The 65,366-nt window shown below is 49.1% G+C and overlaps 3 protein-coding genes across 5 annotated transcripts; 1 reads left to right on the plus strand and 2 right to left on the minus strand.

Annotated features, from left to right (window-relative positions):
• The first annotated feature begins 254 nt into the window (after nucleotides 1–254).
• Nucleotides 255–3,487, plus strand: LOC121590269 (integrator complex subunit 4-like). Its single transcript, XM_041909761.1, has 4 exons — nucleotides 255–403; nucleotides 471–1,228; nucleotides 1,296–2,901; nucleotides 2,970–3,487. The coding sequence occupies exons 1-4, from the start codon at nucleotides 356–358 to the stop codon at nucleotides 3,378–3,380; spliced, it is 2,823 nt and encodes a 940-aa protein (XP_041765695.1). The 5' UTR covers nucleotides 255–355; the 3' UTR covers nucleotides 3,381–3,487.
• A 9-nt stretch (nucleotides 3,488–3,496) lies between these two features.
• Nucleotides 3,497–33,191, minus strand: LOC121590267 (FERM, ARHGEF and pleckstrin domain-containing protein 2). The gene is given in 16 exon segments (XM_041909760.1): nucleotides 3,497–4,329; nucleotides 4,410–4,669; nucleotides 4,751–4,908; nucleotides 4,977–5,676; nucleotides 5,749–5,943; nucleotides 6,011–6,210; nucleotides 6,213–6,458; nucleotides 22,447–22,773; nucleotides 23,533–23,645; nucleotides 25,112–25,186; nucleotides 25,264–25,424; nucleotides 25,508–25,751; nucleotides 25,815–25,938; nucleotides 26,056–26,386; nucleotides 26,591–27,873; nucleotides 33,065–33,191. Coding segments are annotated over 15 exon segments (3,441 nt in total). The 5' UTR covers nucleotides 26,792–27,873; nucleotides 33,065–33,191; the 3' UTR covers nucleotides 3,497–4,223.
• Nucleotides 33,192–33,546: 355 nt separating this feature from the next.
• On the minus strand, nucleotides 33,547–37,157 carry LOC121589076 (replication factor C subunit 1). Of its 3 annotated transcripts, none has more exons than XM_041907682.1 (3): nucleotides 37,030–37,157; nucleotides 36,826–36,906; nucleotides 33,547–36,764 (listed from the first exon to the last, which is right to left on the minus strand). In XM_041907682.1, the coding sequence occupies exons 2-3, from the start codon at nucleotides 36,832–36,834 to the stop codon at nucleotides 33,612–33,614; spliced, it is 3,162 nt and encodes a 1,053-aa protein (XP_041763616.1). In that variant the 5' UTR covers nucleotides 36,835–36,906; nucleotides 37,030–37,157; the 3' UTR covers nucleotides 33,547–33,611. The 3 variants fall into 3 exon arrangements, with proteins under 3 accessions (XP_041763616.1, XP_041763618.1, XP_041763617.1); XM_041907684.1 differs by having other exon boundaries at nucleotides 36,968–37,157; XM_041907683.1 differs by having other exon boundaries at nucleotides 36,826–37,157.
• Between the last annotated feature and the right edge of the window lie 28,209 nt (nucleotides 37,158–65,366).

A 65,366-nucleotide genomic window follows, 5' to 3' on the forward strand; every position in this document is an offset into this window, starting at 1 on the left:
TGGGAAACGTCAGGTTGGCTCACGGAAGCCATACAGCGGCCTAGATTGACAGTAGCTTTTCCTGCATTATAATTCGAGCTGAAATTCGTTTAATTGCGTGAAAAAAAATAATATCTCTTCGTAATTATTCTTTTTTTTATTTTCCAATTATCTACCCAAAGAAACAGTTCAAATAATCGAACATTGTTGGTCATATTCTTTTGCTCTAAACTGTCAAACCACCTGGACCGTTCACCAACACACTGTCGCTGTCAAATCGCTGCTGGCTACTGCCAAAGATATAAACAAACGACACTGCTCGGCCACTTTCTATGGTGCTGTTTAATAACAAATTGGATATATTTCACCCACAATCATGGCTCTGGCAGTGAAACGATCAATTTCGGAAATCAGCACACTTCCGGTAAGGTTCATAAACATTATTTTCTGTGTATGAACGATTGATTGCAGTGTTGCATTACCCCCTCCAGGAACCTGCCACGATAGTCCCCCAGATTACAACCCATCGGCTCTACAAACGCATCCGTCGCAATGCCTGTAAATCCAGCGGCACACTCACCTCCATCCTGTCCTACGTAAACATGCTCGAGGATGCGACCAGCAACGATGCGCTGCAGATTCTGCTCAAAATCACCGACTCGTTGCACTTCGATGAAAGCGAGTTCCCGGACGCCATCCGCAAGCTGGTGGAACACTTCCAGCGCGAGCCGGAGTCGGCCGTGCGGGTGAAGATTCTCTCCCTGTTTGCCGATCTGGCCACCGAAACCGGCATCGATGGGCAGCAGCTGATCGATGAGGTCATTAAGCTGCTGAAGGTGGAGCAATCGGCCAAAGTCATCTCGCAGGGGCTGATAGTGCTGGAAAAGATAGGCAAATCGTTCACCCCGTCCGTGGCGTACATCAATCAGATGGTGTTTTTCGCCAAGGTGAAGCTGTTCTCGCCCAGCCACAATGTGCAGCGCCATGCCATCCTGCTGTTGGGCGTGTTCGTGCTCGTTTCGGACGCGGAAAAGGAAAGCCTCGAGCTGATCGGAAAGTACACCGATTCGCCGGATGCGCGTGTCCGTGCGCAAGCATTTCGTTCGATGTTGACACTGGGGGAGCGGGGCGTGCAGCTGCCACCGTCCCTGTATCCGAGGGCTTGTGCCTCACTGACGGACGATTATGAGTGTGTTAGGAGGGAGGCACTAAACATGGTTTTCGAGCTGGGCGTGCGGCATCCGGAAGAGTGAGTAAAGCCAGTGCCTTCTAGAAGTGTTCTATATCATTCATTTGCCCCTTCAATCTCTTCACAGGATGATAAAAGTGCAAGACTCCGAGCAGGAGGTGCGCCTGATCGATGACGCGTTCGGGAAGGTTTGCTCTGCGATCTGCGATCTCTCGATGAACATTCGCACGCTCGCGGCAGAGCTGCTCGGTGGCATGACGATGGTGAGCGACGAATTCCTGCACCAAACGCTGGACAAGAAGCTGATGAGCAACATGCGCAAGAAGCGAAGTCTGCACGAGCGAAGCGCGGCCCATTTCGCCAGCGGAGAGTGGTCGAGCGGCAAAAAGTGGGCCGACGACGCACCGAAGGAAGTCATCAGCGCCGATTCCGTGTCGCTGATGGCGTCCGGCGCGTGCGGGGCCCTGGTGCAGGGGCTGGAGGATGAATTTCTCGAGGTGCGTACGGCTTCGGTGAACTCGATGTGCAAACTGGCGCTCAAGAATCCGCTGTTTGCGGTCACGTCGCTCGATTTTCTCGTCGACATGTTTAACGACGAAATCGAGGAGGTGCGGCTGCGGGCGATCTACAGCTTGACCGCCATCTCGCGGCACATTATCCTGCGCGAAGATCAGCTCGAGACGATGCTCAGCTCGCTGGAAGATTACTCGGTGGAGGTGCGCGAAGGGCTGCACCTCATGCTGGGAGCGTGTAAAGTGTCCACCAAGGCGTGCCTCACGCTCGTTGTGCAGAAAGTGCTGGATGTGCTGCTAAAGTACCCGGAAGATCGTCTCTCGACGTTTGGCTGTATGCAGCGCGTGGGCCAGAAGCATCCGGAGATTTGCATGTCCATCACGCCACAGCTACTGCTGGACCATCCGTTCTTCGATAGCGCCGAGCGGGACGTTGAAGATCCCGCGTACGTGTGCGTACTTATCATGCTGTTCAATGCAGCGCAGCACCTACCGGCCATGCTGAGCTTGTTCCCCGAAACGACAATCAAACACTACGCGTACCTGCGTGACACGATGCCCAACTTTGTGCCTCGCCTAGCCGTTGGCGGAGACACGAAGGAGCTCAATCTGATCGGGTCCACTGGCTCGAGACAGTTCCTGGAAACGCTGCTTAGCAACATCCAGCGCGCCTACTCCGCTCCCCAGGCCCGGCAAGCGTTGCTGAAAGCGGCCCAGGATGATTTGGATCGCTTGGCCGAGATTGATCCGGCCTTCTCGGGAACGGCCAACTTTACGTCCGTGTTTTTCGGCGCACAGCTCCAGATGGAGCAGCTGCAGCTGGCCGCCACAGGCCATTCGATCAAGGCCCCGATCAAGGAGTGTCTTCTGCAGCTGATCAAAAAGTGTCTGATGCTGCAGAATCTCTTCTCGAACCTCACGATCGATGATCAGTTGTTGGTGAAGCAAATGTGCCTTCGCGCCAGCGCCCTCAATCTGGTGCTGATCGTGAAGGACCGGTCGCAGAGTGCCCTCGGGCCTTGCCAGCTATTGCTGCACATTGCAAGCGATGCGAGTAGCTTCCTGCAGGAAAATACCCCGCTCATTGCGGACACGTTTACGAGCGCCATCCTGACCAAGCTGGCCTCGGTGGGCGATCCGAAGCCGGGCCGTGTGTATCGAGAGATTTTACCAATCGTTCAGACGGCTGCCCCAGTTGTTATTCCTCAAATCAACACAAATGTAAGTATGCGCGTGGCTGTGTTTCCGCCTTCGATTCTTCTCACTAACACTATTCTATCTTTCCGCAGATCAAAATGTGCAAAGCACGAATCATTGAACCGACCGAAAACTCGTACAGTGCGGAGAACGTCATCAAGGTGACGGCGGGGCTGATCGCTGCCGTTCCGTTTGTGGCCGAGTTGGAAAATCTGCAGCAAAGCCAGCGGCAAGACCTGCGCCTGAAGGTGAAGTATCCGGACCAGAACGTGCACATCATCGTGCCGCGCAAGCGCGACCTAAAGAAGGTCATGACGGAGCAGGGCGAAAGCGAATCGCAGTGGCGATTGCGGACGAAGGTTCTGCTGTCGCACGGCGTCTGGACCGAAGCATCGACCGTTGAGATAACGATCTGTTTGTCGGTAAAGCCCAACAATGAGCTGGAGCTGTGCAAACCGGTCAAGGTGCACTTTGCACCCAAGCCCGTCAAAAGAGGATTGTAAGACGAAGCTCCCAGTGGGTGAACTGGCGCACTAACGTTAAGTCTAATTTGTATGTACATTTAAAACAAAATACAAATACTACAAAAAGGAGAAACTACTTTTTAAAGCGTTTTTGCGTTTTGTTCAAATATTGCTCACTTTTGCTTTATTAGTGTGTATAATCAATCTGTTTCTGCCTTTTCACCCCCGGTCCACGCGCCTCAGTTCATTGCTCTGCATCACCCTTTTTTGCTAATAACACAATCTCTCTCTGTCTCTCTCGTACTAATTACGCACGCACGCTTTGCTTAATGTTTATCGTTAACGCACTTAAAAATTGTTCCTACATGCAGCTGATGTAAAAATTGTAAGATAAATATACCACTGTCGGTCACTGCTTCGCTGCTCCCTCTCTTTCTCTCTCTCTCTACCCGGTTGCCCGCAGTCACCGGTATTTGCTTGCTCATCACTTTCAAATCAATGTTCTTTTTCTTTAGTTCTCGTGAACAGATGAACCGGGACGAATGATGAAATCTTACCGTTAAATGCGCAAAATCGCATACAAAAGCGGAACGACGGAGGGAACGTTCTGATCAGATTAGGATAGGGGGGAGGGGGGGTAGATTTTCTAGTATCTTGGATTGTTTTACACAAAAATAGCTTTCACACACTTACAGTAAACGAATACGATTGATCATATCAATTGTACGGTTTAAAGGATGCACTTTGCGTGTTGCAGATGTAAAAAAAAACAGGACGCTTTAGAGGACACATACACGAGGGGGAAATGCGTGCGCCAGCTCCGTCGAAGCTTTTCCGCCTTGATCACGGTCACTACTACTTGTTTCGATGGCTTTCGTTTGCTTAGTTTCCGTTGCTACCGTTATTGTTGATTAGATTGTTCGAGTTGATTGTGGGCGATGAGCGGGATTCCTGAATTTGAGTGGCGCTACGCAACACCTCCATCCACCTGGAAGAGAGAGAGAAAAGCAAAAATGCCGAATTTAATTACATTACAACCCCTTTAAGCCAATTTCCTTCCCTCCTTACCGATTGTACGTGTGCTCACTCTCTGCGCGGAAGAAGTAGGTGTGGTTTTTGAACGAAAGCTTAAAGACGTACTCCTTCTGCACCGCATCCTGAATGCCGGGAGGCCCTACCGTGTACCCGAGCAGTGGCAAGCTGGCAAGGGCCGCATCGTCCGAGTAGCTCTTGTAGAAGTACAGACAGAACGATGTCAGCACGACCCACAGCTTCTGCCAGCCGGAGCTGTTTTTAAACTTTCGCAGCAAGTAGCCCGATATTTGATTCTATTTCAAAGGAAACATCATTCATTCGGTTAGTAAACATGCGGACGAATTCGTTGCTCTTCCGGGACGGCCAGCACTTACCCTTCCCGAGCGAAGATGATCGTCGAGACAGATCGTGACACCACGATGCCAACACACGTGCAGGGCCGTGTTGTTGCGAGGCGATGGCTGCCTCGCTGCGGCCGGTGGCACAAGCGCACTGCTCAATCCGCAAGCTTCCAGATTTTCCTCAGACGATGCTAAAAATCGCAAACAAAATTCGTCACCAAACTGCGCACCCACACAGGGACACCGCGCTTTAACTTACTGCATGTTTTGATCGACACGATGGGCAGCTGGGTCTGGGGTTTGTACTTCAGACTGTTGGCCGCCTTCGCCAGCTCCTCCAGCCAGAGCGTCTTCTCGACCGTGGTGCCCGCACTCACGGTGATTGCCCGCTGCCCGCCAAATATCACAAACGCGTTGTGCTCCGCATTCTCCGTCAGCAGCGAACGGACCGGCACGTGGCCGAGCACCTTGAACGTCTGCGTCACCGGGGACTTTACCGCGTACAGCAACACGTCGGAGAACAGGAAGAACATGCGCTGCTGCAGCCCGCGCTTGGAATGCTTCAGTAGGCAGCCCTGCCGGATCAGCTTCCGGTCCGGCTGCACCAGCCCATCGTACCCGTCGATGTCGCGCTGGATTTCGCACAGCAGGCTGTGGTTTTCCGACGCCGTCAGCTCGCGCCTGATCACCTCGGTCGAGCGGGTCAGCATCATCAGCGTACCGTGGCAATCCGTGCGATCGAAGTGATCTTCGCCGTAGTGCGCCAGCAGCAGCTCCAGCAGCAGCTCGTAGTGCAGCAGCCGGTGCAGTGGCTTCAGGATGAAGTAGCTGATCGGCAGATAGCATACCTTCTGCAGCTCAAACTCCCGGTACGTTTGCTGGAACTTGTCGTCGTTGTCGTACAGGTCGTTCAGACGCTCCAAAATTTCGCGATGACTCTCGACGTACTCGTCGTATATCTGGTGGAAGGCCGAAACGACACGCTCCGTTAGGAATGCGGTATCACACTTTAGGAGAAAGCCCCTACTTACCGGCAAAACGACCATATTCTTCAGCATTACGTCGCCAATTCGATGTGTTTCGTGACCGCCGCGCCCTTCCCACAGCAATATCCGATGCTCGAGATCGCGCAGAAAGACGCTGTGATGCTCCAGCATCGACTCAAAATACTGAAACAGAGGTTGAAGATTTTCCAAATCTTCCGGTGTAAGCTCCTCGCGGAACCACTGCAGAGAGAAAGATCAATATTATTACCACCATCTCAAAGGCGATCACCTTCCAACCCTCCCTTACCGTGTTGATAACGTCCAAATCCTTCTTGTACGTTCGCTCCGTCATGAGCAGCTCCTTCGCGAGGAAGTAGGCCCGATCGGTCGGCCACTTCTTCTTGCGCATCTCCTCGTCGATCGAGCGCAGCGTGCCACTGTTGCCATTGCCCAGACCGACACCGGACGACGTTTGCCCGTTGGTGGCTGAGGGCTGTTGGTTTGGTAGTTGTTGTTGATCATGTTCTCGTCCACCGTGTGCAGCGCACCCCCGTTGCTGCCACCGAAGTGGCCATTGTTGTTCCTGGCTCGAGCTTCCGCGCTGCCCAGATCGTAGCTGCCCGTTTCGCCCCGGGACAGGGAATTGTTGTTCGACTTATCCGCCGTGCCCAGGGCCAGCTCGTACCGGTTCGGCGATTGCACGATCTCGCTTCGCCGATCGAGCGAAACGTTCCCATTGATACCGTGGTAATCATCTGCGACGGAAGGAGACAAAAGGGAGTAGGGCTTTGTTAGAGACATTTTATCTTCAACATTCATCGCTTACATCTAATAATTGCAAAACTACACAGCATAGACGAAATACGTAAATTATCTACAGAAAAAATCAAACTTTGTCTCTCTCTCTAACAGACGAAAGAGAGAGAGAGAGAGACAGAGAATTTGGAAACCAAAACAGATTGTTCATGCGAGGATCATAATTATGGTACATGAGATGAGCGGGAAACAGCGAGGGCCAAATTTGTGCCAACTTAAACACGTAAACTTATACTTAAATGGAGTAAATCATTCTTAATCCTAATTACTATCAGCTATTGGACTATAAATAAGGATTTACATGCGCACGAACGTGAACTTAATAAGCTAGGTTTTGACTAACGATAAGAAGCGGATTGTGTGATCGCTCGTCTGCGATTGTTCACTTACTCTCGTTCAACATCATCATCATCATCATCGTCCTAGTGTGTTACTCTTGACAGCGTTTACCAAAATCGAACTCATAACGTTTAAAAAGAACTAAATGATCGCGACTACGTTCGCGATTCGAAAAACCACTAACTGACGCGGATTTGATTAATTTTGCCTTTATTTATCACCTTTACTTATTTCGCCAAGAGCTGCACACGGTTGGGTGCAATTCAGATTTGGGGGGTTTGCTGTTCGCATTTCTCTGACTGACGGGGTGTTCTGAGAGTTTGTTAGAATTGATGTGGGCTAGTGTTAGCTTAGTATAGAAAATAATGCAATATTTCACAGAAGAATATGGTTATATATGGGCGTTTTCGTACTAGCGTGCCTGTTTTGCTGTTGCTGTCTTGCTGTTGCTTTTACTTTGCTAAAACCTATTCCAATCATCGTGAGGATCAATCGATCGTACGTGTGTTGTAAGTCTATCATTGTTTAACTCGTATGTTGGTGAAATGTATTACGAAAACTTGCGCCTCATCTGCGCACACATCTTTGCCGATACTCTGTTTTGTAACGTTTTGGCGAATTACTAACGAATTAATTTTCTTAATTTTGTTTTGGCATTCCTTTTTTTTTGGCCTCATGTCTGAACTTGTTCAAAGAGTCAAAACTATCAAATACATCATTGCATCAACGTCACTCCTTCGCGCCACTCCTTCACTGTCTTCCTTTTCGGATGAGATCGATCATGTCCCCCCTCCTTTCGAGTAACTAATTATATTATGTATGCATATGTTTAATAACGTTACTCAACTTTCGTATATGCGACGACGCCGTTCGCCCTTCGTTTGCCCTTCCTTCGTCAATCTTCATAAATGCTTAAGTAAACAACATTTTCTATGATAATAACGTACTTATCCGTCATGCGCTTATAATATGTTTATAGAATTTGCTGCCTCACTTCTCTCTCTGCCGGTGAATATAAATGGGTTAGTCAAATGATTACGAAACGCTCAAAATACGTTATAAAACATGCCCCCTGTCCTCTCTCTCTGTCGCACCTTTCCTTCCTGCCAGAACCTTTGGCCATCATTCATTGTTGAGTAACATCTAATCTAATTTCATTTCGCTGTGTTTTGTTTTGGCCTCAGTGTTTGTCCTCAGCACTGTACCGTTCGTTCGTTTAATAGTATAATTTAAAACATTCAATGACTGTATGTAACTGTTTTCGAGATTGATCTAAATGCGGCAATGTATTTGCGTCTTGTTTTAAACGCAGTAACTTTAAACTCATGTTAATAGGACGTGGGGTAAGGTAAGGCCAAGAGATATTTTGCTAACGTTCGAAAGAAAACATTGGAAGTAACATGAGTATTTCGTACCATCCTTGTCCCCAGACACAATACAACGTCCTTTCATTTGCCACGCAAATTGCTAACGAACGAACCAAAATAAATCCAAACATGGTTCCAACACAAACGGTAAGAGTAAAGGCTCTCAGCATCAATTTTTCGATCAACAGTTCATAAATATATGCATGATTTCTATGAAGTCTAGAACTCTGCTGGATTATTAGAATATTATCTTTGCTTGCCCTCCACACTACACTATACTAACTCGAGATATAACGATGCTCTCCTGTGGCTTTGACACAATTTTACTTCCTTCATTTCCATCCTTGCCCGATCCTTTTTTTATTTTATTCATTTCTGAGTCATTTTCTGCTTCTGCTTTTCGCTACGTTAGGCTGAAACTGCAACCTAAAAGGGGGAAAACAACACACGGGACGACATTCATAAGATACGCATTTCGCATTCCGAATGCAATGACCGGTGGTGGCTGTCGCTTCGCTCGCAAAACTATTGGCCTATTAAGCTAGCCTGTCCGTTTTATCGCCTAATAAATGCAGACCTAACACCCACACACATAGACAAGAAGCAATTTTCAACAACGTTACTACCCTCTCCTGTCTCTTCACCAAACACAGAGCGCAGTGAACCATTTTACGATCGTTTTGGAGGGGAAAAATAACCCAAAAGTCGTAGTGTAAACATGAATATAAAAACCTCAGAATCAGACAAAACAAGTAAACAATACAGGTACGTCTAGTCTATACTGCGCTTGCGGGGTTTGCTCGATCTGTGCCATGTTGCAAAAACAAACGAGTCTCGTCTCTCTTTCTCTAGTTGTGCGGCATTAGTTATGGCAACAAGAACACAATCTTTGCTTCAACGATTCCTATCCTTTTTGTTCATTAAAATGTGTCGCAATACCCTGAACACATCCATGTATATATATATATATATTATATGAGAGAAAGAGTGATCGTGAGCGATAAATGGAATAGATCTTAAAGATTTGGCATACTTCTTTCACAACGTCGATCAGTTTTCACATTGGCACTGTGTTTTCTACGGAGGCCATACGCCAGCACGCGCCCCACCAAGACATTCAGCTCATTTCGATTCGCTTAAACAGCATTGTCCTGCTCGTCCTCCTCCTCCTCCTCCTCGTCGGGCCCTTGTTGATCATCACCTTCCTCTTCTTCCTCCTCCTCCTCAACGTAGATCGGAGGTGGTAAGGCTTTCAGGTCGAACGCAACCGACACATCGACACTTTTGCCCGGTTCCACGTACCCCAGCTGCTGTTGCTGCCGCTGTTGATGTTGCGATTCCAGCTCCACGTAGCGCGGCCGGCCCTGCTCCATGCGCCGCGCATACGAGCAGGCCGAGGAAGACTCGTTCTCGTAGTCAGACAGGAAGTCGGGATAGGGAATCTCGACGTTCTTCTGGTAGCGGGAGCTGGTGCCCGGTGCGGCCCCGCTGCTACGATTGTAGCCCGCCGCGAAGCTGTCCTCGCTCGAGTAGCACACGTCATCCGAGAGGCCGGCCTTCGTCTCCGAACAGCTGCCACTTTCCGGCGTGTACTGCACACCCTGGTACTCCAGGTCGTGCTGCTGATCATCGCGCTTCGTCTGGCGCAGCCGACGCTGCCGGACGGGCTTGACCGGCGGCGACGGAGTGTCCGATTTGTACAGGTTCGGGTTGGTTATGTGGCCCAACCGATCGTACCGCGGGAAGCCCATCTCGTCGACGTTCTCCGTCATGTCCAGACCCTCGAACTTGTTCGAGTACGACGCACTCGGGTACACGCCGGCCCCGTTGCGGCTGGGCGTCACCTCGTCCTCATCCACCCGGTACGTCTCGTCCTCGTAGTCTTCGGGCAGCTGTTCCAGCTCTTCCTCAAAGTCCGGATAGCGCTGATGCTGCTGCTGCTGCTGCTGCTGCTGCTGCTGCTCCATCATTACCGCGTCCGACGAGCCCGAGTCCAGCTCGGGGAAGTAGCCTTCCGAACATTCGGAGCTTTCCTGATGCTCCAGCGGTCGATCGAGCCGGCTCTTCTTGAGCGGTACGGTTCGCTTCTTCCGGTAGCCGCGCGCTCGCAGCTTCGGATCCTGCGCCCGGTGGTCCAGCGAGCTGTCGGTATCGTTGCCGCTCGGCGGACTCTTCGGCACAAAGTTCCTCGGCAGCGAGCTTTTGCGCGGCGGTTTTTGCACCGGCGGCGGCAACTGATTCGGTGCGATCGGAGGCGACTCCGAGCTAAGGCTGCTCGAGTAGTAGGGCGAGCAGCGGACCAGCTTCTCGGGCCGCGGGAACATGGGCGACGAGTTGTCGGTGCTGGTCGCTTCGCTGGTGTGTGTGGTGGTCGACGAACTGCCGAGGCTTTCCTCCACGATCTTGTTCAGATCCGACGACACCAGATGCTCGTGGAAGGACTGGCTGTGACGCATCTTCGTGGTCTTGTACTCGCGAATCTGCGACTTTGACAGCGTTTTGTCGTCGTAGCTGTGATGCTTCACCAGCGGCTTCTCGGCCATCGGCGTCGGGCTGGTGGAGGGCAGCGAGTCACCGCGGGGCGGTTTGCTAGGTGCCGAGGCCACGGCCATCGGCGTAAACTCCTGGCTTTGGTATCGCTCCGTCAGCTTCTCGCTCTGGCCGTACAGTTTCTCCGTGAACGTCTCGGTGTCCGAGATGTCCTGGCTCTGGTAGCGTTTGGACATCACTTCGAGCGACTTTCGTTTGCTGGCGCCATCTTGCGGTTCAATCCTCGCAGACGAAAGGACTTTGCCCTGTGGCAGAGGTTGCTGTGTTACGGGCATTCTCTTCGGACTCTTCTCGATCACGTCCACGATCTTGGGCGGCAGTCTCGTTGGACGTTCCGGGATCACCACGTTCGTTTCGCTGGAGGCCATTCTGGAGCTTTCTCCCGCCTCGATCGGGTAGTGCTTCGGAATCGGAGGTTTCACGTGCACTCCCGGTAGATCCTTGCGATGGTCGTCTGGTGTGGCGACAGCCACCTTTTTCACCACCTTGGGCGGTTTCAGTGGGACATACTCGAAGGTTCGTGTCGATGTAGCCCCACCGGCAGCTCGTTCCAGCGAGGAGGAGCCCTTCACGCCATTACCTCCACTTTCCAGCTGCTTCAACGCTTCGACTTGCGCGATCAGCGTGTTGCTGCTGCTCGTCGACCACTCCGTAATGGTCTGGGCCATCTCGGTGAGCGTCAGCGTGGTGTCATCGCTCTTAGTGCCGGACGAGAACTTGGTGTCCGTTTCCGAGTTGCTGAACGGCTCGTACCGCGGACAGCCCCCGTTCTCCGACACGTTCTCCAGCGAAAAACGCTTGCCACCGCCAGCATTGTTGGCCTGGTTGGTGTTGCTGCTCGAGAAGCTGCCGCTCGTCTTCTCGTCCAGACTTTCGGTCGACTTGTGCACGCTCGAGCTGATCGAGCTCTTGGTATGGTTCGATTTCTCGCTCTTCGCATTGCCGGAGTGGTTCGAGACGGCCGACAGACTGTCCGAGCCGGACAGGTTCGCATACTGCCGCACCGTGTTCGTACCGGTCGACCACTCGGAAATGCTAAGCCCAATCGAGGTGTCCTCCGAGTGCGAACTGTGCGTGCAGCGCTTTTGCTGCAGTCCCATCTTTACCGTCCCATCGAGATCCGTGCCGAACGAGCTCGTCTCCTCCTCGGAGTGTGAGCTGTGGCTGCACTTCTTGCACGACTCGTTGCTCAACCGACGCGGCTCCAGATTGCGCAGCCGGACCGTCTCCTCCATGTACGTGCCACAAGACGTTGACAGCATGTCGTCGATCGAGGTGTCGGAATTGTTGGAGCTGCGGGAAAACTTTTGCTGCCCTCCACCATACTCCATACCGCCGGACGAGGACGGTTTACTATCGTCGGGCGATATCTCGATCTTCACCGTGCCCGGACCAAACACTTCGTCGTTCATGAAGAAGTCATCGTCGGTGATGGGACTCAAGTTCTGCGGCGACTTTGTCGGTTGCGATATGATGACCCGGTCGGGGTTCGGTTCTCCCCTTCCCGCAATACCGCCCGTAGTCGTCGAGGAGCCCAGCGCACGCTGACTGGAGCAAATGTCGAACGTGGACTTGAGGCAGCTTGTCGGACCAAGCGCACCACTCAGACAGGTCGCATTTTCGTAAGTAACGGCTGTCTCGTACGTCTTTGCATCTTGCAGCGCCGACACCAGATAGGCCGTGCTCTCGTAAGGAACTACCATCGAAAGCGAAGGACTCGGCGATGAGCCCGACTTTCCGGACAGAGATGAGCCCGAGTACGACCCAGATCCGGAACCGGTCGGAATGTAGTCCCGTTTCGGAGGCTCTGGAATATCGTCTCCAGCAACCTCCGCGTAATCTGGATCGGAATCATCGGACCCGCCAGTAGTCGGTTCGGTGAACGATTCCACCATCACTTGCGTTGGGTGCTGCGGTTCGTTCACGTGGAATGTCTGCACGTTTTCCACGATTGGAGCGTGCTCCAGCATGCTGGACGGGGGTGTTGGCCAGTTGTCCGACTCTTGCGACTGCCGAGCACCTGCCATTGCCTGCTCCGTCCAGTATGGTCGCATGGGAGGCGGCATAATCATGCCCGGAGGTCCCCCGACGCTCGGATCAAACCGCTCTCCCGGCGTACTGTCGTACGGTATGTCCGGCAAGGGCCAGTCTTCCGAATCTTGACTGCCACCACCTATCGAAAGACACTGCAAATCGGGCTTGCTTTCCGCCGTCTTTAATCCATTACCTCCCCCCGCCGCTCCACCCCCTTCGGTTACGTGGGACACGGTGAAGCGACCGCTCTTCACCACATTGCTCTGGTAGATCTCTGACAGCCGTTCGGCTGCGGCCGAGTCGCACGGAATGTCCGGCATCTCCGCCGACGTTCTGCGGTCCGCGTCGGATATGTACGCCGGGTTCGAGTTAGAGTGCAGATCGGAGCTGAGACTCGCCTGATGCTCGCTCGAGATGGCCGACTCGTCGTGTACGCTCAAATCCTCCAGGCTCGACTTTTCCGCCTCGGCCACCTCTTCGCCGCTCGACTTCTCCGAGTTTGTGCTGCGCTCCGAGATGCGCGACAACGTTCGGCCCACCCCGAAGCTCGCTCCATACCCAAGTATATCCACCGGATTGATGGCGATACCGAGTGTGGAGGTCATCTCCGGATAGCCGAAGGTCGCCGGGAAATCGTTCAGCTCGTCCTGTATGTCGGAGTCGCTCTCCTTCTGCTCGTCCGGCGACAGCTCTTTCGAGTCTTGCAGCGGAATCTTCTGTAGTTCGATCGTTTCCGTCGCCAGCTCGAAGCTTTCGTAGCTTTCCTGCTCCGGTGGCAGCCAGTTGTCCTCCACGCTCGAGCTGCCCGAGCTTTCGATCGGATACGGGCGCCAGGTGGACATTTGTTCCTTCTGCAGCAGATCACCCTTGCGCTGGGCAGCGCCGAGCGATCCGGAGCTGCTTTCGGTTTCGAACGAACCCAACGATCCTTTCGATTCCAGGCTCGATTTCGACTCCAGCGAGCTACGATCGCCTCCGTCAGCGCTCAGAAGTTTCAATGTGCCCGATTTTAGCTCTGCAGTCGTTTGCTGCGTCTGTTTCTCATTCGAAGGAACCGTACGACACACTTTCTTGTGTAGCAGCGTCGTGCGGACGGGCTTCACTACTCTTGGCTTGAGGACTGTCCCACCGCTTGCTACAGCACCTCCAGAACCGGTAGCACCCATGGGCCCTGGTGCAACTGGACCAACCCCATTGTCTGAGCTCGACTCGCTTTCTTCACGCTGCAAAAGTCTTGAAATACGATCTTCGGGCGTTTCTATATCCAACTCGGATCCCGAGCCCAAATCGACCGGATATTGTTTCTCGAGCGTAGGCGAAACCTTCCTCATCGTCACCGACCCATCATCGTACTCCTCCATCTTCAGCATAGCTTCGCGCAACTCCCGACATTTCAAGTGATCCATCGAATCCATATCTTGCGATATACCGAGCGGGCGTGATATGGAACAACTGACACTCGATTCTTCATCCAACGAACCCTTTCCGCGCGGTGTGCTGGAATCATGCCTAATGGGGCTGGTTTCATTCTCCCGACTCGAGCCCGTATCCGAGCTGCGCGATCTTTCAATCGACAGCCGCAGGAAGTCACCGCGCCGTTGCGACGCTTGCTTTTTGTCGACCTCTTCGCGATCACGATCCACTGCCGACGCTCTAGCGACCCTTTCGCGCAACGGAGACACCACCACGTCCGGCTTCTTCTCGGGCACTTGCGGCAGCGGATGATCGAATGCCGACGGCGAGGATCTGTTGGATTGCGGTTGCGATAGCACCGGAATCTCAACCGACTCAACGACCACTTCCGACTCGGGCATCGCATAGTCTTTCACATCTTCAAACGTTGCCTGTGACTCGATTTTATAGTGCGACCCACCAGCCACTTGTTGCAGTTCATCCTGCTGACTGCTAACCCCCTCAGTCCCGGTGAACTCTTCACATGCGATCGTCACCCATGAGCCGGTTTCATCGCTTCTGCTTCGTTCCAGGTTTAGTTTTGCCAAATTTTCCTTCTTATTGATCGTCTCTTCAGCTTCCAGCTCCTCCACCTCCAGCTCGTCCACCTCGTCCACAATGTCGTCTTCTTCGAGCGATGGTTCTTCGTACTCAATGGTCGGTACACGCACCGGAGGCGGAAGATATCCGGTGTCTTTCCCTTCAGCATCCTTCAACTCACTCACTTCAGTGAGCGATTCTTCGCTGCCAACCGTACCAGCTGTTTTCTTTCCCTCCTTATCTCCACCCATCTGATCTATCGATTCACCCATAAAGCTGGTCGTGCTGGTATCTACTGTCTTTTCCTCCGACCGTCGCTTCATCAGATCAAGCGTACGTCGCTCGGATATTATGTCCTGCATGTCGAGTTCATCTCCAAACTCTGACACTGGCTGCGAATGTGAACGCCTCTCGACGGCTTGCGGCTTATCCTTCTTCTTGCCATCCTTCTCCGACGACATATTGCTATCCAGACTCTTGCCCTTATCGAACCGCGACGCCGGACGATGATCATCGGTCGATTTACTGTCACTGTCCGTGGTGGATTTACGACCCCGACCGCTCGGCGATGCACCACGGTTACTACTATCGGCATCAGGCGAATCCATCTTGGCAGAAAAGTGGACATCCACCTTTACCTCCTGCTTCCTGCCCGCCATCATGCCATGACCAGCAGCTTCCGATTCGGGCGAGGTGGCATCACCGCCACCATACGAAGAAGCGCTACTTTCCGTCGTGTAGTTTTGATCCAGACTGCGGGTCTTGTACTCAATATCCAAGTACTGTGGTTCGGACTTCTTCTCCAGGCTTTTCGATTTGCCTTCCATGCGTCCCTTATGTACGACCGAGCCTTCGATCTTCTGCTTCAGCTCTTGGCTCTTGCTCAGCCGCGTCGGACTCTTGATAACGATGCTGCTCTCGTCCGCCGACCGATCCGAATGATCGTCAAACGATTTACTGCGATCGTCGAAGCTACGGCTGGCCTTGTCCAGCTTTTCCACGCTCTTCTGATCCTCGAAGCTGCGGCTTATCTTCGACAGGCCGCAGTCCAGCTTACGCGGTGCCTTCGCGATAAACACGTGATCTTCCGGTTTCGATTTTATGTCCGCGTCAATGATGATCTTATCACCCTCCGTTTTCACCGATATCTTATCCTCCGGCGCCGGAAACTGGGGCAGTTGATCCTTCACCGGACTGAGCATGTTAATCGTTTGCTTCATGGCCGATTCGTACAGCTTCTGCTGGCGCTCCTTGCGCCGAGCGCGCTCCAGTTCGCTTTCCTCGGTAGATTTCCGTTCCCGGCTGCCAAGCCGCTTCAGCTCCATCTTTTCCAGCGATTTCGACTTCTCCTTGGCGCTAGAGCCCTTTCCCTTGCCCAGCGCTTCCTGGCTCTTGGTGCGTAGCATGTCGTTCGGGGACGAAGACTTCTTCACATCGTCCGAGGAGCGTCGTTTCGGTTGGACCAGCTTTTCCGACCCTTTCGGGCTGGTCGACTTGCGCTGGGGCTTAATGGCGGCACCACCTCCGGTCGGTGTCTGGGTGCCACTGTCGGTCTTTTGACGCGCTTTACCAGTGCTTTCCACACTGCTAGCCCGGCTGATGGCGGGAGAGGTTTTGATGGAGCTGTTGCCCGAGCTGAAAGGCTCAAACTTGTACTTTGGTATTTCCAGTATCAGCTGATGGCCGCTCTTGAGCTTCGTTTTAGTTTTGCGCTTTTCCTTTATCTTCACACCCTGCAGCTCGATCTTCTCGATGTACTTCAGCCGATCGAGCAGCTCCAGCTCATCGGCATCGATCCGTACGGATTTGCGTTCCTCCTCCGTGGTGGATGTTTGGCGCGAAATCGTTGGATCCCGGATGACGATCGCATCGCCGCACGAGTGTACCGAGTCTTCCTGCTCCTCCTCTTCAATGACTGAAGCTTTCGAGGGCTTTTGCTGCTGCTGCTGCAGAGGCTTTACTTCCAGCACTTCCTCCTCCTCCTCATACCCCACCGTGTCGTCCTTCGAGGAGAACGCATTCATTGGAGGTAATTTGTGCAGAGAAATAACCGGAGTATCGAGACTCTTGGCGCGGCGCCCAGAAGTAGGCGATTCTTGGGCCTTCTGGCGTTGCAGCGAAGCGAAGGCGGACCCTTCGCTAAGATTTAAGCGAGCGTGTGCAAACAAGATCGGCGCATGTCCCTTCGAACGCATGACAATCGATGAATCGATCAGCTCTTCAATTAGTTTCGTCCGTGACGGAGACAACTTGGTGGTCGTCGACGTTCCGTCCTCCTTACCCGACTTCTTCACTCCCGTTTCCGGGTGTTGTTTCGAAAACCCCAACCCGCCATCCTTAGATTCACCCACCTCACCACCGTGGGCTTGAGTTTTGGCCGACTCTTGTGACTTTTCCGCCGTTTGGAGTGCTTTGGTCGATTCATCCGCTTTCGTTTGTGCCTTTTTGCCTTCATCCTCCGAGCTGGGAATGGAGAACGATCGTTCCGATATGCGGCGCAGCTCGGTGCTGGTGAGCTGTGTCGTTTCCAGCTTCACCGTGTGATAGCGGCTCTCCAGCTCCGCCAGACGGCGACACTGGGGCGGCGATCCTTCGATCTCCGTCGAGCTCATCGTTTGTCCCCTGGCCCACGCGTTCGATGCCATCTTGCTGGACTCGTGCTTCAGTATCGGTTCGATTTCCTTGCGCGACTGGGGCGGAGAAAACTCCAACTTCGTTGGCATCGCTTCCGCGGACCCAAACACATCATCCGAATCGAGACTCTCGTCGTCCGAGGAGAAGGAAGTGATGCGCGTTTTGGCGTTGCGCTTCGACTTGCCGCACTTGGTCTTAATGGGAGCGACACGTGTTTTCACCACCCGTTTCGGGACGGCCAGCTCGATGCACTTTTTGTCCACCAGCAGGTAGGGCAGATCTACCGGCTTCGAGTCGAACTTTCTGGGCTGTGGCTGCAGCAGCTGCTGAGCGGCATTGCTGTCCGTCTTGGAGCTCGTGGCCGAGTCGCTCTCGATCTGGCTCAGCTTGCTGTTCAGCTGCTCCAGCATCAACGGATCCATGCGCTTCGTGATGTCTCGCTTCGGGCTGCTAACAAGCTGCACCGTTTGCACCGTTTTGTCCACTTCCAGCGTCACAGGATCCACCTTCGACAGGTCAATGTTTTGGGTGAACAGGAAGCCCCCCGGCTGTTCGTCTGCCCCGCCGCCTTGCTCGATCAGCAGCTCCGTGTCGTCCTTCACGCGCAGCAAATTTTCCTTCGAACCGACGAAAGCTTGGTTTGCTGCGTCCCCTTTTCCGCCGTCCGACATGAGCATCTTGGGGGATTTCGGCGATTTGGGAGACTTTGGCGATTTGGGGCTCTTTGGCTTCGGATAGCTGCGATGTGGGGTGCCCGTTTTGCCCTCCACCAACGGCGACGGTGCCGTCCCGTTCATGACGTGCCGTTTGTGCAGCACGTAAGGTATATCGTCCTTCAGGACGGCTTTGTGTGATGAGCGACGCTCCTGATAGTCCTTGAAGAAACTCTTCGGCATCTCGAACCCATTCCTGGGCAGCTCTACCACGTCGGGGATCACATTCATGTCGTACGATTGCGGCAGCTCAAAGTGACTGCCGTGGGATTTGCAGAGCGGCGGTGCGCTCGGTATCTGTTTGTACAGATACTCTTCTTCGCTTGAATCGGCCGGCGTAAGATCGATCGACTTCTGGTGCATCAGCGTATGGCGTCGCGAGTTTGGTCCGAGTCGGGGCCGATTAGCCAGCGAGTTTGGATCGGACTTGGTGCGCTCGACGGTCGCGTGCGCGTACGGCGGAATGCCGCTGATGACCGACGAATCCAAGCCCATCATCTTCGGCGTGTACTCTTCGAAGTGCGTCTTTGCCATCAGCTCCTCTTTGCGCGTCTTCTTCGGTAGAATGTGGGGCGATTCGATCTTTTGCTTGTCAAACTCCGACAGCAGCTCCGGGGTTAGCGGGTAGTCTGGGCTTACCTTTCCCTTCGCCTCCACCATGATCGCGGTAGTGGGCGTTTCGTCGTTCAGGCTGCTCGTTAGCGATTCGATCTTTTCCTTGTCAAAGCTGAAGATGTTCTCACTGTCCGATTTCTTGCGAAACGCTCGCGATCGATCGATCCGCTGACTTTCGGTGATGGTCGTGGGCAAGCCTTCAATTTCCTCCGGCCAAATGTGTGTCGTCTTGGGCGGTTGCTTGTCGATCGGCTTCGGCAAAGCGGTTGGCAGTACTGGCGAAGGAGACTTGTACGCGGAATAGCCCACCGAGCGAGAGTTCCGCTCCAACTCCACGTTCTGCAGACTGATGGAGTGAACGTGCGAAGTTTTGCTGCCTCCTCCGCCGGTATCATTGCCCGCGCTGGTTGGCTTGGCCTGGGCACTCGGGAACGTCGACGAGTATATCTGATTGTCGTAGAAGCTGGCCGCCGTTGCTGAGATCCCGTTCTTTACCATCGACAGTCCATCGTCGTCGTCGTCTTCGCCCACCCGAATGTGCTCGTCCGAGTGACTCACCTTGGCACGGGAATAGATTTCGTCCGACATATCGGCACCGTCACCGTCTAGCTCGTGCTCGTGCTGCAGCTGCTGCTGCTGCTCGCTGGCATCGTAATAGTCACTCTTTGAGTCTTGGCTAGAGTTGCGAGAGCTGCTATCGAACCGCTTCGACAGATACTTGGCCTTTTTGCTCGTCGTGGTCGGCATTTCGTAGTTCTTCGTCAGCAGTATGTCCATACCTCCGAACGCATCCTTCGAGTCCTGGCTGGAGGCGCGCGAGTTGAAGCCCGAGCCCGATTTACTCTTCAGCGTTTCGCGTGACTTCTTGTTGCTATCGGTGTGGTACACACTGTCCTTCGATTTCTTGCTCGAGCCACTGCTCTTCGAAAGCTTCGATTCGTAGTAATCGCTACGCGACTCCGGGCTGGATATTCGCGACGAGCCTCCCATCGCCATCTTGATTTTCTTGTAAAAGTTTCCGTCCGACTTGACGCACAGCTTTTCGCGCGGAAGATCTCTCGGGTCTTCCATCAAAAACATATCGTCCAGATCGTCAATGTCCGGGGCGCTCTTACTCTTTGTCTCCAGACTGGAGCAATACCTCGACAGGCGGGACACGTGATGCGAATGATGGCCCGACTGTTGCTGATCCGGAATGCTCTCATCGTCCGTCGGAATGTAGTTGCCCGAATCGAGCGAGCAGGATCGCGTGTGTGCCTCCGAATCTGCCTTGAACTTGTAGTACAGCTCGTCGTCCGACTTTTCCAACAGCTCGTAGCTGTCGTGCGAAATATCGTCCTGCGATCCGTACTCGTAGTTGGAGTAGAAGTTCTGATTGGTGTGCTTGCGATAGCTCGTATGATCGATGGTGTTGTACGTGGTGCCAGGATAGCTGGACGAGTACACCTTGCCTTCGTTTGCCAAACAGTCCTGGCTCACCTCCACCGAGTAGTTGGACTTTTGCACGTACATCGAGTGGCGCGAGTCGTCGTAGCGCGTCACCGGACTGTCGATCCGGTCGGAGGTCAGGAATTCACGCTCCATCAGCGAAAAGTCGGCCCGGCCCGTTGAATCGTAGCCGTAATCGCACAGCTCCTTGCACGAGCTACTTCGCAACCAGGCTTCCTTCGACGCGTCTCTATCTGCGCCCCGCTGACGCTGGTAATTCATGTACTCTTCCTCGTCGAAATCCTCCTCATAGTTCTTGTACTGTACCGTCGAGTAGATGTTCGCATTCGACAGCTCGTACTCCAGCCTTTCCGACGACGTTTTCTTGCTGTTCATCGGATCATCCGGTCCACCGTCTCCAGCAGCACCACCACCCTTCAACAGCGAGGAATAGTGCAGATAATCATTGGTCACCTTGGACGAGCTGGGCAGATTGTTCAACGAGTGATGTCCCATGAAATTGTGCTCCCCAGAGCTCCCTCCTGTCCTACCTCCGCTACTCGGACCCCCCTCCCCACCACTGTAGTTCGAGTCGATGGACTCGATCTTCGAGAGTTGCGAATTGCGCGGCAGCGAATGTGAAGTTCGGGGATGAATCGGCGGAGGATTCGAACAGGAGTACCGATCATCATCGTCCGTTAGCCCGTTCTTGTGCGTGATCGTCGTGGCCAACGACTGGGAGTTTGGTGAGTGCGAATAATGCTGCTGACTGTGGCTGAAGTAGTCCGACGTGTCGGAATACCGATTATTGCCGCAGTATTCATCGAAATGAGCTGAACGATTGTACATCTCGCCCGCGCTGGCCGAGTTTAGCGTCCCTCCACTCGAATCGTTTAGCTTGCTTACGTTCGTACTTATATTAGTATGGCTATTGTAGTTTCTAATGCTATCGTCTATGAACTCATCGCTAAAGTGTTTACCGGGGTAATGTGTATTCGTTTTAAGAGTGGCAACTTGTACAGTTACTTGTTGTTGTTGTTGCTGCTGTTGTTGCAGCTGTTGTTGCAGCTGCTTGTTCAGCTTACTTTTCCTATCCACTGTCGCGTACAGTTCGTCACTAGGGACGGGCTTCGGAGCATCGGATGCAGCGCCGGATGTCATCGCTTTAATCTGCGTAGCAGTCGCATACCGGATATCGATTTCATCGTCATCGTCGTCGTCGTCCTCCAGGTAGGGGCGGCGGATCGCGTTCTCGTCCTCCACCTCATCCATGATCTCGTCATCGTCTTCCACCTCCTCGGCGGCCTCTTCATCGGCCGCCGCGTTGGTGCGAGCTTCTGACGCCGATCCGCCGCCGCCACCACCACCACTGCCCCCGGAGGTGGTCGATTTTCGATGACGATACAGATCGTTGATATCCGAGTAGATGACATTATCCGGCGCCTCGTCCGACAGGTCCGTCCCGGTGCTCACTGACTTAGACATCGAATAGGTACTCGTATTGCTATAACGGGCTAGTGTGGCACTGGGGTATTGAGAGCTGCTGGCTCCCACCATTGAGGGTGCCATTCCCGACCCCGAGGCCGCCACCCCCGGCAGCAGCGCTGAAGAGCGCCTGGTGCGAGTGTCCAGCGGCAATAAAACACTCTCCCGGCTGGTGGAGGAGACCGTTGTCTCCCCCATAGAACTGCTGCGATCCCCCGGTTGGCCCAGCGGCCCGGCTGAGGCCCGACGCTGCTGCTGCTGCTGTGGCTGCTGCAGCAGCTGCTGTGGCTGCGTGGTAAATCTGTGGCTGCGATGAGTGTATTTGGGGGACATAGTGGCATAGAGGCGGTGGTTCAGACCTAGGATATAACACAGGCGAGTTGGGAAGGCGGTTACGATCGTGTTACGTTTCTTGTACAATTCAGGTATAACAGTACCAACCGAAACGTGATCATAAAGATGAAACCCATACAACAAAACAACACAAAATATTTGCACTCATAAACAACAACAACAGAAAAAGAAGTCCAACTAAACATAACTCGCCACTTCGTACAGTTGAAAACGAAACATGATCATTGAAAATAAATAAAACACTTCCAATCGGCTTACAAATGCTGCAAAAACTGTTACAAAAATATCCCCAACATATGGAATCGAACAAGAAAGTTCAAGTTCAACACAAACAAAAGCAAACTAAACGTAACGTAATATGGATACGCGCCAGCAGCATCGAGCAGCGTGCCGGTATGCTTTATCATTCCACTTACCGGAACTGTGACCGTCTTGACGTGCACGAGCCCGATCGGCTTCGCGCGCATGGCTGCTGCTGTTGCTGTTGTGGTACGGCGAACTCCAGGTGCCCCCCGGGGACGCAGATTGGCTCGAGTCCTGCAGCGGCGTGTGGCCCGAGCCCTCCATTCCCATTTGCTGGGTATAGCTCTTCATCGGATAGGTCTCCACCTGGGCTTCCGTGAGCTGAGAACGACTGTGGCCGGTAGGACTGCTGGGTAGGCGATCCACCTCCATATCCGCTTGTCTCCTCGTCTGAGAAGGCGTCCTCAATACGTTGCTCTGACTGCGACGTTCCCATTCCGCTGCAAGTTGAAAACCGAACCCGTCAGAAGCAAAATCAAAATCAAAACGCGGCGACCAACATCAGTAGCATGATCGAAAAACAGCCGTGCAAAACAACGAGCGAACCCGTACACTCTCTGTTTTTTAGGTGCAATTGTTGAAGGAGATCTTTGTTCTTTTGTTCCATGAAATGTTCTTGTTTTCTATTTCAAGGACTAAAGGCAGCGGTCATGGGTGACATTCGCATTTAAGAAATGTATTAATGATTTATGGACGCTCCACGGATAGGACTCAACTTGGATCAGATGTGTAACACCCATGGAACACTGCATTTAGTCCTAAATTTGTTTCATAGTGCCTGAAAACACACTCAAATCTCATTCTGTACACAACAATTATTTGGTGAATTCACACGAAACGAAAGACATTTTGATTGTAACAACAACACATCAATTAACTCAACAAACGTAACAATCATGAAAAGTACGAGTAGCATCCTAGCTCTAGGCACTCAACGAATGATGTAACATATATATAAATTTGCAAAACTCTGTACTCGTAATTGTATGTGTACTTCTGTATGTAAGGTGCACGCGCGCGTGTACCCCGTCCGTGTCAGTGTGAGTATTTGTGTGTGTGTGTGTGTGTGTGTGTGATGGTGTGTAGAAGAACAATTCTCACATAACGAAACAGGGTAGCCACAAACGAAACGAAGAAACGGCAAAATGAGAAGAAATAGGAGATATAAGAAAAATAAACATAATAGAAATAATACAAACCGGTTTCGATCGGAAGTAAAGGATGAGCCGAGATGCTTTGATTCACATTACATGAAGTGCGTGATTGACTTCTGTTACTTGAATGTAGAGGACCCTGCCGAAAAGACTGAGACCTGTTTGTGATTATAAAACAGAGAGATAGAGAGACATATAGTAGAGAGGATGTGGAAGGAATTGCGTTCATATGCTTTGCTAGTAGTATCACTGCTTAACTTATGGGGAGAGTTTGCAAAACAGAAGCCGTGTCGAATCTCACCGAATGAACAAATGAATGGAAAACAACGTCAGCTAGGCGTTTAACGTAAAAGCTCACACACTCAACTAACGAAACGCAACGAGTTTAACACGTGAAAAGCATGATTGGCTCATACTATTGGTTCCATTCATTGGGACTATGATTTTTGAGCAACTGTGTATCATGTTCTATCGCTAACGTTTGCCTTAAATGATACGCATGAGCTGGAAAATGATTAACATGATGTGTGCAATGGTTGTTTGGGAGAGTATATAAAATAGGAAACAAACGTATCCAAACGCATTCAAACGAATAGAAAATGTAAAAAAGTATGTCCGTGTGTGTGTGTGAGAAAAACTGACAACAAATTAAAACAGCATGAACTCTCTTCTCTCGTTGGGGGCATCAAGTACAAAACAACTGTACAGTAAGGAAAAGAATACACCCCGCCAATGTAAGTTTAACAACACCTCTGAATGCTTGATTCGGAGGCAGATTAAGAGTCTATGGCAAACAAATTCATTGCAGCTGGGTGGCGGCCACCAAATGTCGCAACAGTTTTAAAACCATCGTAAACCAGTTTCCTTAAACATAATCATATCAAAAGCTAAATTAAAACAAATAAATGCATTAAATTATGATCAACAGGTAACGAAAACAAGCATAACAGAAACTAAAACAATTCACCATTCGCTAATTTCTACACATGAGATTTTTTACAGATGACTTTTGGGATAACCGGGAACTAAGTAAAGCATTTTTTCATTATTTTTTCTTCCCCGAACGGAAGCACCATAAAACATCTTTTAAACCAAGCGGAATTTGGTTACACCACAGAAGTGTTTTCTATGACCTATAGTATCTTTTGGTAGCATTTCTTGTGCTCGTGACTTGTGATGCTACTTAGGCATGTACTGTCCTCCTTACGAAGTTACTCGATACCAAACATCGGAACACAAACAACGAAAAGCGAACGTAAGAAATGTTTAAATTAATCTGAGTACATAATCAGTAGTGTTGCTTAACAGTATAGCTCAGACTTAACATATGATGGAGAAATTATGTTTTCAATTAACGATCACTGTATCATAACTAAAAGACTCATCATGATATGGAAACTAAATTATATGCTTCAAATTGAAAATGATTGAAAATGAGGAATGGACTGTTCATGATCTTGAGAGCAATTGTACGATAACAGCACTAAATGAATGCAAACACTTCTTCCCAAAACAGAAGGTCTATTGGAAATCGATTCATTATATGTATTGTAGGCGCACCGTTGTAGCTCAACACATTCTTACAGTACTCAGTACAAATATTTTAGAGAAATGCAATCCTTACCTTTGAAATGTTTGCCGTTTTACATAATTGTCACGAACGAATTCGATGATTTGTTTCTGAGTTTTGCCGCTATACCTACAAACGGTAGAAGAGTGTTTGCAACGTTAGAAATGCTATTTAATTCGTATTAAATGCTATCTAAAAACACATACCTGAATGAGCTACCTCGCGACAGAACCCGTGCCTTGCGGCGTTGCACATTCTGCACAGCGGTGCAACGGAAAAAGCCATGATTCTCGACGCACTTTTTCCAAAAGTTTTTACACTCATTGCGTCCTTCGAAGAAAAATTCAACCGTGTCTTTATGGTACACCTGCAAACGAGAGCAAATGACAATGACCCCAAGGAATTAGTAAGCTGCTGGGGCACATGCGGGCGGGCGACTACTGTACGCACATAATTTTCGGGATGTAGTTTGATCAGGAAGCGCTTGCGTTTGAATGATATTTTGCGAATCTTCGCCCACGAGAAGGTATTGATCCGCGTAATGCCTTGAAAGACGGCAATACCCATGTGAGCAACGGCCAGATTCAACGGCACACCATCGTGGTCTTTGGCTGGGTGCATCTTCATGCCGTACAGCTCGCATCGTCGCGCAGTTTCTAGCAGATTTAGATCCGCTTCTGCCGGCGATTGACCCCTGTGAATGGGAAAGTTCCGTCGTTAGTAGTGACTCCATTACACGTTGCCTCCACATACTTACACATGCTTCTTGTGGTTCTCCATAATTCTTCTCTGCATCGTATGATCTTGCTGTGGCACAAAGCGGTACGACGACAAATAGGTGTGATCGGGATAGTCCTCCGCCGCATAATCTCCACAGGAAGCTGTAATGGAAATACAGAACACATTAAGTACCATTATTGCTGGGTGCCGACTGCGTCTCCAGACAGCCGAACGAATAAATAGTAACACAACAGCAATGAATTACACTGCTACTATACCTTGCACAATGTAGCTTGCCATCAATGCTGCTGTATTGTCGTTGCATTGTAAGCTGCCAGTGGCAAGATCACGCTTCACTTGCAGGCAGAACAAGTAGCGCGTGTATTCTTCCTCCAGCTGCAGCGGATCGGGCGTGTAGAACTTGACGCAGAAGCGCAGCACTGGCTCTACCAGCGATAGCCCAACCTGCCGGTTCAGCGATTTCTCCAGGTCCAGCCAGTATTTGGTGCCGGATGGCGCTTCCTGATACTCCAGCCCGAAGTAATCAGCTTCCAGCAGATTTAACTGTCGGCACACTTGTTCGAATAGTACTTTCCCGGTGGCTTTAGCCTGCAGCAAAAAGAAGTAGCATTGCATCAGATAAGTTGGTAATTTATGGGCCTGTGACAATTATTCGTGTTAGGCGACATAAAGCATAGCTAATCGTTCCTTTTTTTGGTTCAGCTGATAACAACTGAAGAGTGTTGTTACAATAGCGCACTCTTCTATTCGATGGTTACAAACACTATTAACTGAAATGATCATTTAACATACCTGCACTTGAAACATGGTGACAGAGTCATCCAACATTTGGATGCGCACGGCCAGCTTCTTGCCGCCGCGGGAATGAGACGTCGACACTGTTCCGTCCACACCGGACGGTGTGCTTAGCGAGTGGATCATCCTGGTGCCGGACAGTGTGCCGACGCCGGAGCTGCCACCACCGGCCGAAGGGCCCATCGAATCCAGCGACATTTTGAGCGTTGCTTGCTACTCGCACCACTACCAAACCGACGACTTGATCTTCTCTACTCCACTGCTTCTGCCACAAGCTGCTATTATTGTGTTGTTTGTCTAGTTCGTTTGTGGGTAATTTTTGGCACTGATTTCATTCGCACTTCCGCAGCTTCACGGACATTCTTCACGGAGCAAACAGAAATGAAAAACAAACATCAGCCGGCAGCCGGGGTGATTCGAACCAAGCGCGCCACTGGATCTCACGCGGGCGCACTTGATCGAGGGGTGGGGGTGAAAACAAACACACCACAGCGCCCGTGTGTCGTTACGCGCGTTGTCGTGAGATGGTGTTCGTAACCGGGCAGGCTACACACACTTCAGACACAAACTACACAAACCAAACAAGCAAAACAAACAAAGATCGCAGCACCGGTCGTGATTCTCGGCCCACAACTTCACAACTTATCGCAAATTCAATCGCACACAACAGATGATTCGATTATTCCATCACTGCTACTGCACACGTAGCGCAGCGAAACGAAACTGATTGCTTCTAAAATTAACTCGTAATTTTGAATAACTTGCAGGACACGAAACAGAATCCGACGAGCTTAATGGAACAACGGGGGCACGCAAAACAACGAGTTTGTTTGTGTTCTACGCGGTCGTAGCGCAACGTAATGCAACATAACCCGTACAATAACAGAGCATAATCTTAATAATTCACTTTTCCCTTCCGATTCCTAGCTCACTGGTGTGTTGTACTCGCTTATTCCCTCTTCCCTTACCGTATGATCTAAGGCTGCTACTGCAACTAATATTCGTTGATACTGACTGATAGTGATGTGACTGTTATTATAGGTTGTGATTTTCTTATTCTTCAATTAGCTCTCGACGAGGAAAAATAACGCCCGATCCGGCGACTCTAGCAGTGTGTTGCTTATGAAGCTTATGTACACTCCACGACTTCCATCGGTTCACACTACTGCTGCTGCTGCTTCTTCTTGAGCTGGTTGTTGCTTTTTTCGGTGATGAGGGCCGGCGAGGGTCGCGTTGCGCTGGTTCATTGTATCGCGTGTTTGTATTTGCCGTTTAGCGTCCTACAAAAAAAGACGTAAAAGTATTTAAAAACTCTTTTCTTCGGAACATTTTTTGCCAAACAGCAAGACAAAGATGCTGTTGTTATTCAACGCCATTATCTACAATCTTTTATACTTCCACACGCAATATGGATACTCCCGGCTCCCTTTCTTCGCATCATTCGTCAGCTGCTGCAGCGATTAACTTCCGTCGTAATTGATATCAATTTAACTTGATCAATTATAAACGCTATTTAGTTGCCCTTTGTTTCCACCAGCACTACCAGCACCACCAGTAGCACAGCGAAATGTTCAGAAAATGATGATTTATGCCGGGAGTTTCGCTGGAACTTGCTCCACTTCATCTCTTCCACCCAGACGCACACACACACGGGCCATTCTTTTCTAATTTATTACACATCAAACAATAAATCCCTCTTGCGTCGCCTTTATCGAACCACCCACGACCTTTTCCGTCTTTATGCTCCCCCCGTTCACCACGCATTCATGCATGACGACAAGTGTGCTGCATTTTCGCTGGTCCCCCCGCACTGCAACAATTGTCCGTTCGTATCGTTGTTGGAGGGATTTGCAATGTGGTGAGTAAGTGCTGGAAGAACAGATCGACTGAAAGACCGCGTTTTAAATAGAAGGCATCTCTCCTGGGTGGAAAACAACAAAGAACGTCACACTGGGATGCCTCAGCTCCTCACGCCCGGTGCTATATCGGGGAGCCAGTGCTGTTACCCCCATTATGCCACACGCCAGTGAGTAACGTACGGCATTGGTCGCGTTCAACGTACGCCACCACAGCGTCGTAGGTTCCGGAGAACGACAAACAGGCGCGTTCAAAGTCAGTCAACCAACCGAGGGGGTACAACGCATCCAAGCGCAAAGATGGTGTGTGTGCCCGTGTGTGTGTGTGCGTAAATAAACATTCCGGTTTCAGGGGCTTGTGAAAAACACTGAACATACGCAACGGGATCGCACCAGTGCGCGAGTGCAGCATACGCATCGCGCCTCACGACCGCGTTTGTCGATCCCATTTATAGGCATACAGCCAGTTTTAATTTTAATGCGGGAACTATGTGACTTCTGGAAGTTCCTGCAGCGTTGACTCACAGTGCGTTACTTCTTACGTACCGCGGTTCTTTCTCTGGCAAGCATTTCTCCGCTTTACCACACACACCGACAGAACGCGCAGAAATAAACACGCTGTCGGTCAAAAAGGACCAGCACAAATCCATAAAACGCACATCACGCAGCGAATTCTCCATCTGTCCCAACGCAACGCTGTTGCGTGGTGGTGCTATGTGCAACCACGAACATAATCGGGTAAATTGTGCAAAACAACCCAGCAGCACCGGATGACGACGAGGAACACTCCGGCCCAACCTTTTCCCATGGCTCCCCACCGCATCACCTCTGGGGGGAAAACAACATTCTCCGCCCCCAAACAACCCGCCAACGAAACCAGATCCATTTTCCACCACCATCGCTGCGCCCCGGTTTTGCTTGACTTTGTATGGTTTCTTTGGCCAAGCCGTTGGGCCGTACACGAGAAGGTCGTCTTTATGGCAAAGTAATCTTCTAACAAGAAGCGGCATACGGAGGAGGCAAAAAAAACCAACGGCGTATGAAAAGCACACACACACATTCCCTTGGCAAATAAAACCCAACGGGAAACGACGACGACGATGGCGGCGGAGAGAGCATTGCAAGTAAACAGAACGGAAAAAACGACACAAACGGTGATTATACGGCAGCAACAGAAGCTGATTGCCGCAATTGGACGATGGACGACGACGACAACGGTGACGATGACGTTCTAGCACCAGGCTAGAAATGAAAAGCGAGTTTTCCACTGGCAAACAAACCCCTCCGGCCGTCTGTCTAGTGACCATTTATGTGTTTGTGTTGTATGGACTGCCGGGAAGGGAACTAAAAAGAGACACAAAAGAATGAACGCAGACTAAAGGCCTCTAGCAGCCGCAGCTTCTCGGAACCGTTGAAGCTTAGATGCGATACATTACCATCACGAAAGGGTCTTGAAATATTTAATCACACTTCCCCCCCCCCAGATGGTTGATTGCAAAAGCATCAGCACGGGTTCGGTTGTGGCCGCTGCTGCAGCCGAAGGCATCATCACAGCCCATATGGATCATCGATCTGGCGCGCCCGGGTTCACGTTTTCGTTTTCCTCTTCTGTCTTCTGAGCGGTTGCCACACCACAGCAAAAACTTTCCGTCGCAGCAGACCACTGCTCACCAGAGACTCATAAAACATAAACATAATGGTAGTAAAACACTTCTGCCGCTCCTTGCCTTTGCGTACAATATTGCTGGCCACAACTCGAACTCGAGCCATAATCCAGCAGCGCAAGAAGGAAAAGCGCCACTCAGTGGGGATGAGATGGTTCCATGTTTGCATTGGACCATGGCAGACGCTGGTCCACAGCAAATTTGTCCCTTTACATACATTTTACATCCCAATTTGCCAACTCCCAGCGGCGTCAGTGAGTGTGTATTACGTGGACGTGGTATTATCGAACGTGCTCTAGGATCGGCAACAAACACACGGTCCGCCCTCTTCTCTATGCATATTAAGCTGAAGAGGTCTCTCGATGGGCCACTAAAAAGGAAAGCTTTCGAAGGATTTGTGCTGATAAAGGGAATGATAGTTTCTCTTACCACAACCTCTCACACCTCACTCTCCCCGTCCGCGCACTCTATGCACAAGATGCCTCGCTCTAATCAGTGGCCTTCGAGTGAACCAACAAGCCAACAAGTCTGTGGTGCAAATTGCAAACAATTGGTTCGTCAATTTGCTGACTCGGCGCTGCTAAATTTATCGCCATACAAAGACCGCACGGGATATGGGTGGTTTTGTTCGTCTCGACGGCCTTTTATTAGGTGTGTGAGAGGTGTTTGTGCACTTTCCGTATCATCTCAAATTGATACGCCAAGTCAATTTGTCTCCGCTAGAGGACGGTGGATCTAGCGGAGAGGAAGAACTAGAGGTGCTAAAGAGTTACTACTTGGCCTACCGTCGATCTTACCTTCAATCCACTGCCCGTCAAGCACAACACAAATCAGCAGCGAAGGTGACGTCCGCGTACCTTTCAGATGATTTCCTCTTTTGCTCTAGGGCAAACTGCCTCACCAGCTCACCAGCGCCACACACACACACACCCCAGGCCCGAAACTAGGTCACAAACCCCCCCGCAAGCGCACACAATTTATTATTTACCATCGCAAGGACCATCTATTTCTTCGCGGGCACATCTCTCGTTGGGCTCTGGGCTCTCGTTGCCTCCCATTTTGAGCCTCCAACAAGCGCGGAAAGAGCACGAGAGCGAGGAGCAGCTTTCACTTGGAGAGAACTTTACGCGATCGCAATTTCCTACGCGGAGATGGGCGCTTATTCTAATCAAAGTGTGCTCCGCTAAATAAGAAATGAGCAGCTGAATAGTTAAACTTTTCTTACAAAACTTATGCCATGCAGCACTGCGTTGAGCCACCAGGGGCGAAAAGGGCGTCCGTTATTCGGGGCGAGTTTCTTGGCAGCATCAGCGACCGATGCTGACGACCTGGGGCGACCTGGTACGATGACTACTCCCGAAGAAAAACTTCCGCTCCCAGACGTACCTCCTCTTTCGGCAGCATGCCAGCCAACTCGAGCACTGACTGCGCACACGCATTCCAAAAGGACACAACCTACTATCGGGACATGGGTGTGTGTGTGTGTGTATGTTAGTGCGTGGCTGAGCTTGGGGAGGAAGGGATGCGAGCACAGGATATCCGTTTGCTTATTTATCATTCACGATTCATTGCCCGGAGATGAAAAACCCTTTTTCAACACTCCAAACGGGTAAACACACACAAACACACACGCGCGCTCGTCTCTGGAAATTGTCAGCTTATCAACAAATCAGCCTACTTTGCAGTCCTTCCTAACGTATGTCGCCTCGGTGTGTGTGAGTGTGTGCATGTTTTTTCCCGAGCACAGGAGAGTGTCCTTTCACACTCTTGCTCTCTCTATCTAACTTTCTCTCCCTTGCTGTCGTATGACACACATTTGCCAGGACTGCTGGTGAGGTTCGTTTCCGTGTTGTCCTATCCGCACCCCGTCCCCGCCACCCAACGGCATGTTCGGATAGGTTCGGGAAAATCTAGGCTAGGGGTCAATATAATCAAACCTCCCGTCACCGAAGAGACGACGATTGGTGATGGGGGGAGGGAGAAGGTAAGTCGCGACGACAGCCAGTCTCCGGCCAACTACGATTGTCACAATTGTGTTTGCATAGAAAAATTACTAGGTCAAGCGAGTGTTCCACCCATCCACCACCCACCTGCCAGTGCAGGTGAGCAAGAACACAGAGCCATTTCCCAATTCCGCTCACGTACTGCACGTAATGTGTGGTGCCTGCCCTTCCGTATTGATCTTCCCCCGTTTTGGTGCATGTGCTCGTGGAGGGGAGGATTGGGGGATGTCACCACAATCTAATTTGCCCCTTGGGTAATCGGCCAACCCCCTTCCTCCTCTGCTGCCTGAAGCTGTTCCTCACGCACAAACACACCAATTACCTGGGTGCCCCTTTATCGCGTACTCATTCGCTCATCATTTTTATCACCTCGTAAGCCTTTCCACACACACACAAACACACACACAAGGCCACATTAACCGTTCTGGAATTAAAATCACCACCAAACCCCGTATGGGCTCCTCTATCTTTGGGCCGCGATAACGCGCTACCGTCATCTTCATCCGCATTCGTCGCCGTAGTCGTCGTCACAACCACGCAAATGCCTTTTCGAGGGTGTTCTTCTTCGCCAACCAAGCCCTGTTTTTTTCTTTTCTTCTACTTCGTGTTAACACCCCGTGAAAAACCTGCCCTAACCGATGGCAACCGTTTCTCCTTTGCCAGCCGCTTTTTCACACCAATCCACACACTGACGACACACGCGGCACGGAAAGATTTGCAATTATTGCTTTACAATGCTGCTAATTACAACCATTCGGTACGATTTCATGTTTTTCAGCAGCCTCCCCCCAGCCCCTCGCAGGCTGTCGCGTTGTATGTATGGGAATGTGTCAGTAAACGACACATTCGGAGGAGGAAGGAGGGTGGAAAACATGACATGTTTTAGTCTCGCGTCCGCTTTCTACCGATTTTTCACCAAAGTTTTCATGCCGCAGCGCTACAACTTACATTTTAGCAACACTTTTTCGCCACGGAATGACGCGCCCACTTTTCACGACTGATTTTTCTGACCGTAATGAAGGCAGGTACGTCCACGGCCCTTTTTCTCGCACCAACACACACACACACACATACACACAGGCGAGTGACTTTTGACAGCGCTGTGTACGAGTGTGGAGAGTCGAGGTGCGCTCGTGGAGACTTTTCGTGGCAGGCAATTTTGACAGGTCAGCGCAGTGCGTAATTGCTGGCAAAAGCCGTTTGAGTGGGAAAATACAACTGCAGAATCATTTTAAAGTCTTCTTATTTTAAATGAATTTCTATTTCATGTCCCAGTCTTTATTTCACACGGTGCTGCAATTTATACATGCTTATCGAGAAAGGTAGGAATTCATTAAATAACATACGCAACAGAAGATATAACCTCGACAAAGATGCAAATTCTACATGAAGCAACATTTTCGCAACATTAAATTACTAAAAACACCACATTCAATACAGGACATTCGCATCTTATAATTTATTCCATTAAAATAACTTCTCCTTCACAAACATTTCACTTTTTCTTACCCTTTGCTCCGCCGGCCTTCGCAGTGCTGGCCTTCGAGGTGCTGGCCTTGCTGGATGCTGCCGAAGTCGACCCTGCCGCTGGCTTTTTCTTTATTTTGATGAACGCATTATCGTCGATGTTTTCTTCCTTTTCCTCTTCGTCCGATTCGACCTGCGTTGCGCCGCCCTGTTCGCCTTCCTCCCCGTACAGACCGTCCATCTCGTCCTGGCCAGCATCGTGCACCTTCTTTTTAACCGTTGCCATTGCCGAATACGAATACGGACCAATCGCCTTGTTGTAGGCACGGGTCAGCGCGGCCTTTACCTTCCCGTCGACCGAATCCAGCGGGCTCTTGCGTTTCGGCCACGTGCTCAGCTCCACCAGCGAGTCGATGTCTTCACGCAGCAGACGATATTCCTTGATTACTTCCAGCGAATCGTGCACGCCCTCTGCACCACGATGCTGCAACGGCTGCACAATCGAGCGCAGCAAATGCGGCGCATAGTCCAACCGTATAGCCTGCCTCGAACCAGATGTGGCCACTCTCGTGTGATCGTGTATTTCTTGTGCCAGGCGTTTGCGTTTCATCGACTTTGAATTTTTCCCCAACCAGCCCGGGAAGTTGATCTGGCCGGTAAAGTGTCCCTCCATGAACTCGCCCGGCATCACCGAGCTGAACATCGCCTGCACCGGAAGCAGCGACCAGGCCATGTTCGATCGAATCCGACGCTCCACCATATCGCCCCGACTCAAACTGTCCGCCGTCAGGGCAATCCGGTCCAGCCACTCCGTTCTCGGCGCCTTCGGTTGGACCTTGAGGTAGTTCTCCTGCACAAACAGGGGCGCAATGTTGTAATCGTGGAAAAACAGGTCCGCCTTATCGTTCAGCGTCATGTGCTTATGATCCTCGGCAGAGAACACCTTCCGAATGACGTCCCACGGACCGATCTTAATGTCTTTCTTGGCGGAGTCCGCTTGCTTCTTGGCCGAGTCCACCGACAACGAGGCGGCCATCGATTTCCCGGCACTGTACAGCGCCAGGTGGTTTAACGTTTGCCGCACATCACCCCCCGTCCCGGCAATGATCTCCTCCAGTACGCCCGGAGACAGCTTTAGCTGCTCCTTGAAACAGACCGACATCATGGCTCCCTTGATTTGTTCCACCCGTGGCCGATTGAAGCGCAAATCAAAACAATAATTGACCAGCGATCTTATCTTCGGATGGTTGCGATCATTGCACATGCAAATGACCGGAATATGGCTCTCCTTTATCAACGCGATCAGCTCCTGCATACCGCCGCGATCCTCGTTACCAGCCATACCGTCCACTTCGTCCATCAGCAGCACGTGCTTGCTCGACACCTTTTCGCTTCTGCCACCGAAATAGCCGGCCAAAGACTTGCTGTTCAACAGCTCCGACACCTCTTCCTTCAGCAGCCGTTTGCTACGCGTGTCCGATGCATTGAACTCTACCGTGTCGAATCCCAGCTCTTTGCAGACCAACGTAGCTGTAGTTGTTTTACCCACTCCCGGTGGCCCAGAGAGTAATGCCGCTTTAAACGCTGCTCCCGAGTCATTCTTCGCCCATGGATTTGGCTTGGCGTGCTTCTTCGTGCCGTCGTTGTTCTTGTACCAGCTGGAAAGCCACACGGTTAGCCGTTGGACGTTACTATTAGCGCCCATCTGGCCGATGATCTGCTTCGTGCTGGAGGGTTTATACTTTTCCACCCAGGCCATGTTGTCCACGCTTTTGATGTCTTTTTGGTAGTCGGATAGTTCACGCTTTACTGTGGTTGAGGGTTCCAGCTTACGGGGAGATGTTTTGGCTCCGTCCGATGGTTGCTTGGACGGTGACTTTTCCACCTTTACTTTTACCGCTTCCTTCGAATGTTCCGATTTACGCTCCACGGTCGCTTTACCAGGTGAACGTCCTTTCGACGATTCTGTTTTGAGTTCTTTCGGTGATTTCCGAGGAGATGGTTCCGTTTTAATTTTCTTTACCTCTTTTTCTTCCTTTGGCGATTCTTTCCGTTTCGAGCTACTGCTGCTGCCACCGGCACTTTCTGCCTCCTTGGTCGAGCTGCTCTTTTTCAACGGCTTCTGACCAGATTTCACCCGAATCAAGTCCAACAGTTCATCTTCACTCAGCGTCACGATGCCGAGCTCTTCCGCCTGAGCTATCTTTTTCGGGCCGGCATCATCTCCCACGACCATGTGAGTGCATTTCTTCGACACTGCGCCAACGACCTTGCCACCCAGATCCTTAATCACCTGTGCACATTCGTCCCGCTCCATCGACTCCAGCACGCCCGTTATGACGAACTGCAAACCCTGCAGACAGTTTGGCTTGCCTTCGGGAATCTCCTTCGAGCCCGGATTGGCCGGACCCTGGCGGTTTTTGAACTTTTGATACAAAATCGCCGACATTCGCTTGCGTTCGTGGCGCTCCTCGTCGGTAAGAATGGATTCGTTCGGATCTTTATAGTCCGCAGCATCACTATCGCTCTTTTTCTTAGCTTTGCTGCTGGCTTTCTCACTGCTCGGGGAGGATGATTGTTGCTCAACCGATTTTTGTTTCACTGGGCTTTTCTTCGGCATCGTCGAACGCTCTTCGCTCATCTCCCGCTTGACTGGCTTGCTCTCGGGCGGTGTCGCTTTGGGCTTTTCCGGCGTGCGTTTTTCGCTTCGTTCGTTACCGTTACGATCTTTTCTGGCCATTTTCTTGTCCGGCTGCGGCGTCACTGGAATGACCTCATCGTCGTCCAGCTCCTCCAGCTTCACCTGCTCCACCGGTTCGAGCGTTTTCTTCTTAGGAATCTTGGGCAATTCGACGCGCTTCACCGGTGCCGAGCTAAACACATCCGCCACATTTACTGGTTTCAACTTTTCCGGCTTGGGTTTGGTACTTTCGTGCTTTCCCTTTGCCGGACTCTTTTCCTCGTCGTCGGATTCAATAACACGCCGTTTCTTCACCGCACCGGTACTGGATGGGCTATTCTGTTCGGGTTTTTTCGATGACCGGCTGGGTGAGGCTTTGGTTTCATCTTCATCATCGCTAATTATTACGGCCTTTCTTTTGACGGTGGGCGTTTTAGCCGGTTCGGGTGCTTTGGCCGGTTTCGCAGCCGATCCTCCGCGGCCAAAAAATGCTCGAATGTCCTGCAGATACACTACCGGTTAGGGAGCGATATTACAGGTGCAATGTGCATGTTATACTCACCATTGACATGATAACGATTTCCGGTATAAGATTATTTGTGCTTGATTGTGGTTTAATTTGAGAGAAGATATATCTCAATCCCTAAAAAGAGAAATCAATAATGAGTACGGAATGTGTGGATGTGATGCGGCTCGGAGGATACGTGATAGTCTGCAAACAACAAACAGGCACGGAACAACTGCAAGTTGCACACAGTTAACTCACAAAGAAATTCAAATGCAGTTATTTTTATACAGATAAATTATTAATGAACTATTTCGAGAGCAAAATCGAGAAAATTGAAGCGCAGTTTCGGCTGCTTTCGAGCCCACAACAAACAGAATCCGCGCGAACGAACGAATGACAGTTGTGCGGCTAACCTTACGTCAAATTTGACATTTTTCGCCCTTGTCCGTTGCCCTTTTTCCAGCGAAGGCGAAGTGTACACACGGGAAAATGGCGTGTGTCTTCTGGTCACCAAATGTTGTTGTTTAATTTAATTTGAATTTAAATTAACTGCAGTTTGATAAATTGGTCTTCAAGTATTTTATTTCAATATTACACTGATTACAACTTTCCGAAGCTTTTTCGTATTTTCGTGATAGAATGAGGTATTTATGTGGCCTATACAAGAAATAGTAGTTTATAAAAAGCTTGAATTTTTTATCATTTGAAATCACACGTGTAAGGCATTCACATAATCTCGCTAATGGAGTTTTCTCACAAATATTTTCACTCACCAAGCAAACAAGTACATATTCAAATAATACACCTAGCAATAAACAAGTAAGGTACATACCATGGCATTACTTCATATTCACATGGCCATCCCGAAATAGAAAGCAACGCAACGAATGAAATATGTGCCGCAAGACGAAAACAAACAAACCGAAGCAAAAACCAACCCAACATTGATTGATTGAACATCTTCGGATATTTCGGGGTGGAAGGATCTCGAGATGGCGCCAGCGATTATTTCGATCGCGTGAACACAAAAACCAAATCAATCACAACAGAGTGCAGCGGGCGCCGGGATTGGGGCACAAAAACAGAGCTCCGAACTCCAATGAATCGAATCGAGAATTGATAGGAGAAAGAAGACTAGTGAAACAAAAAGCACACTCCACCAACAAACGTACAATTTAATAATTTATTTGAGACAATTTTATAAATGTCAAGAATGCATAAATCGCACGAGCAAGCATAACAGCGATTCCAGCTATGCATTATTCATAAACCCACCAAAGTACCGAAGGCAGGAATAGAAATTGTCATGTTTTGCCCATTTTTTTGCCACTTCCCTTTCCCTCGGGAACTGCGAATGAAATGTATTCAATGAAATTAGTTCTAATTACAGTTTGATAAACAACGGGCCAGCATACCCGTCCTGCAGAGAATAGGTATTGGAATTCTGACCTTTCTTTTCTGCAACCGTTACAACACGTGGAATGTGGTGGTATATTGCAGATAGATTCCATTTCAATTGCATCCATACTTGATGGTATTACATTCCAATGAATGTATAGGCTTTAAAGTGCATGTGTTTTGAATTAGGTGGATTTAACTCTGCATGGTGCTTTTCAATTCATTCAGCTACACCAAACTGTTACAGATGGTAGCATGAGCAAGTGATCCTGTGCTCTCTTGGACTTTGCTTTCGATCATATGCTCCTCGATTGATCATCAATCAGAAGATTCTTCGCTGACCATTTTTTTGCACCCTCCTCGAGGTTGGATTCGCTTTGCTTCCGATCTTACCTCGATCACGATCACATCACGACGACGATGACGATCATCATGACAAACTGGCTGACGGAACGAGATTGGCAGTTCGGAATCAAATCAATAAACCAAAAGCCCAGACAGTCGGCGAAGAAGAACAGCCCGACCACAAACAGCCGGACGGTAAAAACACCATCCCGATCCAGATACGTACCGTATCGGTGACATTTCGCCGTGGGCAGTCGGAGATATCTTTGAAGATAATCGATTTATAAGTCAGTTCATAAATTATTTCGTCTGCCTGTCTGCCGGCGCTCATCAGCATCATCGCTGTGTGGTTCGCGATCGGCGGAGACACCGCTGACATTATAATTGTTTCGGGAGGGACACGGATGCCAAATTATGATTTATTTTGTGGACCACCACGCCAATGAGCCCGCAGAGCCGACGAAATGTTGAAGTTTTCCAAACATAAGGACCTCTTCTGGTTGTGTTTGAAATGGGCCCGAGGCAGAAAGTGTACTGTTTGCTGGATGATCTCAAGGGAATGATCTAAACCGTTACGGCAACCAACACTCACCGTAATATTCTCGCATCGTTCGGCCATAATTACCGTACGGCCTTCAACTTCTTCTCGAGTAAAACATTCCAGTAATCCTTTTACACATTCCCAGCTAGGAAGAGCACGATGTAGGTCATAATGGGATCCTATGCAAAAGTTCGTCGTCTCGATGTCTGGCACAAGGTCACTTTTATTTTCCTATCACATTCCGCATTCCTTTCGAGCTAAATCACGCTTCACGCTGAGCTGCCCTAAAAGCTGTTTGGGTCCATAAAAAAGGGGTCTGTGAAATATGTTGCGCTAGCTGGTAGTAACACAAAAAAACTGCTACAATCAACCATAAAACTAAATTAGAATAAAAACAAACAGGATGCAACAGCAAACCCCCTTCGAGAACCATCCAGGGGTTCAGGTAGGAGGATGGTCCTATTGGTAGATCACCGTGACCTTTCTGTAGCCATTTTTTAACATCATCCTTTTTGCACCTTTTTGCACCTTCCCTTTTTTTCCTGCTCCTTCCTTCGAAACCGCTGGCAGACGAATTCGAGCAGAAGGATTAACAATATTTGACTTTTAAAGAAGAAGAAAAAAACCCAGCCCAGCCGATCGTGTTCGATGAGCATAAGACATTTAAAAAAGTCATATATTACAATTTGGAGAGAAATTAGCTATGCATTCAGTGTTTCGAGCACTGCTCCTCCCCGTGCTCGGTGCAGCAGGATGCACCACTTCAGGCAGAAACAAATCACGCCAATCGAGCGAGTTTGGTGGCGGCCCGGTACGCGGATGACCTTGTCTTGCTATTCCGCTGCTGCTGCTGCACAGCCCGCTGCACACGGATGACAAAAAACAACATCGCCATCATAATTCGCGATCTGCATGTTTGCGAGGTTTTTGTTTAATTTCTGCAACGATCCCTCGAAGGGGGAAGTGTGGGGAAGATGCGAAACGAAGCGTAGCGTCTAAAAATGAATCCAAAACACCCCGATGGACCCGGAGCGGGGATCGGTGGACGACCCAAAGTCTGGAGCATAAATAAAACCGATGGTCATTAATAATAAAATAAATATTGAAACACGTTACTCACAGACACAGATATTTTCCCTCTTCTGCCCTCTCAGCTCGGAGCTCTCCGAACCCACCGAATTCCAACCGGTCTAGATCCTAACCCCTGCGTTGGATTCGATCCTTCCCCGGGATCTCCCTGTCGCACCCGCGTCACTTATCTGAGGCAATCTGATTCTAATCTGGCTCGCTATCACCTCACCTCGTGGTGCTGATGGTGGTGGTGTTTTGAGATCGCCATTCCACTTTTATTTGGGTAGTTTAATCCAAAAGGGATGAATAACACGGGGGGAGAGAGCGAGTGGAAAGATCGATTTAATTTTATTATCATATCTGTTGTTCTCCTTTCGGTGAGCGGTGATGAAGGATGCGGCGGTTGTGGGCCCGAAACGAAGTTAGATAAATTTGTAAAGCCTTCCAGGAAAATTAGCCTGGCCCAGATTGGGCTTAGTTGGGCCAATGGAATCCCCCCTCCCGTGTCCTCCCAATTCATCACGATCGCGTTACGATTCACGGCATTTATGAGTGATCGAAGGGTTTTTAAACATGATTGAGGAGTTCGTCCGATGTTGGAGTGTGTTTGTGTGTAGTTGGTCCAGCAGGGGAATGGAAGGATAATAAATTTGTATCAAAACACCCAAAAGCCCCGTGCTGGAGCGGGAATCGAACGAGCGTGTCGACCTGGAATGTAAAGTCAGCTCGGACGCGATTCTGAACAGTCCCATACCCATTTATGCGTCTTCTTCTGTTTCGTTTGTGGTGTGATTTACTTCACAGCACGATTAGAGCATTTCTGAACAGGGCTGCTGTTTGCCCTTTTGACGCGCTCAACAGTGTCAACAGTGTCTTGAGCCACCCATCAGGCCCGGGGTGGGCGGGCTGGTTCATCATAATTGAATTATTGTGCCATATTTTGCTACCACTTTGACCCGTTCTCAATCAACTCGTTATCGGTCGAGCTGCACGCCCCGCTGCGCAGCAACGAGCTTCCCATTTGGCCCAAGTGAATGCACAAATAAAAGTACGACAATCTCTTCACTTGCTTCACCCGCTGTTAGAACGCAAAATGCAGATGCAGGCACACGCAGGATAGTGAATGATGCACACACAAAAAAAACGCATCATTCACCGTTTAAATGGCAATAAAAATGCATTTTTATGGTACACCCCCACCACTCGTGTCAAAGATTGATGGCACGAGGGGCTGCTAGCCACAGGTCAATGGCAGTCAATCAACCGATATGATCCTCTCCCGAAATCCCCCCCTCCTCCCTTCTTTTAGGGCATGTTACGAGCAAAAATAAAATACATCCATTAAAAATGACAAAAAAAGCTTATCAAAAAGGGAGAACAATTACGCGTGCCGCGGAAAGGGATGGACGCGAAAGCAGAGATGAAAAATAAAAGAAAGCACACACACACACACGCACGTAGGCACGCACAATATAACTGCGGGCCGCACAAAACAATGGCCAAACTGCATGTCGAACTGATAACAACACATTTTAAAATATTTAATTACGACAACAGTCATCGGCAGGCCTTGGACAACCATGTCGGGATTGGGGGTTGCCCCCTCCATGACCCTTTTTTATGCTCCCCCTTAACGGTGTGGGGTATGTAAATGGACAAATAATACTCTAGCAGAGAGAGAGAAAAAAAAGACGCAGGACAAAATTGGAAGGATGTGTCGGCTATTGGCACAACAATCGACCGGTGGAGAGCAAATTGAATTATATCAAACAGATTTTTCAGTGGGTTGTCGCGCCATGTTCCCGTGCACCACCCATGCACCGGCCACTGTGCAACTGCACTCGGGTGGGGGGAGGATAGAGGAATGCAGTGCCGTCAACCGATGGATGGTTTGTGATTATTTCATTTCGTAGACCCATTTTCTCCATAACTGTCACAGTGACTGCAGGTGTGGGAGGGCTGTTTTTTACAATTTTTATTAAGCGCTTGCTGAAAAGCTTGCTGTCATTTATTCAAAAATCAAAAACATGATTTTTCATACTTTTCCATCGACGGGGTGGCTGGATTGTGCTTTTTTTTTTTCGCCTTCTTTTGTGCAGCTGTAATGTGATTGAAATTGCATTCGGCTTTGTCGCAACGGGATGGAAGCTGGTTGCGTCACATTTGATTTGATTGCTAATTGTAGAACCACGAAATTACATTTTATTATTTTTTTTAATGAAAAGCGCAACCAAATGAGTGACACATTCATTTTTCATTCGATGTAAAAAAGGAGATGCTTTTGCTTGCAGGATTCGAACGCAGATTCAAACTAAAACCACACGTGCCACTGCTGTTTGCCTTCCACTAGCCTTGTGGCCCAGTGAATCAAGGATGTGTGTGATAAATAAATATTTTAATAAGTGTAAGCAACGAAGGATTACATTTCTATAAGTGTTGGTGGCATACTTTCTTCTGTTTTCTTCTGTTCCATTTTAGGGTTAGCGCAAGCGGCCTAGCGACACGTGCCGCACGGATGCATTCGAGCGGTTCTGTGCGCAGTGTCTTACCATACCGACTTGTGCGAAACTCATAAATATCATCGTCAGTAGCAGTGCGATCAACGCCATCATCATCATCATAATGCAATGCTGTGACGGCTGCATCGAGGCATGCTAACAGCCCGGAAGGGGACGCCGCGACGATGAGTGGGAGCGAGCCGAGGGGTTGCACGACATCCTCCGAGGGCGAAACAAGGATGCTACTTTATGATTCATAACGATTCGTCCACCAGTTATGAATCGTTTCCTGTTTCCGGGGGCGAAGTGGGCTGCTGAAGAAAAGTATCGTGGCGAAGGATGCTAAGGGGATGAACACGGCCACACGAACAGGGACAGTTTTCCCCCTTTTTTTCGCTTGCTGTTGGTCGTGAAAGTGCGCCGCAGCAATGTCCTTGCGCGACTGCATGTGTTTTTTCTTCTCTGCCTCTCTCTCTCTCTCAGTAATTTCCCATCCGAACGGTCGCTGTTGTTTGAATTGAAGTTTAATGATGCGTGATTTATTGAACGTGGGCCACATAGACACCACAACGACCGCAACACCATTTTGCCGCTTCCTTTAGCAATTTAGCAGCCCAGAGAGATAAGTAATTCTCACCGAAACTGTGTTCCACGAATCGTTACGGACCGCAGCACCGTCTTGCGGTTTTTGGAAGCTGTATCTTAGCGATCATTACGCTTCGCTGAAGGACCTTTTCCCCAAGACATTGTGTAACAATTGAGTGCAACAAGCATTCGTCAAGAGCCAACCTTTCAATCAATTCATTTCAACTACCATTACCATTGTCGTACCATGATCATTAAACGTCTATTAACGGACGCCGTGACGGACAGACACACTTGATCGAAGGTATGGTTCGGCGGCGGGAAACAGATCCTTCCCCGCACTGCATTGATTGATGATCGTGCGCAAGAGCCATACACTCGCCCAACAATGCACGGGCACAATGCGAAAAGGTTGAAGGATAAATGATACCGAGCTCGGACTCCCTCGGAAAAGCACAAAGTGACCCGTTTGGATCGTCCTTGTGCAACGGTTTGATCGTCACACGAAAAGGACACCTTACACCCGATTGTGCCCGGTCCCTATTTCTGCTTACAAATGTTTCCTTAGAATAGCTAAATCACTTCGTTTACCTCCAAAAAACCATAAACAATCATCAATCTCCCGGTGAAGCACTGCGCTGCTCCTAGAGAATGCCGTAAGTGGCAGTAGTTTCGTGTGAAAAATATTTCCCAAATAGCTACTTACAAAACAACACGGGGAAACCCGATGGCAACAGTCCATCTTCCATGAAGTGGAGCCTTTTGTAAGATATACTACTTCTCGTGCCGCGTGTTGGCCACCTTCCTACCCCGGGATTCCCATAAAAATGGAGATCACATCGTAACTCTTCTCGCACTCTCTCGTAACGTTCGTTTTAGACAGCAAAACAAAAAACAAGCAAACGCTCGCAATATGCATCGAAATCGGTGTGAGGATACATAAATTTGGCAATCGCTTCGCTTCTCACACATGCCAGTGGCCGTAACAAACGACGGCCAAAGTGGTTACCACCGCTGGTCGCTTCCGTGAGGAAGGGCCCCGTGTTCGTACGTGTCGTTTGACAGCAGCAGGAAGCGCGAAAGCATCTTTTCTAGGCGTGCTTCCTTCGGTGCCAATATGGCTCTAACGGGGGGGGGGGATATAACGACACATACACACACACGGCACACAAGCAAAAAATCACGTCCTGAGCCGCGGCTTCCAATGGCTTCCATCACTTGGGGAGATCTACTAGCGATGGGGCACTTTTTTGGGCAGTTTTATTGACTCAGCAGCGCTCGGAAAACGGGGAAAATATGCTTTCGCACAGCATTCGAGTCGCCTTCGCGATACTATCACGACGTCCACCTTCCAACACGCTATCGTTTCGCCGGATGAATAATGTGAGGGCTGAAACAACGGACGACGAAGAAGTAGTTGGCTTGCTGTGAAAGATCCCACAGTACAGCGAGGATACGCAGCGGATATTGCCGGAAACAATGTAGCTCTGTTTTTACTCATTTTGTCCCAAACAGTTTAGGTGAGACGATTGCTATACGAGATGTTACATCACCCACTGGATAGAGTTGTGAAGCTGCTACTTTAAAAGAACGTTAAATGTTACTAAAAAAAACAAGGGCGCGAAATGGGTCCCCCAAAGTAAGAATGCAAGAATCCTCGCAAAGCGGAAGGGCAAATATTTTGGACCATTTCCGTCCGATTGGCACAAAGCATTCCATTCCACACCACTGCGCACCAAAGTCAATTAAAAGTCCGCGATTCCCAAAGGGACGCATAATCTCAATTAATTTGTTTTTCCACTGGCGTCGGGTAAATGGAGGGAGAACACTGAAAAGCTGATTAGTTTACAAAAGTGCGTTCTACGACGGTGCTATTGATTCTATGATCCTAGTTTATTGGTTGTTTTCGTAACCGATCCGATCCCTATCCTGCGTTGATATCTCTCTCTCTCTATTCCGGGCGTTCGGGAGTGTGCGTTTAGTCGCCGTTTTGTCGCTTTGGTCCTTTTTTTGTCTGTTTGCAGATCCCCGGCTAATCGGATTACGGAATCGTTGGTGCCGTGGCGTTCTCCCGTTTGATTCGTATGCAAAAAGCCAACCAGGGTCGTCTGGATGTTTAACCTGATTAAACATCGGCTTACTGCTAAGGGTGGATTCCTTGTACAGGGAAGTGTTTCATTTAAAGAAGCTTCTTAAATTCCTATTTGAAGCTTATGCATCTAGCGCGGACGCTATACAAAAAAGGCCATTCTTTTCACACGTAGAAAATCATTATCTCAAACATTTTGTGATGCTAAAAAACATAAAAAAGCGTTTGATAACCGAATCAAACAACCTCTTGTGTTGCTATTGTTGCCATCTTGCCCTCTCTTGACGTCAGGCTGCAAACGGAGGAATTGTTTTCTAGCGTGCTATGGGTTCGGTTTTGACAAATGGTCGGTCAGCCACACAAAACAGCTGCACTGGTCATCGAGTGCAGAGAGAGCGTTTGACCAACCGAGTTTGCGCACCCATAGAAAATGGGAAAACATCAAACAAGGAAACAAAGGAACAAAAAGTGACGTTATTAATTATTCACTATTTGAGATGATGTATTTGTGTGGTGTGGAACCTATTGGGACCTTCGGAAAGCCCGCACACAAAGCGAATTCCTTCCCGATCGTATGAGAAATGTAAGGTACAACAAGCTGCTGTTCTCCAGTAATAGACATAGATTGGAGAAACAAAACACAATTCGATGCGAGCCACGTTGCCTTGCGCTTTAGTTTCACCGCGCAAGAGAGAAAACATGCAGACAGCTAGGAGCCACAGTGAAATAGGGATAAACTAGCTTTTTTGATTTGGAAAGTGCGATACAAGAGGTATCAAAATAAACAGTCGCCATGATGATGGAAAGCGTACATGCTAGGGTGACGAGTTTTGAAAACAAACTTTAATTTTAATATCAATAAAACAAACAATCCTCCCCAAACACAGACACACACACACCACAATCGGCCTGGTTATACGATCGAGTCGATCGATCCGATCGGGCAACAAAAATCGACACCGAAACCGAACCGGCGCTATTATCTAAACAATCTGTCAAACGAACAAAGTATCACTGACGGTTCTATCTCCAACTCTCGATCTCAAGGGAGGGGAAGAGGAGACCGGTGGTCGCGGTGTAGTGTATTGACATTTGAAGAGATCGAGAAATAATGGTCCATCCATGGCTAGGCTTCAAATAAAATCGAATGACCCCTCCGGTCGTAAATCAATCAGCTCGACTCCTTGTCCGGGGCCTCGCGGCTGCTGAGGTGAACCTCCACGGGGAGACCGTGACGTGATCTAGCAGACAAACACATACACACACACGGCTACTTTTTTTATCTGATATGCTCCATTTATGGGTCGCTGCACGGCTCGATTCGTATCTGTGTATCTGAGAGAAGACGAAGAAAAATCAGTCAAAACCTGCTAAATCAAACTTTGTGCAGGCACTGATTGTGTTGAACTTCTTCCCAGGGTGACTCTTTTAGTATGGGGACGTGGGAGCGGAAGAGAGGATGCGCTCCAGGTTTCACAAACCTGTCCGATCGAGCTCATCGACACACACACACTCACACACAGGCTCGTCAAGTGTGAGATCATAAATCTATCATTCGGTTTCCGATTTCCTGCCCCGATCGAAGGCGAACGACTCCGCCAGGTTGAGAGGTAGCATAAAACTAGCACAAACCACGCGGTAAACTCTTCCGCAAACTCCCCCCCCCCTTTCTCTCTCTCCCTCTCTTTGCTGGAGTTGCAATAGTGCTCCAATAGTGCCGGAGTACCGGAGCGACAGGAAGTCTAAAGCAATTAGTTCTCAATCGTCAGGCTAACACATCAAAAAAACAAACCAACAAATCTTCACTACTCCAAACGCCCCAAAACGCGTTCCAGTTCCAGCTGGCCCGGCCCAGCAGCTCGGCAGGAACCTATTCGAGCGCATAATTCATTTTATTCATTTATTTTTGTTTATTTATGTTTGTTTTATCTGCACTTTGGTAAGTAGGTGGAGTGTGCTCGTAGTACGGTGGAGTCACTTGTTAGCAGCTTATAGGTAAGAATCGAGAGGAGGCTGGCGAGCAGGAGGCTCTTGTACGCGCTAACAAGAGCACATCCTTCTTGCTTCGTGGTAGTCGTACGCAAGAGTATGTCGCGTGCTTCCGTGCTCTCCAGTGGTGCTCCAGATTCACACATACACACACACACATACACACGGACCGATGCATACGTTGAAGAAACATGGAAAAGATACAGCATAAATATTATTATGTTCCCAACATACCTTTCCCGAGTGCTTTCCGCTTTGCATCTGGCGCGTACGTGCGCGCGCGCGCCAAACCAGCCTGCACACAGGGATACAGCAAGAGCGAACGCCAACCGTAGACAGCATGTCTGCTTTATGTTTCCCAGACCCTCCGGCAAGCGGTACCGAGCAGCCCTTCAATAATGGGGGGAGGGTACCAAACTCCCCGGCCATCTCCCGGAAGAGCCAGCTCGGCAGCGATCGACATCGCCGGAGGGTGTCTACAGAGTGGGAATCCGCGCATCCACGGGGATCTCCGGCACCAGGCTTTCTCTCGCTCCCTTCATATCTCTTTCGGTATGTGTGTGTGTGTGTATGTTGACCGCTGTTGGTGGGATGTATCCTCCAGGAGAGACCTTCTGGCGACGGAGTAACCACACACCACACATACACGCCCTACGATCCCTGCACAGTCACGGCAGACAGAGCGTCTTTCCCTTTTCGCTGCGATCGCAGCACTATCCGCGTTTGACCGATCAAAGGAAAATGGCCGCCATTCGGCGAACCAGCATCATCATCATCATCATCATCACCCTCAGCATCATTCTAAACCTGCAGAAATGGAGAGAAAAGATGAGATAACATAATGACCAGGGGTTGTTTTTTTGGGTGCCGCACATTGGCCCGGTAAGTCCTCGGCAACGGGCCCGGTAGGCAAACGTTCATAAAATTAATAACACAGCAATTCGTTCTGTTTCAACGCCTACTAATGGATCGATAATTGAACAATGGGTAGAAATGGTTTCTCTGGGTGTGTGCGTGTGTGTGTTGGGTTATTTCTTTCTGCTGCTAGCGCTCTGCAAGCACTGGGACTATGTTGAGCCATAGTCCCCTTTGGAGTCGAGAGGATGGCCGCTGGCGGCCAAATGGGGCTCCAATGCTCCAAGGCCATACAGAAAACAAAATGTTGATCATGCTGAACTCGAATGAAATCGAAACGCTACACAAAGCAACAAATCAGAGTGAAGAATAGAACCCATTAATATGGTGTTTCTTTGTCGGTTTACCAATTTGTTGTATTTGCAAATAAAAGGGGTTTGTCGGTGTCGGTGTCGCTGGGCAGAAGTCAGGAGGGGTTAGGCAATAGTTTCAATAAACAGTCTGCTACAACAAGTCAAGCTGGATAGATAATTTTAAAATTATATTAAATTACACCATTATCCTGTGACGCTTATCCGATCCATCAACAATGAGTTTACATATCGTTTAAATCCAAATTTTCGAATGATTTTTGTGGGGGGGAGGCGCACGCGTTTTATTACTCAACGTGGTTGAAAACGAAGGGTAAAAGTCACACTTTGTCTTCCCTTTCGACGCTGAACGACAATTTTCAACATCATCAATCACCGCGTCCCTGTGGGGTGTGTGTATTTGTGTGCTTGTGTTCTGTTCAGAATAAAATAAAAATACGAGCCTGGAATGAGACTAATATCGTTCGTCCGTCTCGCGCCGGAATCGATAGTTTAACACTTTTGCTTCGTTCCGACCCGTTGGTAGATTGATCTTTCATCGGGTATTATACACGATGTTGTTAATGTTGTGGATCAACAACGTGGCGTGGTTAAAATGAACACATGAACTTCGATACTTTGTTTACCCCTTTCGTTTGAAAAGAATTATTACCCTGCTTTTCTATTGAATTCTAGCTTCGCTGCTATCAAACATCAGCGATCTAGTGTCAGGTTCACCTGATCTGATGAACTCCGAAAACACATCCAGTGCTACGAAAGCACATTGCATGTTGGCTGTGGTCGCGACCCAAAGTCATTCAGTTTGGGAAAAGCAGGGCCGGCCAAAGAAGCACCTCCCATGGGAATGGGACTCGGAACCCAAGCGAACGGCGACGCGCGACGGATGTCCAATAAATCATTGTCAAATTCACGGGCAGGGTTTATTAAAAAGGAAAAACGAATAATTTAATTAAAAAACTTAAACAACGCACACCGCACACCGAAGGGAACTGGATCGGGTGTGGAGGGTGTGTTGGGTATGTCGGGTTGGGTGGTGGCAAACGCCATAAAAATCACAAATAAAACACACAGGACAACCTGCTCGCGCGATTCACCTACCCGACGAGGGCGACAACGGCGACGACCAACGAGAACATTAAGCCCCCACCAAGGCCTAAAACACGTGTTGAGCATTCACCGCGTACGCCGTGTGCTGCTGAAAATTGGGAATAAATCAATGCTATCAACGTCACCGTACTGGCGCAGGGCGGCAACGGAAAATTCAATAAGGCCGAGGGGTTAACCGCAAAGCGCAGAGCAGAGCGCCCGAGATGAAGGATTTTCTACCGTAAATAGATCATTGCCGCTCATCATCACACTTGGGTTGGGAGAGTTTTTTTTTTGCCGGGAGGGTAGGTGCTTGCCTTCCGTATATGCAATACAAACACACCAGTCACCCAGCCCTTACATTCGAACGCTGCTTTTCTCCTGAGAAAGTAACACCCTTGCCAAGGATCATTATCGTTTTATTATGATCATCTCATTTAATTATGAGAACGCTCAGTGTCAGGCTTACTCTATCTTATAGGAATCTCTACCACCGTTGCCACGGCAGTAAAGTTGATTCCAGACCGCAGAAAAGGGAAGTGGTTTACCTCCTAACTCAATAAGGGTAACAAGTTTCCCTCGAGGGTAGTTTGTTAGCCTGGGTCGGGGTGAGTGGAATGCAGCAGGAAGCAACGTTGAGGAGTAATACGATGAAATGTTTGGAAATATTCCTTATGTTTGTTTTACTTGGAAGCAAATGTGCTACACTCAATACATATATTTTTTCAATAAAATTAAAACGACTGAATAGAGTGCGTTACTCTTAAAGAGGCGAATGAGGCCAATTGGCTCAAAGTATCTATAAAAAAAGTAAAAAATAGTTCGTTACTCCATATCTATCCCTTCCATATAATAGAGGATAAAAATCATGTTTTGACACTACATTTATCGAAAAACTTTATCATATTCCGAATCTTCCAACACCTACACGAGTTTTGCTCCCTTCCAACCACCCCAACGAGTCAGGAAATGCGAGGGAAATTGAATCAGTGTAAAGTGAGCAGCATACGTTTGCAGCATGGATTTCCATCGAATAAAACTGTTTCCCTTTCCCAATCCCTAGACGCATCGGAAAGAGCAGAAGAGAGAGAGGGAGAGAGAGGGGCGCAACATTACAAACACCCTTCAAAGCGAGGGGGAGACAAACTTTTGCACCGATTTTTCTCACTGACTCATCGACCTTTTTCACCCTTGTTTATGCGATTTCGGTCGTGATTTCCCAAAACAAGAAGGAAATGTGCCCTCCAACGGCCACCAACACAGATTACGATATCCCAGCCACGACTTAATGAACTTATTTCCCATCGCACACTAGATTATCCTAGAATGTGATCGAGGTCATTGGCGTGTTTAGGTTTGTTTCGCTGTAATTATGTGGGCCAAATGAAGTGTACTTTTGCTCTTACTTTCGCGGCGTAGAGTTGTTTTGCTCGGGAGGACACATTCCTTATGGATAGCTTTCACAAACTAAACAAGGATGCACAAATCAGTGCAAATGGACCAAATGGAACTGTTGGAAATACACTTTAGATACACATTAATCATACTATTGCGACATTTTTACTCATTTCTTCAATGAAAGGAGAGCTATTAGTTATGTTTCGAGCCAATAAACGGCCATTGCATTCTGCATCCTTGCAGTGAAAGACATCAAATCGAAAACCTACCGCATTGCTGCCAAACTGTGGCCAACCGCATTGTCTAATGAGCTTCCACGATGGACCACAACGATCGCCCTGTGTGTGTGTGTGTCGCAGAATCGATCAATCGATCGTGAGGTAGCTGAAGTAAAAAAGAACTCCATCCACCACGCCACAGAAGAAGCCGAGTGGGAAGTCATTGGATGTGATGAAAAATAATTTATTGTGCAAAATATAAATACCTTCCCGCTTACCCCAAGCCCCCCACATTTCGGGGGGAGGGGTGAAAATAAAACAGCAAAACAGCAAAGAACTACACCGACCTCGACGAACCAGATTTCGGACCAACCAATATCGACCAGATTGGCGTTCGAATGAATTATTTATTGCACGTACCGTGCCCGACCGGCCGGCCACAACTTCAGGCCCCGACTTCTAGCCCTCCCTTGACGGGGAGGTCCGTGTGTCAGTTTATAGTTCTGCAATCGGAAAGCCCCCTCGGTTCCTTTCCCCAGTTAGCCGCCCCCGGGGTCGTTCCGCATCGTGAGTCTCTAATTAATTACGTCAAGATCGGGTTGCCACAAAACGGGGCACACAAGCTCTCCGGGCGGACGCTCGTCTTTCGTCTTTGGCGGCATTCGGCTGACCTAAACGGTGGTAGACACTCGCGATCTGATCGAATGAAAAGTGTGCTTTTTCTGCAATCGCGGCTGCTGCTGCTGCTGAAGAATGTCGTCCACGTCAGTTTGCGCAGTCAGCGCAGCAAATGGTAAAGCAAAAGACACACGGCCGGTGGTCATTCGTAGTTCATTTAATCTTCCCGCGACTCGCGCAGCGTTGCCTTGTCTCCCGCCCCATGCCCAACCGGCACAGTAATTAATTATCCCGTGAGCATTAACGCATCCTGCCGAGGAATGTGCGCTGAAGTGATCGGTTGGAAAACTCGCCATCGGTCACGGTAGACTGTCAGACGTCAACCGTTCGATCGGTGGCGCGGTTTTCGCTTCACAAATGGACCCGACAAGTTTTTCGCTACGAGTTTTCCCTTTGGTGGAAAAATGGCGCGATGGCTGACGTTGGCTCTTTAGGCGGCCTTTTTCTCGTACCTTATCAGAAAACGATTACACCCGGCCCATAGGTTCGGTTCATTTACAAAAGCGGAAAACTCTGGCGAATCTGCCCAAGTTAATTAGTAACCATAAATGTCTTAATTGAATTCACGACCCGATCGGCTGGCTGATTAAAGACTCCGCTGCCACCACGCACAACAGGCAGCCTGAGGTTCCCTGAGGTGTTGCACGACCAAATTCCGATCGATTTGCTAGCGATAGGCAAATCAAGGAGCGGTCATGGCATCTCAAGAAATTGATCTAATTTGGTTTAAACCGGGAAGGGCGTGTGGTGCGAGCGGAGAAGGGCCTTTTAATTAAATTTGTAAAACCTTCCCACAAGCACCTCCCCTCGCTCCTGTCGCTCGTCACTCATTCGATTGGGCTTCTTATTTATTGAGGACACCCACTGACTTCGATTCGTCCGGGGCCTTCGTTCGTCATAATCGAAGCAAGGAGCGCACTTCTCTCGTTAAGGTTTTGCGTCCCCATCCTTCCATCGTTGTGAGCGTTATGCAGGAAGGTAAAAATAAAGCACAAAACGAAGCAACAATCTGGTCTGAAAAGCTTTCGATCGATATTGATACGCGATGAAAATAATAATGACTGCAAGCGACGACTGCCAAATCCTTCCCTTTTGCGTTTGAACTGTCTGTTTTAAGTTTGTGATACTTTTGAAGAATATCCAAAGCACGCGTTTGAGCACTGTGAGATGTTTTATTCATCACTTGTGACGAAGAAGCAAACATCAATGGGCGTAAATTGACAGCAAACGGGACACAGAACCTCACACGATTCTTTGCATTCCTTGCGGACACCTAAGCCACGACAATGTATCCATATCAAGGATCACCATTCGTCAGAATCTATTATTTTTAATTTATTTTAAAATATTCAAAATGTTTTGGAACAGTAAAACACTTTATTTAATTCAATAATACCTCTTAAAGGTATAATTCCAGGTGATGATTAGTTGTTCCACCGCAAGCGAGCAGAACAGAAGCGATCAATCACTCACTCTTCAACGATTCTTCTGCCAAACGCAGCTCGATCATTCCTCAACAGACGTGTTCCGGCTTCCTGCTTTCCTGTTTTCTATGCTTGACTTCTTGACTTCTTCAGTTCCAACCTGGTCCAGTGGCGTCGTGTACTCACTTCCCGATTGACTACTGGACGAAGAAAAACTGGAATGGGTCTAACTTCCAGAGATTACATCTCGATGTCCACCGGGATTGATTGAGACCGAATACGAGCGGACATAAAGAGAGAGAGAGAGATAGACAGAGAGAGAGAGAGAGAGAGCGGACGAAGAGGAGAAAGAAGTGTGACACATTATTCAAATGCGCGATAATCTGTTTGTCACTCACTGGGCTTCTTTATTTCCTTTCGCTGATAAACAAATGCTGGGTTGCGTCGCACCGCGCCAGCGAGTGCCCACGAAACGGGATGGAAATGAAATGTAAATGAAAGGATATCGAGCCACCTGAAACCACTTTCCATCTCACGTCCATGTCCATGTTCCGCCCGGCCCGGCAGATGGTTGGTCGGCCCGGCACGCGGTTCGGTGGGTCGATTCGGGGCGGGGAGCTAAGCTGATTTAAATTTATTGCCTTCCGATAGAGATCTGTCGTAAAACATCTTGTTTGACATTGATCGGATGTCATCATTAGCCGTGCCCGGGTGCCGCAGCCTAGGGTAGAGCTAGCGAACCGGACCACATCCTTTCCACGCGCCCGACACCACGGCGACGATGATCGATGGTGAGCAGGTGCCGCACGGGGTGACTTTTTAATTGCTAAACTACTCACCGACATGAGCTTGATCGATAATTTTAAGCAAATCGTGCCGGACCGCTCCTAATGGGTTGGAATGATTCATATCGGGGCCGAACGTAGCGTGCGGCAGAACTAGATTTGTGCGACTGTGTGAAACAGTTTCCCGGAGGCAATCGCCAGTGCCCGGTTAGTAGTTAAACGGTTGGCAAGCAAATGAGTAATTAAGTTCCATCACGATAGGCTCTGCTGCTGATATTATCCAAGGTCTTTTCGCTTCCGAGCTGAGTAGATACTGCCCAAGATTAGAAACCTCTGACCATGCCCAACATCAAAATATTCTGCGCTTTTATGGACAGTTCACCAGCAAGCAGGTTGAAGGTAGTTCGTCAAATGGTTTCAAAGTTTCTTATCGCACGACAGCTCAATTAATCTCTTCCAATCTGCGTCCGATCTGATGCGATCGACAGCTCCCAGCGAAACGCTTCTCCAAAGATGCAACATTTTGGGAACGCTAGCAGCGAGAAATTCGATCATCAAACTAAATACATCAGCAAGCAAAACAGAAAGACAATACTGATGTAGTTATTTTTACATCACCCAACTACGCTGCCCTTAGTTTGGGCGCTCTCCCTCGCTCTCCGTCTCTTTTGACCCCGGAGGACGGTGCACGTATGGCGTGTGTTTGCTGTCGACGCCTAACGAACACGTCCCTACGCATTTTCTCGTAGCCAGGCGCGCGAAGGATCGTCCGGGAACATAAACACCCTGCTACACAGGTCAGACACTTGTTGTTGTTGTTATTGTGTGTGTGTCAATGACTTTGGGAATGCCTCCCAGTCCCTAGTGCCTGATGCCCTCGGAACAATGTTTTTGTTTCTTGAGCAAGCTGACGAACCGTTTTGCACCTTCTAATTGAACGTTTACTTTAGCGCGGCATGAGCTTCTGGTGCGCCCGTTTCCAGCTCGCCAGCCAAGAGCTCTGTGCGGTTTACAACATGAGTGACAGTGATCGATACGATGCAGGTTTGGCTACCGGGGGATTTTAAAAGCCTGTCACTTGCCTCGCGGCCATTTACGCTCCCGCGCGTATCTTTCGCCACCGAATGTGTCTCGAAGGTGTGCGCTCAAAAATCCGTCCACCCGAACGCACAGACACACACATGCTTGATACTGTCCCTCGTGCGATAACACGCAGCAACGGCAGCATCGCGGTCCGAAGCTCCACGAACCGTGTACAATGTTGCGTAACAGAAGCCGGGGAAATGCCTATAGGAAAAGCTGTCAATTGCAGGCTTTCGGGCCGGTCCGTCCTCGGGAAAATCCATTAGCATTACACCGTTCCTTATTGTATGTGTGTGTGTGTGTGTGTGTGAGTCGGGGCGATTGTGCTGTGCTTTGCCTCGATCTCCTCCGTCTATTGTGTGGCAGTGTTCGGGCGTTTCTTGAAAAGGATAAATCGATATCATCAAAATGAAAAGTTGCCTTCTGCCGTGCGCCGCCAGCAATTCGAGATGCCTCATAAAGACGTGCCAGTGGAAGGGACATGGGACAGGGCGAGGGGATACCGGCCCGAAAGACGTCAATGAGCCGAGGACACTGACGACAACGGCGAACGTCGTCCGCGATTGACGAGCATGGTTATTATATTGATTTCAATGTAACGCTTTTCCGCAGCTCCCATTATCTCGCCAAGCTCCTTCGCTTAACAATTCCGCTTTATCGGCCACTGAAAGGCAGAGAGAGAGACCAGATTTTCCGATCAACTTGATACATCACTCAAGCAGCCCAGTACGGATAGGATAGACGGAAAATTGCAATGCCCTCGGATGGCAGTCCTCCCTAACGCAGCCCACCTCCGAACGGTGCCGAGACAAACAAACAAACATGATTAATTCCCGTGTTTGGCGCTGATAGGGCCACACGTCTTTCCATCGTTCGATTGTGTGCCCTTGCGTCCGCACCGTCACCCCACGCGGAAGGGAAGCTCCGTGACAACGAAGGCAACGCCTACTCGTTCAACTGCAGCGTTCCGGTTGCGGAAGTAAATTACAGGGATCGCAATACGCACTCGCGAGACCTTACGTTCGAAGGGTTGCGACGACTCGCGTCCCCGCGTGCAGGACTCATCCTGCAGCAACAGCAGCAGCAAGGATTTAATTCTCACGCAACAGTTGCAACTGTGCGGCATTCGGTATCTGCTGGTGAGAGGATGGTTTATATATTTTTTTGTTTCCACCAACACGTCACTAGTTGCAATATAAATATGCAGGAGCGGTGTAAAGGCAAGAGGTGTCTTGAGGGAGTCCACCGAATGACGTCTGCAAACAACGACGTCAGCCTGTACACGTATCGACGGGACCTGAAGATGACAGCTGCACTGGCGCCCGTGTCTGCTGGACCTGAGCAGCTCTAATCGTGAAACTTTTTCCGAGCTACAATGTTATCGTTATCGTGGTTATGATTTACTTGCAACATAATCTACAACCAGTCCATTCTTTTGCAAGCCAATAGATATGACGGTGGGTCTGCTTTTCGGGGTGATGGGTGATAGTCGTGTAGGAGTGGAATTGCCTATTTCCACGTAGGCCTTCTACGGAACCAGAGCTAGTCGTAAGGCCGAGATTGCATTGTTTGACCTTTACAGATATGCTCATCGGTGCCGTTGGTGTATCGTAAATACTCGAACGGCACCGTAACCAATAACAGTAACAATAATTTGCTCGATTGTTATCGTTATGACGTTGGTGGTAAATTAAAATTATTCATCCTCCACCAATTTCGAATGTGTCACTCCGGTTGGGTAAACGTTACGAGTCGTGTTTGTTTCTATCTACGTTGTTTCCTTTTTTTCTACTTCGAGATGATATTCCGTGCGAGACAGTTCGAAGAACTTCTGATTCTGAGCTCTCTTTATTCGTGGAATCGAATATAATTTAAATTTTCATCAAATCAACTTCTTCAGAAAAGACTTCAGCAAAGAAAAAAGAGGCACGATAAATTAAAAAAACAGTACAATTGGAATGCAACGCTACCGAGTTTTAAAACGCAACCTTCGAAGGTGTTTGCGAAGAATGTGCTTGTATTTCTTTAGGGCTTCGCTTTAGCTGGTGTTATCGCACCTTGCGCTTCCGTTAGCATCTTGTAGGCCTGTATTCTACGAACCGTCATCTTTATTGCAAGTCCTGCTTGTCATATTTATAACAGCCACTCAGCGTTCTTCAGCACAAAACCCCCAAATTCAAGCCCCAGAAATAACCAACATCCCACTTTATTATTCAACGATTCATTAACGATCGTTTCGAATCGGTTTTGAATAGAATCCCGAAAAAAAAACATCCTCTCGCGTGCTTGTCACCCACACAAAACCACCGTTCCGTTCGTCGCCCAGCAAATCCCAGGCTCATCGTTTCCAAAGGCCATTTCATTCATTCCCATTCATAAAGATTAGTTTCAGCGTTTTATTGTGACTGGGCGAGCATAAATTATAATCTCGCGACTCCGATCGCGGCTCGCAACTAAACTCCAGTGACTTTTGCCCGGTTTTTGGTGTGTGGTTCTTTGGGAGCGGGAGCCCAGGCCACAGCGCCGGAAGAACAGCTATCTAGCGCAGGAAATCTGACTCCAAAACAGGAGTAACGACATCGGGCACCGGGACCAAACAACCCAAACATCGAGCCAAAGCCCCGATGGCACGATCGTTCTAGCGCAAGCGGGACCCGTTGCACTCGCTCCGCTCCCAATGGTCCGGGGATCGATGAGCGATCGATCGATGGAATAAGTTATTTAAAATCGTATCTAAAACACGTGTTCGGAGGAGGATTAGATTTCCGTGCTCTTATGCGACGCCCCACTCGGCGACAAATCATCACCAACTGTTGCCTCTCACTCCTTCTCGAAAGGGGGGCGAAAGCTGCCCATTCCACCGATCCAACCTTTCCATTGATGTTTTCTCCGATCGTACATGACGCGGTTGTAAGGGAGGGAGGGGGGGGGGAGAAGGTATAAAAAGGGAAAACGCAAGATATATGGAAATTGCTTTTTTGAGATATCTAACGTACTGCGGCACCATCCTCACCAGCCCCAGCGGCTATTTGCGTTTGTGCGCAAATCGTAGTATGCGCTCGATCAGCATAATTTATCTTACCCGTACAGCGTAAGTAATCAATTACAAGCCGCTATGCGCAACGCCCAAGTATTGCAATCGCGCAATGTAAAGCGCAATGGAAAGGAGACATCAATTAGCCGACAGTTCAATAAAAATGTCAATTATTTCAATAAGAGCGATTATGCCGTGCCGTGATGCCGAGAAGATTGCGTTTTTTTTTTTTTCTTGGGAGGATGAGCGGCACACACGATCCGTACGATCCGAAGAGAAGATCCACCACCACTCCCGGGAGTATGTTACGAGCTCGCGTAAAAGGGTGGAACGGTGCGGCGAAATGACACTGAATGAAAGTTATGACCGTTCCAAGTACATCTAAATATCCTACCAGACCGTTGGTCGTTTTGTTGCAACACGGAGGACAAGTTAATTTCACAGGTGTCCGTCCGAACTAACCATGCAAAACTGATCGTCCCTCTCGCTCTCTCCCTTCCTATATCTGACTGGACACAGGATGGCAAATGGCTAATTTATTGGACAGTCGAATTATAATTGAAGTCGCGCTTGGTCCAACCACAAGCACTGCAAGACTACGGTTGTAAGGCTCTCGTTCGATCGGGGCCCGTGCCTGGGCTAGCTTCATTCATGTGTGTGTGTGTGTGTGTGTGTGTTTTCTTGGTGCGCGGTGTGGCCACGATTGCACAAAACGACCGACCGAACGCATCCATGGCGGGACAAAATGTGGTTCAATCAGCAGCACAACATAACCCGCTCATATTAACAAATTTGTACCGTGCTCACCGCCCCGATCCGGTCACCGACTGGCGACAGCCCCGGGTGCAGTAACATGCTGCCATGTGGCTGCAGCTTGGCGCTCCGGAACAGGTCCAAAGGGAGTGGAAAACTTTTTAATGTTACATTTGTCGCAGAGTATACGATACTCCAGGTTTATGTAAATGATGTGTACCACGCGTTTGGTTGAGAATATGTAAAGTCACTGAACAGTGGAAGTGTCCTCGACTAACGATTCAAAAGCCATTTAAAGTCCTATGAAAGAAAAGACACGTAGTTTTTTCTTTAAAAAAAATCCTCATATGTAGCATAAAACTTCTTTTTAGTAACAATTTACCGAATATATTTGCCTTCTTCACTTCATGCCCGACCATAGTGCGCTGCAATCGAAGAGCATCTTGTTCCCTTTGCGAAAGCCATGGTTGACAATTTGTGCCGTTTTGCAATACATCTTACTCGTGCATCTTCGCAGCGCAATCGTCCTCCAAAGATACTTCCGTGTGAGGCTATGATTCCCTGCATTTCTTACACACGCCAGGCCAGGCGAGCCAAAGGTTCGCCGTGGGTTTGCCGTTTGCGTGTATGGCCACTCTCTATGGCGCAGCAATCGTACGATGCAATTATTTCTACACAACCAACGATGAACGCTGTACGTATGATAGTTAATAAACATATTTTATGCAATAGGGTTTTACCCACACTGGAACGAGGACGATCATGGTACGGGTCTTATTATTATTCTCGTTCGTAGTGGATACTGATTGATAAATTCCTTGCCTGCCGTTCGCCTTCACGCGTTATAACCTACTGAAGATAATGACGGCGGAGCTATATTGTTATTTGTCTCTACATTAAAGAAAATAATCAATCTTACATTGCGATAAGCAACCGTTTCTTTCGTCTGTCTCAACGAGATGCTACGAGAAATACGATCAAGATCGTGACGAGTGCGTCAGTTAAACAGGTGGATCGTAAAGAACTCGTAAACGACGACGACGGTAACAACACTATTCCACAAAATGGCCCCGTTAAAATCTTATTATCCTACAATCGAAAATCCATTTGCGATCGATTTTAACAGAGCATGCATAAATTTCACGTCCAAATGCTTCAACCCTCGCGGTGATGCGGGCTCGCTGCGACCAATCAAATGGTGGTGAGTTTTACGGGCTTACCGATTCATTGAGGAAAAATCTAAGCCGTTGCAAGCGACAAACGCCAAACGAAGCACCTCGGTTAACTTCATCTTCATCAAAAGTGTCGTTCAACCAAATGGAAAAGAAGGAAACATTGAAGAAAAAAAAACATCAAACTCACATCCACACACACAAACACAGAGCAAAGTGTCTGACTCGTAAAGGGACGTTACGTTAAAAACTCCGTCCCATGGCACGGTGGATGATGGTGTTGGATCTATAAAACGAAAGAATTTATGAGCGTTTGATAGCTCGCCGTAGGGTGGAACTTTTGTCTCCACTTTGTTTCGATTGCGTGCGGCTCCGGGTCCGCTGGAGTGTGTGTGTGTGTGTGTGTGTGTCGCGCGCGTTTTCGGTTGTCGCCTTGCCTTTCCCCAAGGCAAGAATACGCCGCCCAGACGCCCAATCGGAAGAGCCTCAATTCTTACGGTTCGACACGAGTGGACTACGGCAACGAGGACGACCATTCGGGAACGGAGCTTTCACAGAGTTATTTCCTCCTTCCCATGGGTGCTTTTCACCCGTGCGGGCCCCAGTATGAGTTTCGCTTACTCCCGGAGCAGTTTTATGTGTGTATACAAGTCGTTTCGATGTTCACCATAAAAACCGTCAATAAATTTCTACCCTATATCGACAACGACGAGCTGACAAGACCGAAAGTCCTGTGTGACCGTGACGGAGGGAACTGGTTGTCGCTGTAGGAAAAGCACCACCTTGTTCGGTGGTTGGCCCAGTCGGTTGGTTGGCGGTTGGGGCGTGTGTTGTTTCTTTCCAGTGCGCCACAATGGCGCGCCATCTAGCGGAAATGAAAGATAATCTGGCGGAATAGAATGCTTGTTTAGTCGCTTGTTAGGATAGTGGCATGTCTGGTGGTGGCATCCGTTGTCCGCTGACGGAACGGAACGACACTTTAAACAACCATAAAACGCCATCATAAGCTGGATGGTGGATTTATTGTGACAAAACCGACACGAAACGACACACGGGCGCACAACAATTGGCACCAGACCAGAGCTCTGCTAGATGGCTGGTTGTGAATGAGCGCTCACACCCTCCACCGTGTGGTGGGAAAGCGGGAGATGATCGTGCAAATCAAAGCGGAAAATTCAATGAATTCCAGAATTGATTGAGAATGAATTAACAACCAAACCCAACAATCAGAAAACACAATCGGAGGTCACAATGAGAGGAGCTATTTCCGTTCGTCATATTTCATCGGTCTGAAGACGCCCATAAATGTTCATTATCATCATCGGATCACGGGATGATTGGATGTTTCAGCGACGACGACCACGAACACGACGGGCTGGGCTTGGCACTGGCAACTATCTCCAACAGCCAACGAGTTTGTGAATGAATTTTTGGCCTATGAAGCCACACACACACCTCTGTTGCCACTCTCTGCCCACTGACTAATTTATGTTGATGAGGCTCACTTTATCCTCACTTTTGTTGTCTCACGAGCGATTTATTGCTGCCTCTTGCCAAACCGTAAATTGAACAGTCGTTTCACAATTACTTTACATTTGAGCACGATTGATTTGCTGTTAACACACCTTCCGGCCGTCGCAAGCAGGTCTTTTCCCGCGTTCTATCGCTTCACCGGATCGCTGCGTCTTCGTGCTGCGCCCCAGAAACGGCCGTGAGCCGTGATTAAGAAGCTGAAAATCTATTAAATCTATTTTCGTGTTTTACTTGAGAGTGAAAGCTACCTGGTGGTTGTTGCCTCATCAGTATCTGTAGCAGCTGGAATAGGCTATTTATTGCTTTCTGCTTCTTCTCTTCTCCTCAGTCAGTAGTCTTCGCAGGTTCTGGACGGTTTTTGACAGCATTTTTGGCAAAGATATCAATCAAGTGGAAGTATAGGGTTTTTATTCATTTAGCTCTCTTTACATTCTTAAATATTGAGAGCTTGTTAGGACGATGACTTGGTTGTCTTACCGAGCGGTTTGTTAACTTAGAGTTAATTTAAAGAAATATAGTTAGATAAAGACCTCCTCCAAAGTCATGTTGGATGTTGAACAAGTTCTAGGGCATTTTCTTGTAAAAAGTTGTTCATTTCCCAGTAAAACGAAGGTACGTCCACGAACAATAAGCAGTTACACTCCAGATTTAATATCACCTTAGTGCGATCAATATTCACCGCACGTACCCCTTGTTGATGATAACGCTAAACGCTATCAAACATGTGTGATGAAAACTTGCCTCGTTGCCCGTTTCCAGCAATGCAGAACCCGATCGTGCCTTCTGCAACTGCACAGCCAATATAAATACAATGCGAAGGTGGTGGCATTTGTATGCTAATTGTTTTATCGCAAAATGTGCATTTCATTTCATTGTTTTCCCCACCAAACATCGATGCGCGCGCGCCGTTCTGCCGTTCATAAAAAAAGTCACATTGCCCTCGTTTCGCGTTGTTTCGCTGCCTATCATGCACGTCAGTGCACGCGAGCAACAATTTGTTCCCAGAGCTAGGTCGGTTTCAAATTTAACGATTATGATAAAACATGATTAAATTAAGCATTTTCCCTCGGAGCACTTCCGACCGATGGCCTGGTTTGTGTTCTTTTTTTGTGGGTTCTTCAAGTACGCACGCAGACCTCTTCATCGGTTAAGAACCATGATAGGGTTCTGTATGATACGGGTTGGCGTTCTTCTTGGAGGGTTTGCCACGGGTTCGGATTGTACAATCAACGTCACACATTTCAATAACAAGATCTGGTACATAACCGGAAGAAGATCGTCAATGACTCAGTCCAATTACGTACTTTGCTCCAATCTGAGGTCATGATTTAATGGCAGATGAAACTCATCCTGTGATGCAAACGAGTAATTAAATAATTATTTTTAAAAGTTTGCACAAGTGGCATAAGAGATGTTCAAAGAGATCTTCAATTTTCTAATTCCCTTTCTCTTTAACTAATTTCTCTCTTCCTTCGCATTCAGATTCGCCACGATGTCAAACACCTCATTAGCAAAATTGGATCTCGCTTCACTTAGTTGGCGACGATCTTAGCGACAATGTTTCCAATCTGTTGTTGAGGCTGTTGTGCGGTAAAACTGTCACTGCTTCCCGTACCGTTTTGGTTTGGTGCCATGAACGTCACATAAACTATTCGGCCAGAGGGTAAGGCAGACGAAGCCACGATCATGGTGGATAGAGCTAAACTATTGCTAGCAAACGAGCTACCTTACAGCAAGAGCAGAGAGAGAGCGAGAGAGAGAGAGAGAAAGAGGAAGAGCTAGGAAGCGATGGGGCTTTTTTATTATTTGCCACAAAACAAGCAACCCATCGACATTTCAGCAAAAGGCAAGAGACATTTCGTAGATAATAAAAGCAGCAGAAAGCATCACTGAATGAACGTAGCTGAGAACAGGTTATGACAAGGATAATTTTCATAAATTATATTTTATATTCATATTTATGTTAATGCTTCTCTCCCCCAACCTTCCATCTCCCATCTTCCCCTTCGCTCGAAACGGTAGTTTTCTGCGGCCGAAGATGTCCCCAAGTCATCCCGCACCGCGTAGAAATCAATCGAACGGTTCTGGTTTCAAGCCCGATGAAACCCGAGATAAACGCTTAATCTGCGCGATACCCAAACCAAACTGCCGCACGCGCAAGGTGCAGTTAAGTCGCTTCCCCCCGGGGTCAATTAAACTTTAGTACCGCGCCTGATTAAGGGGCAATTTGCTTCTCGAGACAAGGCTGGCTAGTGGTGCTATTTTCCTCTTATTGTAATTGCGCACCGATGCGCCGTTGCGCTGACCTCGAACGAGGATGAGTCCGGGCCGGCTGCGGTCTATTTTTAATCCATGCCCGATTGGGGCCACAAATCGCTCCTAATAAATTTATCGCAACGTGAATAATACGCCACCATTTAGGGTTGCATTTGGTGCGGCGCGTTGCGGCTAAACTGCACAATCTTTCCCCTCCTGGCACCCAGACCTCCTGCCCAAGAAGGAGGCTGAGATGATTTAGTTTAGTGTCTTGATTTTGCACACAACCCGTGGCCTTGGCTTCCCGGTCTTCCCTCTCGCCCGCCGGCCACCGATAGTTTCTAGCCAACGGTGCGCCCAAAATTAGCAAAACCAACCTTGGCTCGGTTTGGGCTCCTCAAAACCGGCGCGTCTCGAACATAAGATTTGTTGTGTTTTCTTATGATATTTTGTTCGCCTCACGTGGTCTCATCGCACCCCCCTCCACCTTCCCGCCTTCACGATTAATCGTTCCGCGCTGGCTTATGGATGATACAAAACGATTTAAATATTTCATTTCGGGAATTCGTTTCGTTCGACCCGTGTACCCCGTCTCGGTCCCGCGTGTCTGCGTGCTGCCCCGATCGTGCAGCTTATCCGTTGTCATCTGCAGCTCCCGAGGATCACGATGACGACGGCTACGACGACGACGACGACGACGGTTCTGTGGTCAGCCAGAACACACCGAATATCACCGAAACATGGGGGTGGAATAACGCACAATCAAATGACAACAAGCGAACGAGAAGGAGAATTAAGCGAGAGAGAGAGAGAGAGAGAGAGAGAGAGAGAGAGAGAGAGAGAGAGAGAGCGAGAGGGAGAGGGAAAAATTGTAAACGATCACAAACAAACATCATAAAACGAACACTCTATAATTATAAATATTTTATCTGTCATAATTCGTTTCGGGACCCAAGCGTCCTCGCCGTCGTCGCCCGTCGCATAGCATTCCCTGCGTCGTCCGTACCGGCAAGCGCGGGACAACGGGGCTGAACTCGGGGCGCGAAGTGCGCCCGCGACTTGTCGAGATTCTCGCGTGAATTTTGGACTCTCGAGGACTTCACGATTCCACCGTGTCCCGCGATCGCTCGACACCCGGTCCCGCACCAATAGTCGGGGATTTTTGTTTTGTTCGAGTAGATCGTGTTTTTTCTTTCCTTCGGTGCTCATTTTCTTGCCCGTCCCGTCGGTGCTAACTGGTCGAATGATTCAAAAAATTAAAACACGGTGGAAATCATCCGCCACTACCACCGCGCGGGCTTCACAAAAACTCCCGGAAAGGTAATAAGATGGGGAGATGTCTTGTGAGAAGTGTTGCAACGTTTAGAAGGAATACTGCATGCGTTCTATCCCTGGATGTGGGATCGTAGAGGGATGGCCGGGGAGGGGAAAAT

This window comes from Anopheles merus, chromosome 2R (genome assembly GCF_017562075.2).
Source record: "Anopheles merus strain MAF chromosome 2R, AmerM5.1, whole genome shotgun sequence".
In the NCBI taxonomy this organism is placed as follows: Eukaryota; Metazoa; Arthropoda; class Insecta; order Diptera; family Culicidae; genus Anopheles; species Anopheles merus.

Bases quoted from the DNA above. Each gene is read 5' to 3' on its own strand.
- LOC121590269 (XM_041909761.1), top strand. From the start codon at position 356: ATGGCTCTGGCAGTGAAACGATCAATTTCGGAAATCAGCACACTTCCG. The intron at 404-470 runs GTAAGGTTCATA...TACCCCCTCCAG, and splicing joins CGGAAATCAGCACACTTCCG to GAACCTGCCACGATAGTCCC. The intron at 2,902-2,969 runs GTAAGTATGCGC...ATCTTTCCGCAG, and splicing joins TTCCTCAAATCAACACAAAT to ATCAAAATGTGCAAAGCACG.